The following is a 72,089-nucleotide window of genomic DNA, read 5'->3' on the forward strand; positions in this document are numbered from 1 at the left end:
TGGTGGCTTCACAAGTTAGGACAGTCACTGCATCAACCAGGACTAATTTGATAATATTCCTCAAGCTCATTATAATATTGGCTCTTCCCCAAACACCTTGATTTTTTGAGAGATTAGTGCTAAGAAACCAGACTTAATCATTCCATTAAGACTTTGAAAATCCAACCCAAAATACTCAGTCATTTTTTGTGACTCTATTTGCAGTAATATTTAATTTTTAAAATATTTAAGGTCATGATAAATTTGTCATTTACCAAGTAAACATTGATAAATATTGATATTACTATTTTTAGGTTTATTGTTATGTAGCATCTGAATCAGTGAATTTACACACTCTTAATCAGGGGAATAAAGTACATAAAAAAATTCAGCAGCAATTGCACCATTTACTGCTCTGATGTTTTTGGAAAAGGAAGTAAGTGACTGAGATACACAAAACAACCCATGCAACTTGAAGCAAATGTATCTAAACTACAGTAAAGTGACAGGAAAAATAAACTAGATGTTGCTCCCTGAAAGGACCATTTTCTCTACTGGACCTGTCAAAACAGTGAACCCAATGACAGTGTTTAGAAAATGTTCACTGAAATGGACTCACAGACCAAAAGTATACACAAACCTGCTGTTGAAAGCTATTCTTTGAGGATGACGATGATAAATCAAAAAACAAGTCTACTGCAAATAGAATTTATGTGGACCAGTGTCTTCTTCACTGAATATCACCTTCATAGAAAATGTGATACACCCTGATTTGAGATGTTTAGTCCCTTATCTGCAAGAAGCACCACTCACCTCAGAGAAGGAAATCTCAAACCACTCGCATGAGAGTTAGCTCCCATAGAGGTAGTGAGAGCTGCCTCTGAACTACAGAAGTACTTACTCATGCAAAGTGTGGCTTCATATTTGAACCAGGGAGATTCAGGTGTGGGTTTCTGTTCTGCCACGGAGTAAACCTCTCTGCCCAAAATTGCAGACTCAAACTTGGTACAATTTCCTCAAACCAACTTAATAATACGCCTAAGCTTGGACAAAGTCTATGGGAACACCAAAAAAATTTTTAATGATTTTTTACCTGAAGGAAGAAGGAACCTAATTATAGTAGTGTCATGCAGAGTAAAGGTGGACAAGGTTAATATAATACAGCAGATGTGGCTTGAAACTGGGCAGTGGAGGCTGCAGAACAAGGGCTCCTGACCATTGCTGCTGTCTAGATTAACTTAGATATTAGGCAATGCCATTTCCCATCTCTGTCTAGAGTGATAGGCCTCTTCAACCACAATGGTCTCTTTGCCTTGAATCCTATCAGATTTCTTTTTCAATGATATCTCTACTCAAGATTGCTGAAACCAAAAGCAACTGGCAGAAAACATTTTATTTCCAGCAATACTTGACTATGTCCTCTGTTGGTCAAAATGGTTCCAAATGCAATCAGTTCTTCATTAAAATCAGGCCGGGTGCGGTGGTTCACACCTGTAATCCCAGCACTTTGGGAGGCCGAGGCGGGTGGATCGAGGTCAGGAGTTCAAGACCAGCCTGGCTAACATGGCAAAACCCTGTCTCTACTAAAATACAAAAATTAGCCGGGTGTGGTGGTGCATGCCTGTAGTCCCAGCTGCTTGGGAGTCTGAGGCAAGAGAATCACTTGAATCCAGGAGGTGGAGATTGTAGTGAGCCTAGACTGTGCCACTGCACTCCAGCCTGGGCAACAGAGCAAGACTCCGTCTCAAAAAAAAAAAAAAAAAATCAGAAAATGTTGAACTTGATTTTCTTTCTTCTTCACTGAACTTAAATGTACCCAATATCTAAATGTTCCTAGAAGTCTGTATTGAAGCCATAAATAATACACTTTTCTCTATGCCCAGATCTCTGTACTACCAACCTCTTTCTAAGAGATACATATAATGTCTAGCACTACTGGTGCTACTGGTGTAAAAATCCTCCTTTATTTGCCATGGCCCCTAATTATCATCATGGCCCCTTACTGTTATTATGTCTAGCTATAAAAAGACTCAATTTAATTAACAAATATATTTATTTATTGTCCAAATGTCCAAAAATAATATAAATCAATGGTCTAATGGAAAAACATGGGAAAATTTCTTTTTTTTTTTTTTTTTTTGTCAACAGCTGTCTGCTGACCTTAGATAAATCACCAGATCACCATGACTCCCAGCTTCCTCATCTGTAATGTAAAGGGACTGGTCTAGGTAACCCCCAAAGTCTCTCCCTGCTCTAAAAATTCCCAATTCTACAGAGGACCAAGAGAAAGTAATTTCTTCCCTAATTATTCTATAAAGTTTCCAATTATCATTCCCATTCTTCTGGTTGCTTTGTATTCAAGCCTGGATTGCTATAATTATTTAAGGGTAATTATCATATCTAAATATAAGTGTTTAAACTATAAGGGACCATGGCCGTAGGAACCTTAGCATTAATTAGGCCATGTGAGACTTCATTAAATTAAAAAATAAAAAAAACCTTTCTGTTTCATCAACTATCAAGTCAGCTGAGCTTGCTCTGGCCTTGATAAGCTTTTAATAAGCTGTGTGACTCACCCGGAAGACACAGCAATAGATTCTGCTAGTGTTTTAGACTGTTTGTTGGTAAAAGCGCCCAAGGGAAGATAGGATATACAGTTGTCCATCAGCGTCTTGGAGAGAGATTGAAAATGAAATTGCTACTTCAAAGGCAGAAAAACAATGTCCTCAAGTTTCTTATGTAGAAATAATGATAAATAAATGCTATTTTATCTCTGGAGAAATTGGCAATAATGTCGCATGAAAAAAATATTTATGCTATCCCAGCTAAGAAAAAGTGATGATAATAAGGGGCCATGGCAAATAAAGAAGGATGTTTACACCAGTTTAAAAAGATCATCTTTCCCTGTTTCCTTTCCTCTTTTGACTGCTGACCTGCTGTATTATAACAGAGATAAGAGACACTTTGAGAAGTTTTACAAATACTGACTCTGCAACTTGGAGTTATCGGTAACTTTGTCCTGTGTCCTTTCTTTAGGCAAAAGAAAATAAAAACAAATGCGCACTGCAGTTTATCTTAGAATTGAGTATTGTGAGGGGAAAAAGGGGCCTAAAAAAGTCACAGATATATTTGACTAGAGGAAGTAGGAATACAGTTTAAAACCAAGACTATGATAGCTCAAACTGTTATGACCACTCAATATTTTCTGCTTTTTAAAATGTAGTTGATACCTGCATTATGATAATGTAGGTAATTGCTAAGTATGAAATGGTAAGATGATTGTACAGATTTCAGGTGATTGTAACCCGAGATGGTTAGCCAATTTGAACAATATTATTTGTGTATATCAGTGTGTCTCATTCACGAATGAGTTTTGTCTCTCAGGAGACATTTGGCAATTCCTGGAGACATTTTTGGTTGTCACAACTTTGGAAGGTCTGCTGGCATTCAGTGAGTAGAGGTCAGAGGTGCTGCTAATAATCTTTCAATGCACAGGAAAGCCCCCGACAACAGTTACCCAGTCCGACATGTCAATAGTGCTGAAGCTGAGAAACCCTGATGAGCATTATAAGGATAAAATTAATAAATATTTGGTGTGGACCGATGATTTCTGTGGTATGCCTTTTTAGGGGAGGAACAGCTCTATTCCTAGAGAGTTGGAAGGTTGACCAGATAGATAAGGCCTCCCATACGCCAAGCCTGGTGTCAGGAAACTCCTTGACTGAGATGGAGCTGCTAGGCCATGATTTAAGGTACCCAATCCAATGTGTGTGACCAGAGGCCACCAAACTGCACCTGAGTCAGGTAATTCTTGGATTATTTCACCTATCTTAGGTAGAGTATAAGAAACTCCTGCAGTCACTAATTCAACCAGAAGGAAGAATTCAGGCTTTTTCTCATATCTGCACACAGAAAACTGTGGCTCTCCTCAAGTTAGCCAAGTTATAGACCAGAAAACAAGTAGTAGTTGCAATGATGAAACAGTCTGCACACAAGCAACTCGATCAGCCAGAGCAGGGAGGAGGAAACATAGGTATGTGTGAGTGTGTTAGCATGAGTGTGAGTGTGCATGTGCGTGTGCCCCAGATGAGGCAAGCTGGTGAGGTCAGTCTTCTGAGGACCACAGATTTAGCCCAGGGACAGCGTGAGGCATCAGCCTTTAATTTTTGTAGGCTTCAGGTAACATTCCATCTATTAGGCTATATTTCACAGGTATGCTTGCAACTGGGAACTTGAGAAATGTATTCTTGAAATTTCATGTGGCTTCTCTGACTTTGCCACATCAAATCAAAATGTCTTTCATCTCAGAGGTATCACAGGTGGATTCTTCAGATTTCAGAGGAGGTACTAGAGAGTGATAATCTCATCAAAGATATTCCTGCCTTTTGTGTCCTAGGGTCTATGACACACAGGCCCTTAGTTATTATGAGGCCTTTAAGTCTTCTGTAGGGAGTGCGTTAGGGGATGATGGAGAGAAACTTTATGTGTTTAATTCAGTTGTACTCGTTATTAAAGCTTATTCAATATATTTACAGTACAATATAAAACTTAAGGTGATGTCTGAATCAAACATCTATTAAACAAATTGCAAAATGTTTGGAACTTTATTCTAATTTTCCCATTAAAGTAATTACCTAAATTCATTTATAAACTTCATACACCACCACTTATAGTTTTTAGTTCTGTAATATACATGTACATATATGAGTACAGTGTGTATTCTTTGCTTTTAGGAAATCCGGTATAAGAAAATCTAAAGTTGGAAAACAGATAACCCTCAAGGTGACTATTTATATGATCAAATAATTGGTTACTTTCCAAAAGTCCCTTTCAATGAAAAAAAAACAGAATAAAAAACTAAATCAAATCCATAAATATAAACTAAATACCTAATCTTACGAGCAAGAAAGAGGAGAATGAATATACAAAGAAGACCAAGATTAATTTGGGGTATTTAAGACTTTATAGGCCGGGCACGGTGGCTCAGCCTGTAATCCTAGCACTTTGGGAGGCCAAGGCGGGCGGATCACCTGAGGTTGGGAGATCGAGACCATCCTGGCTAATACGGCGAAACCCCATCTCTACTAAAAATGCAAAAAATTAGCCAGTTGTGGTGGCACGTGCCTGTAATCCCAACTACTCAGGAGGCCGAGGCAGGAGAATTGCTTGAACCCGGCAGGCAGAGGTTGTGGTGAGCCGAGGTCACGCCATTGCACTCCAGCCTTGGCAACAAGAGTGAAACTCTTAAAAAAAAAAGAAAAGAAAACTTTATATGGTTTAAGTGGCTTCAAAAACATCATTTACATAACATTAACCACATGACTGGTGGGTAGAGTTGTTTCTGTCCATTAGATTCATTCCTCAGGGAGCCACTTATCCCTGTTTGGGCCTGCATGATTTTATGTCTTTTTTTTACATAAACCTATAGGTCTTTGAATGTTTTTCTACTTTCTGGTACAGAACAGGCTTACCTTGTACTTTCCCTCTCCTAGACCTGAACCTATTCAGTTTCTCCAAGATGCCCAGTGCAATGATATTTAGAAACCAAAATCTGGGTGTCAGATGTGTTCATTGCTACTGAGATATTACTGCTTCTCGGCCCCTTTAGTAGAGATAGTTAGAATACATATTTATTTAAATTGTGACTGAATCTTACTGAATCCCCTGTTCCCAATTCAAAACCACAGAGTTTTTCCTTTAATGGAAAGGCGTTCTATATTCTTTAACTCAAATCAGTGATCCCTAGTCAGGAGTGCTTCTTGACTCATATTCAAGTTTGTAATCATTTATTTCTTATTTTGCTCCTAAAGTGACCCAGTAGGGGAAAGCTGATGTGAAGACTGATTAGCTTTTACTGGGATCCCTTTTCCTAAGGAGCTTTCAACAGTTTCCATTCATTTTGCCTGACTCAGAAGGTACAATCTCTTATTTCTTTTAGTACCTTAAAAAACAAACAAACAAAAACACCACTTTCCAAAATCCTGTGTATTTCACATATGTCTAAAGTTTTGAGGACAACCCAACCTATACAGCTTTCTCCAAGAATTGTAGAGGAGAGGGAACAGAGCAGACAGGGGGTGACTGCCTCGTGATCTTGTACAGTCCACTGCTTACTGTTTGAAGTCTTGAGACTAGGAGACTTATATTTCTGCTACCAGATAATTAAGATACAGCACCTTAATTATTCTTCTATCATCATGCATATCAATGGTGTGCCGTGTAAAATTTTCTGAACTTAGCATTTTCACTGCTTCCAAAGGGCTGCACTATTTCATAAAAAGAAAACTGTGTTTCATAACAAAACGTTGCATAATTAAAGTGACTGTAACAATGACAAAAATGTGAATTTCCTCCTTCTCTTTCCTTTCTTTGAAGTCAAAGGGGGAACCAAAATGGAATGTAAACGGAAGCTTTTTTGTCTTCCTTCTACCAAGCTTTGTTTGAGATTCCAAATTCAATACACAGCTAGCACTGAGGAGGGTGTAGCAAATTTTCCAGCGGCTGCAGCCAGGATTAACTGTACTGCCTTCTTCCTTTGCCAAATCCATTCGTAAAACAAAACTGAAACAGGTCCTGAAGCTTTGTCATCTTTGAAATTGGGGCCCAACACACGGTGCAGAAAGTGCTGGACTTCAGAAAATCTGGGTTTGGGGCCATTTTTTCTGCTTTAGTGCCAAGTGGCCTTGGGCAAAGCATTGGTTCTCTTTGAGGCTGTTTCCTTCCCTGTAAAGCAAAAATAAAAGTCACGTTCTTGCTTACCTCATAAGGGTGTTTGCAGCTCAAATTAAATGTGATAATGTCAAAGAGCTTTGCAAACTCTAAAGAACTATAAATATAAGGTGTTATTAGAAGCTGTTGAAAGTAAATAATGGGGCAGCTTAATTCAAGTAATTTCAAATGCCTCAGGGTAAAAAGAGCTGTGTGAGAGTGTTAGACATTTGCACTGCCCTGTGGTAGTAAGAGAAGAGAGGGTGGGCTGAGGTGGGGAAGGTAGCATGACTCCTCTTCCCCAGTAAAGGTGGGCTGGGGTTGGGGAGAGAGATATTGAAGTTGGGGAAGGCAGGAGATGTCACAGCAGTTTGTAGAATGCAATTATGATGATGAAATGGGATTTAGCTAACAGGAGAGAGAAAGATGGTAGGAACAGCCAAATGTCCTTCAGAAATAGCAGAAGTAGGGCAAAAGATGTGGCTCAGAAATAGCAATAAATACATAAATAAATAAATCAGAAATGAAGGCCGATAAAGTTCGGAGGAGGAGGCTACACGTATAGGGAGAGCCTGAGGGGAGAGGAGTTTCCAGGGTTAGCGACAAAGGAGCCTGAAATGAGGATCCCAGGGTGTCAGCAGTTGATGTCCTGAGCCAGCAGCCTCCAGACACTCGTTCGCATTTATGAGTGCCTACTGTGTGCCAGGCACTAGAAAGAAGACTCTGTTTTCAAACAAAATCTTACAAGAACCCCAATATGTAAAATAGAAAAATTTGACACTGCTCTATTGAAGCAAGGCCTGGGGGACTCAGGGACATTCAGCTTTCCTCTGGATCCCATTGGTAGCTCACAAAACATCTCTGCAGGGAGTGAGGCCTCTACTGAGAGACAGAGATAGTATCACTCATCTATGTTAACTCCAGCGCCTAGCACATGATAAGCATTCAGTATTTCCTGCATGAATGAGTACATGTATGCATGAATGAATGCACAAAATAGACTGGGTGGTCTGTAAGAAAGAATTCAGATAAATGGGTGCAGTGGATTCCATAACTGCATAGTGAGGCTGTACTTAGCAACCATGAATAGTTAATACATAAAGGTTTCTCAATCTTCAGACATGGAATGGTGGGTGGGTCGCTGTGACTGGCTTGCCAGAGGCCAAGGGAGACACATCTGTGTGTGTCCAGCCACAGCAGCCAAAGTTAGAGAGCGTAAGACAAGACAGAACAAGAGAAAGCTTCTAGTGACAATGTCTTGCTCGCTTCATTGCAAAAACAAAGCTAGTCCAGTGCTCTGCTCCCGCGTGGTGGGGCAGGCTGTCTTCAGCATCACAGAACACAAGAAAAACAGCTGACATTTATCGTGTGCTACTTGCCAGGCACAGAAGCAGTCCTTTTATGTGTGGTGGGTAGAATAATGGCCCCCTAGAGACCTCTATACCCCAATCCCTGTAGCCTATAAATATTCTATGTTACAAGGCAATGGAGAAACTAAGATTGCTAACCTGCTGACTGTAAGGTGGGAAGAGTGTCCTGGATTATCCAGGTGGGCCCCATGTCTTCACAGCATCTTTGCAGGTAACAGTGGCAGGCAGGCGAGTCACAGAAGGAGCTGAAAGGACAGGAGCACATGTTGGAGTGATGTGATGTGATGTGATTTGAGGACTTGACTGGTCACTGCTGTTTTTGAGATGGAAGAGGGCCATAGGCCAAAGCAACGCAGGCACCCTCTAGGAGCTAGAAAAGCAAGGAAATAGATTCTCCCCTAGAGCCTCCTGGCTCTGCTGATACCTTGATCTTAGCCCAGCAAAACCCAGTTCAGACTTCTGACCTCCAGAACTGGAAGATTAAAAAATTTATGTTGTTTTTAGCTACTACATTTATGGTAATTTTTTTTACAGCAGCCATAGGAAATGAATACAGATGTTCTCACTCCACTTTCATGTGACAGCCCTAACAGTTGGGTACTTACTGTTGGTGTTTTGCAGATGAGTAGAATGAGGCATAGAGAGTTTGGATCACTTGACCTAGTGGTGCAACAGGCGGCCTGACTCCACAGCCTGTTCTATTTATCACACTGTCCCCTGGAGTGGCTTTACTTCCTCCTCCCCACAAATGAGAAAATGAGGCCCGAGAGATGTGTTCTGACCTGTCCCAGGTCACATGCAAGTTTGAGGAGACAAAGCTCAAACTATGCCCCAGGAGAATGATATAGACCAGTGCTTCACATACCTAAAGTCTCATCAGAATGCAGGTTCCAATTTAGCAGGTCTGTCTGAGCTGGGCTCTAGGACCCTGTGTTTGTAAACAGCTCACAAGTGAGGTCCAGCCTCTGGGTCTGGAGCGGCTGTAGAAGCAGCTCCTGTTCTCTGCTTCGGGGATCTGAGAATGTAGCGTCATTAGAAGAGGCTTGGGCTTCTAGTGGGATGAAGATGACAGGGCACTGGGAGGGAGAGAGGATGCTTGGAGACAGGGAGACACAGCCACCGACGGCCACGCGACAGTCCTGTGTGGAATGAAATTTAGGGTTTCACAGGGAAAGGTCAGGGCTAACCAGAAGGATATAACTTTTTGTGCTGCCCAAGAGAAAGATGTCACTCATAAGTGATGATTATTTTTATCATTTAAAAAGTCATCAAAAACACTCACATGTAATTCCAGCGCTTTGGGAGGCCAAGGCAGCAGGATCGCTTGAGCTCAGAAGTACAAGACCAGCCTGGGCAACATAGTGATACCTCATCTCTATTAAAAATTTAAAAAATTAGCTGGGCATGCGGGTGCATGCCTATAATCCCACCTACTCTAGAGGCTGAGGCAGGAGGATCATCTGAGCCTGGGGAGATGGAGGCTGCAGTGAGCTATGATTGTGCTACTGCACTCCAGCCTGAGTGACAGAGTGAGACCATAATTCAGAAAAAAAAAAAAAAAGAAAAGAAAAGAAAAGTTATCCGAAGCTTGAAGCTTGAAGGCATGGGTCGGGCATGGTGAATAGCACAGACAGGTGGAGGACATTCTTTCTGCCACAGAGCCTAAAATATCTATACAAGATTGTGGGAGAAAACCCAACAGCCTTCATTTCCTGCCATGTGTTTCATGTAATTCTTTTATTTTATTTTTTATTTTTGAGAGAGAAAGAGATAGTGTGCTAGTTCTTCGAGAAATGTCTCTAAAGTTTTGGCAGAATCAAAAGGCTAGTACCCCAAGCCCCTTCCTCTCCTGAGGCCCCACACCGCCCACTCCACAGACAGCAAACAGCCCCAGGAGGGTTGCTACTCTGTAATTGCGGTCATGGACCCCTGAGTCTTCATTTTAAAAGAATCCATGTCCTCCTCTGTTTGTGTGTGGGGTGCTGGGAGAGTCTCTAACCTACTTCACTGCAACTGAATAATTTCCAGTTGTCTGTGGATACCGCAGCTGCCTGCAGACTAGGAATATTCTGGTTTCATTTTGAAACAACTCCTAGGCATGCAAGCAAGAAGTATCAAATTTCCTCTCAAACATGTGAACTCAGAGAGGAAGCCAATGTTTGGCTGACTGGTTCCTAGGAGTACAGAGTGAAAACATTGCTTGTATTTATTTAAAATGGCTAAAAAATGAGAACTTTTTAAAAAAAAGTCATCATACGTGGCACAATTCTTTTAAATCCAACAGCAGTTTTTATAGGGAATAATATGCAGATGGATAAATAAGTAGACAAATACTCTTTTTCATTATTTCATTAGGTCAATATGGAAAATGCTCAATAGGCCTTTTGAACATTTTAAAGGACTCCAAAGATGTTGGAGAAAATAGAACATTCATTCTTACTTTTTTAGATAGATAATAATGTAGATGCATAGAGAAATATCCAGAAGGATATTCAACAAAATGTTAACAGTATTTGTCTCTGGATGACAGAATTTAGAGGAGGTTTTTTTTTTTTTGTACTTCTCTCTCTCTCTCTCTTTTTTTTTTTTTTTTTTTTTTTTTTTTTTTTTTTTTTTTGTGAGACAGAGTCTTCTCTGTCACCCAGGCTGGGAGTACAGTGGCGTGATCTTGGCTCACTGCAACGTCTGCCTCCTGGGTTCAAGCAATTCTCCCTGCTTCAGCCTCCCAAATAGCTGGGATTACAGGTGCCCGCCACCACACACAGCTAATTTTTGTATTTTTAGTAGAGACAGGGTTTCACCATGTTGGCCAGGCTGGTCTTGAACTCCTGACCTCAGGTGATCTGCCCACCTTGGCTTCCCAAAGTACTGGGATTACAGATGTGGTCATCTGGCCTATATTTCTTTTTTTTTTTTTTTTTAATATTTTTTTCCTGTATTCCCAGCACTTCAGGGGGCCGAGGCAGGAGGATTGCTTGAGCCCAGGAATTGGAGGCTAGCCTGGGCAACATGGCAGAGCCCTGTCTCTACAAAAAGAATACAAAAATTTGCCAGGCATGGTGGCATGTGCCTGTAGTCTCAGCCACTCGGGAGGCTGAGGTGGGAAGATCACTTGAGCCTGGGAGGTCAAGGCTGCAGTGAGCTGTGATCGTGGCACTTCACTCCAGCCTGGGTGATAGAGTGAGACCCTGGGTCAAAGAAAAAAAAAGTGTGTGTGTATTATATTATATATACATATTTCAGTAGCTTTTGGGGTACAAGTGGTTTTTGGTTATATGGATGAATTATATAGGTGTGAATTCTGAGATTTAGTGCACCCCGTGCTTGGCACAATTGACCTTCCATGCTCCTTAATGTAGAGTTTGCAAAATGGAGCTTTAAGGTACTTCTAAAATAAGTTTTCTACTAACCATCCCAGCTTAGGGGTTCACCACTAAGGGTAGCGGTAATTCTTCAGGAAAATAATGAAATATGTTGATCAGTTGCCTGGCTCAGTCAGCAAACATTGAGGTGCCTATAAAGTCCAAGGAAGGTGTTTTGCTGGATTCTGAAGAAAAGCCTCTCTTTGCTTCCAGTCAGGGCCTAGGTGCGCAGTGTGACAGTTCTGCATGCTGAGCACTTAGGTGAAGAGGACTCTGGCCATCAGGGGAACTTGAGGCTATGGGGTTTTCAGTTATCAATCTAGAGTAGCGAAAAAACAAGCTTGAGGGTCACACGACCCTTGTTATCTGTGTCTTCTTGTTCAGGCCCAACACTTCCTGCTATTCTTCTCCACTATGGTCTTGTGTCATCATCTGCAAAATATGAATAAAAATACTTCCTCCCAGGAGTATTGTGAGGATTAAAGGAGACAATATGAATGGCACAAAGTAGGCCTCTAAAAATATTTCTTCCTCCAAGAGCCTGAAGCAAACAGGGGATTTTCAAGAATAATTTCTGTTTGGCTATGGGATATGTTATGTTACCTTTCTGCCTTAAACTGATCCACCAGTTGATTTATATTTTACTTCATCTACCAGTAATATTAATTTCTATTTCTTTTGAACATACAACTGATGATGGGAGAGGCAGATCCAAAGTGCCCTTTGTGGTAGTCTGTTGTGGTTACAATTCACAGAATGCTTACATACATGCACATAAAGAAGAAATGGCTGTGTTTAGAAAAAATGGTCATACGTAAATAAGTTGATTATTTTGGTGATGGGAAACTAAGATTCAATGTCAGAAGAGACCTTTGGTGACTACTAGTAGCTTTTGAGGATCAGAAAAGTTAGATGGCTTTTCCTTTCTTTCTTGCCCTCTCCCATCACACACACATACACACTCACACCACATCCTTTGCCAGCAGGCAGGGAAAGCACTCCCAGGGTGATACTGATATGAATGTCCCTTCCTTGCCCCCAACTCACCCTGCTGAAGTCACATAACTAAGGTCAGCTTTGGGGAGCCAGATGCCAGTCCTGTCCCTTCACTGTCCTCAAGCTCCTGGGATCCTCAGGGCAGAGGTGTATAATGGTTTCCATCATGGTGGAGGGACTGGCACATTTGCCTGTTTCCTGCCTGAGCACCAACTAGAGGAAATGAAACTTACATGGCAGGGCCCTCACTTGCGCCAGCCCTTCTAAGGCCCTAGAACTAGGTTCTCATGGTCGTATGATTTCTGTAAAATCTGTAAGAAATGTTTGAACCACCATCAGTTAAGACCCTGTTCTCTTCCACCCATTTCTGATGTCCCCCCATCATTCTTCCTCATTTGTCAGTGGCATCGTATGTCCGTGCATTTCTAGGGAGTTGCGTGGGAGATTCATTTAGTTTGGGTTTAGTGGGATGTGTGTATGTGTGTTGTAGCCTCTTCCAGATAGAGTTAAGCTGTTGCTGGGAATACTCCTATTGCTCACTGTGCTGACTCCGTGAGTGGGAGCTGTGACAGGAAGGTGAAGGAGACAGAGGCCATGTCATGACATCACCATGTCCTTAAGTATAAGGAGAGTGGAGGATAAACAAGGTTTGAAATGTTTGGAGCTGGAAGATAGTCTATGGAGCATTCTTGCAATTGTCAGTAAGTAGAAAATTCAGTTGTCAAAGAAGACTAGTCAAAATACAAGTTCTTTCCTGTCAGGAATATACTGGAAAATGCAGCACAGATGACTTTAATATACCATATGTATTTTTCTTTCCTGTATTGATGAGAATCGCATGCCACAACATCTATCTCTGAGTTTATATGCAAGTCTGGAGCAGTATTACAAAAGCAAGGTGTCTCTAGCAGTTTATGAATGAAAAAAGCAAAAGCTTGATAGACCTTACGGTCGTATGATTTCTGTAAAATCTGTAAGAAATATTTGAACCACCATCAATTAAGACCCTGTTCTCTTCCACCCATTTCTGATTCCCCCCATCATTCTTCCTCATTCGTCAGTGGCATTGTATGTCAGTGCATTTCTAGGGAGTTGCGTGGGAGATTCATTTAGTTTGGGTTTAACGGGATGTGTATATGTGTGTTGTAGCCTCTTCCAGGTAGAGTTAAGCTATTGCTGGGAATACTCCTATTGCTCACTGTGCTGACGGAGGTTGCAGTGAGCCGAGATTGCGCCACTGAACTCCATAAATAAGTCATTTAATCCTCAAACAAGGAAGCAGTTTCTGTCTTTCTTTTTTTTTTTATTCTTTTTTGAGGTGGAGTCTTGCTCTGTCACCCAGGCTGGAGTGCAGTGGGGTGATCTTGGCTCACTGCAACCTCCGTCTCCCGGCTTCAAGCTATTCTCCTGCCTCAGCCTCCTAAGTAGCTGGAACTACAGGCACGTGCCACCACGCCTGGCTAATTTTTTGTATTTTTAGTAGAGACGGGGTTTCACCATGTTAGCCAGGATGGTCTCAATCTCCTGACCTTGTGATCCACCTGCCTTCGCCTCCCAAAGTACTGGGATTACAGGCGTGAGCCACCGTGCCAGGTCGAGATTTTTTTTGGAAAGTTTTCTTAAAAGCGTCTCCTTACCTCTGCTTCTAATACAGCTCTTTTACATGCTGGATTTGAAGTATGGTTGAAAGGTCTAGGCTTGATTGCCAAGAGAAATGCACAGTCAAGTTAGGGTGTACAAAACATAGGTCTCTCAGAAATTATGGCTGGCTGTCAGTTCCTGACAGTGAGGTCTCAAAAAAGGGGAAAGTGAGTTAGTCCTTCTAAAAAGCATAGAGGAGGAGGTTGAAAGGGTTAGAAAGGTCAAGCTTCTTGGAAGCTTTGTGTGGGAATTCCATCACTTTTATCTTCAGAACCCAAGGCAATGATAGCAATGATGATGAAGATGATGTGATGGTGATAATAATGATGATGATGGTACCCTGTACTTACAAAAAGGCTTTCATCTGTAGACTCCAAATGCAACACAACCACTAATTAATTCCAAAGGCAAGGTAGGCAAATATCATTATCTTCAATTTACAGTCCAGGAATTTAACAAGGAAGAAATTAAGCCCTTTACCCAAGGTAATTTCAGAGTGAATATCACAAATGAAGAGTTCCTGCCTCTTCTCTGTCCACATGTCACCTACAGGTAGCTACAGAAGAGCTTTCTTTTATTCCTTCAGAAGTTGTTTTGGAGCCAATTTTTGTGGATGACATTGTGGGACTACAAAAGATGATAACAAAAAGCAGCACATGATTAAATATCAAAATGGAAGGTAAAGGGAAAAAGAATTCTGGACAAAAGAGAGAGCTGTGGAGCTTGAAGGGGGATTCAGAATTTGAATTTCTGGAGAACTATTATGAGAGGCCCTGAGCATCCTTGTACTCGAGCTTGGAATGTTCTTGCTGGTTTTTCCAAGAATGCAAGGGTTTGACTGCTTTTCACTTGGGCCCTTTCTCAGGTTATTTGCTCTGAATAACCTTGAGGGACGAGATAATATCTCCCCCCAACAAAGAGCAGGTTTCCTTACCACCAGCTGTGAAAGAGGTGGATTCCCCAAGCCTAGGTTCTTCTCCTGTAACACAACCTGTTGCATGGCAGCATTTATCTGAGCCCCATGTTGCCCTCTGGGACTTGGAAGCAGGGAAAACAGCTCAAACATAATGCTTATGCTGCTTGGTGACTGTAAGTAATAAGGTCCCTTGTCTCTGACCCAGGAGTCTCATGTTGTCTGACAACATTCATGATACAGTAACAGGCTAACTAATTAGCTTACAAGTAGGATGAAATCAAATCCCACAGCTGGCAGAAACAGCCTGAATAACGTTAGGTGCACCTGCTCTGTGACACTTGTACCCCTCCTGTTATGACACTGAGCACCCTTTATTGTAATTGATTATTTAATTCCTTTATTCCTCACCAGGCTGGAAGCTATGGGAAGAAAGGGCTATTGCATTTCCTTTGCCTAGAAAAGTGCTTGGCATATAGTAGGTTTTTCTCAAATATTTATAGAAGGAGTGAATAAATGGATATAGTCTGTTTAGGAGTACAGAATAAACCTGTTCCCCAGGAGGAAAGAGTTTTAAAAGGTAGGCAGAGTAACTGCCTTCATGTATCCTCGAACATTTCACTCTCTCCTCTGGGGCAGAGCGAGCTCCTTGCTGCACTGACCCCTCCCTTCACAGACTTCACTGAATGCAGGGAGGAGACATAGTAAAATGATGCCACCTCTACCACACAACGATCTGGGGGGCTGCAGCATCTCTGCCTCACCATGATGTGATGGAGTTTCCCTGCCCCAACCTGCTTGTTTGAGAGTATGGTCCTGGTGTGAATGTTCGCTCAATTTCTACATCTCATGGGCATTGGTGGAAAGGAAATCAAGGCCATGCCAGCGGAGGTCACCTTTGGTTTCCTGAGGTCCACAGGTGTGGATGAGAAACATCTGGCCAGGAAACCAGCCTGCCAGAATCCCCAGAGTGAAGACACTCAAGCAGAAGACAGGATGGCTCCTCAGCGTTACTCTGGCCAGTGATCAAATTCTCAGGGTTTGTGGAGCAATTATTTGCTTCATACACATGCTGGGCCACGTTCTTCAGAATGAGGCAGGTCACATCTCCGAATTCTTAACCCTTTTGGAATCCAGGCGCTCACCACTACTGGTGGGAATAACACATCTTCCTCTGAAGGAAGGAACCAGTTGTTCTTAGTGGGAGAAGAGAGCCTTGGGACTGATTTGACTTTTCTCCCAGAGAGCAGGTTCTCCATTTGCCTATTAGGAAAGAGAGGTGGACACAGGTCAAAGATATCACGTCCTCTCCTCTCACCTTTCCTTCTCCCTTCCCTTCCTCCTTCTAAGACACAAACAGAAATAGTATATTAGCTATGACCATGAATATTGTATTTACTAGTGATTTTTACTTACAAGACTGATCCAAGAGGATGTAATATCCTTTTATTTCTTTCAAAGCTCTTCATGGGAGTTAACCTAAAGGAAGAAGCTGAGGCACAAAATACAATTTTAAGGAGTTAACTTGAGTCACAGTGAGGACAGGGGCCCAGGAAAAACTTCCAAGTTGTCTTGGGAAGTGCTCCCTTATGTATTTGTTACAGGCAGGGTCTTTTTTTTTTTTTTTTTTTTTTTTTTTTTGGTTTGTTTTTTGAGACAGGGTCTCACGCCATCACCTAGGCTGGAGTGCAGTGGCACAATCATGGCTCACTGCAGCCTTGGCCTGCCGGCCTCAAGCAACCCTCCCATCTCAGCCTCCCAAGTACCTGGGATTACAGGTACATGCTACCATGCCTGGCTAATTTTTAAATTTTTCGTAGAGACAAGGTCTCCCTATATTGCCCAGGCTGGTCTCAAACTTCTAGGCTCAAGTGACCCTCTTGCCTCAGTCTCTCAAAATACTGGAATTACAGGCATGAGACCTGACACCCGACCACAGCAGGTTTCTAAAGGCAAAAGGGAACAAGGAATACGCTGATACAAAGTTGTTTAGCAGGAATTCTCACTGGCTTACAGAAGTAATATTGATTCGTGATTGGCTATACCTTGTTGAGCTATAGGGTAAGAGCTATGGTATCTAGCATATGGCATTGTTAGGTTAATGTATGGCCACTTGGTGTCAGTCAGTCTTGAGCCCACATATCAAGTGGCTTCAAGAGGTGATTACTTAGCTCAAGGCGGGGAGTGAGACATAATTGCTGTCACATTTCAATGCCTCTTTGGGCCTGATAATTTAAAATGGCTCACATTCTTCGGATAAAGTTTCTTTTCTTTCTCAATGAGATTTTGTTTTTTTTTGTTTTTAACTCAACAAATGTGTATTGAGCCTGTCCAGGGCCAGTCTGGGCCAGTCCAGAGAGTGAGAATAGCAGAGTCGGTGAGTTAAGAACACAGGTTTCTAGTTCGACAGACCTTGACTCAGTCCCATCCTCTTATTAGCGGTGGGACCTTTGCAGCTCCATGGGAGGATACTGGGTGGAAGCCACTGTATTCCTCCCCTGCCTGTCTCCAGGCTTAGCAGCAGCCAGAGAGCCTGTTCTCTGGAAACGCTGCCTGCCACACTTGTTCCTGATGCTGGGATCCCTTTACAGGAAGCATAACCCTTTATTTTAGTTCAAATTAAACAAATACTCAAATGCCCTGGTGGAAGCAGTTAACACCCACAAGTTAAAACTTGCCTGCAGACAATTTCTGCAGTCAGAAATAACTTGCAGACACTTAGCTGGGGGTAGGAGCTGAACACCACAGGGAGGAGACACGAAGTTGGAAAAGAGGAATTGAGAGCCTCAGTCAAAATTCATTACTTCATGCTTTTTCTTTCAACCTGATCTCCCTTCCCTTTCTTATTTTTGAGAGAAAGTTTCAATTCCTGTTACAGCTGAATTCACCGGGAAGTATAGGTAATTTGTCTCCATACTTAACCTGCGCTTTAAGTGTAAAATTTTGGCCATTTATTTAAGGCCTGGCAAGAATTTACTAACTATAAGAAAATCATGTGACTTTCTTAGTGAAATGGCATCAGAAGATTTCCAGGGGCCAAAGAGCACCATAACCAGGTGTAGCTGGAGTCAGGCCATTTTGTGTCAGCCGGTGCCAAAGTCCTTCCAGGTGGTGGCTGCTCTTTCTAAGGATTGTTTGAACTTGGAGCAATCTGATCAAGGCGGGTTTTAGAGTTTCAGGAATGCTGGTGAGCCATGTCTTGCATGTTTAACCCAAAGCTTCCCTGGAGTTGGAGACTGCACTACTTTTCATCCATCATACACTTTTTGGGCACTCGCTTCTTGGTGCTGGGCACCGTGTTAGACTCCGGAAAGGAAGATAATTGTTTAGAAAAGGAAAAAAAATGCTGTTTCTGCCCTGGAAAAATGTGCCTGACACAGAGGCCTTTTGTATTTCTGTTCTGGTCAAATAGCAACTCTCTCCTCGAGGCCATAAATGCTGAAGCTTAGACCTAGTATTTGATAGCACAACAGGGTGACTATAGTCAATAATAATTTAATTGTACATTTAAAAATAACTAAAAGAGTATAGTTGGATGGTTTGTAACACAAAAGATAAATGCTTGAGGGGATGGATACCCTACTTTCCATGATGTGATTATTATGCATTGCATGCCTGTACCCAAATATCTCATGTACTCCACAAATATACAGACCTACTATGTGCCCATAAAAATTAAAAATTAAGAATTAAAAAAAAAATGCCACAAGACAGGAGAGGTAAGTTAGCCTAAAAAGAGCTTGTTAAAAAAAAAAAAATCCTGGGGGAGGGGGGAGGGATAGCACTGGGAGATATACCTAATGCTAGATGACAAGTTAGTGGGTGCAGTGCACCAGCATGGCACATGTATTCATATGTAACTAACCTGCACATTGCGCACATGTACCCTAAAACCTAAAGTATAATAATAAATAAAATAAAATAAAATAAAATCTAAACAGTGCTTACCTGGAAAAAAAAAAAAAATCCTTTCTTTACAGTCGAATAATATTTTAGCAATGCTGCCCTCTGCAGAGCAAAACTAGGATTGCAACTCTAGGTGGTTAAATGAACTTCCCAACACTGGTTAATTTGAAGAGAACTGGAAGATTCAATGGTCTTCCAGATTTTTCTCACATCCCCCCCTAAAATAATTGTGAATAATCATGTGCCTCCTTGCATGTTTTTAAGTTGACATCTAAATTTGCCTTATCACGTTAATAGTTGCAAAGGATGTTCTTTCCCACATATTTTCTGAGCTTTAAATAGTTGCAGATTGAGTGTATCCAGTTTAGTTTATGAAAAACACCGTCTGTATCACCTGGTGGGCAAAGCCAGCCCTCATTGTCAAACCAATCAGCTAACTTTGAATTGCTTTCTGACAGAAAAATAGTTTACATGACTGTATTAATCTCGCTGCTGATAAAGACTTATCCGAGACTGGGTAATTTATAAAGAAAAGGAGGTTTAATGGACTCACACTTCCATGTGGCTGGAGAGGCCTCATAATCATGGTGGAAGATGAAGGAAGAGCAATGGGATGTCTTACATGGCAGCAGGAAAGAGAGAAAGAGAGCCAAGCGAAAGGGGAAACCCCGTATAAAACCATCAAATTTTGTGAGACTTATTCATTACCATGAGAACAGTATGTGGGAAACCGCCCCCATGACTCAATGATCTCCCACTGGCACCCTCCCACAACGTGTGGGAATTATGGAAGCTACAATTCAAGATGAGATTTGGGTGGAGACACAGCCAAACCATATCATTGACTGACTTCAATTCAACAGAACTGTGCTTTGGAAGACATCATTGCACTGCTGACTTCTAACACTGAGGCAGGTGACTAGATAGAGCTGGCACAGGTGACCCAGGCATTGCCTCTTTAGGGGTGTCTTCTGAGAAAACAAAAGGAGTTTTACTTTCATGGGACTCTCCTGTCTTAGCTCTAAATTTTCTTATCATCCCATTGTTTGGTGCAAGTTCTTTTTTCTTTTTTTTTTGAGATGGAGTTTCGCTTTTGTTGCCCAGGCTGGAGTGCTATGATGTGATGTTGGCTCACCGCAACCTCTGCCTCCCAGGTTCAAGTGATTCTCCTGCCTCAGCCTCCTGAGTAGCTGGGATTACGGGCATGTGCCACCACGCCTGGCTAATTTTGTATTTTTAGTAGAGACTGGGTTTCTCCATGTTGGTCAGGCTGGTCTCGAACTCCCGACCTCAGGTGATCTGCCCGCCTCAGCCTCCCAAAGTGCTGGGATTACCAGGACAGTGTATTATAAGTTTCAGGATGGTAAAAGGTGTATGTCTTCTCTTGTAAACAGAGAGAAGGGAGATTGTGAAAGGTACAAGAGGCAGGGGAGCAGCCCACTGAGCTACCCCAGGAACTTTCCTGACAATCAGTTTTAAGGAGGACATGCAGAGGTTGAGAATGTGGAACACACATCCCATCTAAGGGGTGACATCCTTCGGTTTGTGGACAGCTGGTCTACTTCGCTGGAGGAGGAACACAGCTCCCCTGGGGCCATGCTCTGGCCACAGACCAGGGTGCAAGATATCATTTATGTTCAGGTAGCTTTTCTTATCTCCCCACTCTTGCTCTGGTCTTTAACAGCTTTCCTTCAGGGGCACATAGAGGGCATGGCTGTGATATGCCTGTGTCATGCTTTTTAAAGAGTAGTCCTCCTGGAAAATAACTTGTCCTTCTCTAGGTCTAGAAGATGACTTTGGCCTCCAGGAGCTGTCTAGCAAAAGCTGAATGCCAGTTTATAGCAGCTGTCTGTTCATACAGACAGGTCAAGAGGTTTCCTGTCTGGTGGGTGGCTGGACAAAGTGCCTAGGGTGGACGAAGATAGTTACACCATAGGGCCTGGGTGAGAGGGAGACACTAAGATGATTCACTGTCTGCTGAGGAGCACCTTGAAAGTCAGACCAGGATATTTCAGGTCCTGCACCACCTGACCACTGCCCGTTGATAGAACCTGCTTCCCCCTTTGCACCATATCTGACTTGCCTTGACTTTCACCTTTGTAAAAATGGGAATCTTTTTAAAGCTATAATACTATTTCCTGATTACTGCTTCCTCTTCACTCCTCTAACATTCTGTACCTTTTTTTTTTTTCTTTTTTTGAAACTGAGTCTCCCTCTGTTGCCCAGGCTGGAGTGCAGTGGCATGATCTCAGCTCATTACAACCTCTGCCTCCTGGGTTCAAGTGATTCTCCTGCCTCAGCCTCCCGAGTAACTTGCATTACAGGCTCATGCCACCACTTCAGCTAATTTTTTGGATTTTTAGTAGAGATGGGGTTTCACCATGTTGGCTAGGCTCGACTTGAACTCCTGACCTCAAGCGATCCACTCACCTTAGCCTCCCAAAGTGCTGGGATTACAGCTGAGAGCCACCGCACCTAGCCAACATGGTGTACTTTTTAAGGGCATGTCTTGTGTTTTGCCTTGTGTTATAATTCTTTAACTACACGTCTCAAGGCCCTTTGAAGAGAGAGAGTCAATTCCACCTCTATACTTCCCAGCTGTCTAGCTCAATATCTGGTACAGGGCAGGCACTCAGAAATTGCTATCCTATTTCCTCAGATCAAAGCAGGCACTTCTCACCACATGTCTAAAGAACAACAGGTTGGGTTCTAAAACCTGATAGCTGCTTCTGGAGCTCCAGCAAAAGGCATCCGTGAGGGTGAGGGAATTGTGATTGTGATCAGGGAATTTGTCATGGATGATGACCAAGTGTGGAAAAACTCAAACTGTTTGTCCTCTGCTCTTATACCCCAACAATTAGCACAGACGACACCTGTGACCACATGTGTGGGATGTCTCCCCACCAGCAAGCAAGCAATCGATCAGTTCTGGAGGGGACACAAGCTGGGTATCCTCTGGTCCAGTTTGATTCCAACCTGTCTACTTGGAGATAATGTCAGATCCCACAGGCTGAGGGCTCAGTCCCCAAGATTGCCCCCACCTCTAACTTCTGATGCCAATTGCAAGCTCCAGGTTATTTTGCCAGTGTTTCTGACCTACTGGCTACAAATTGGGGTTCTCAAAACCCTTTCCTTTGCTTCAATTAGTTTGCTAGAGCAGCTCAGAGAAACACATTTACTGGTTTATGATAAAGGACATTACAAAGGATACAGATGAAGAGACGCATAGGGCAAGATATGGGGGAAGAGCGTGAAGCTTCCATGACCTCCCAGGAGCCTTCAGGAACCTCCATGAGTTTAGCTATCTGGAAGCTCTCATAACACTGTCCTTTTGAGTTTTTATAGAGGCTTTATTATGTGGGCATGATTGATAAAACCACTGGCTATTGGTGATCAACTTAAACTTCGGCCCCTCTCCCCTCCCTGGAGGTAGGGGTTGGGGCTGAAAGTCCCCATCTTCTAGTCCTGCCTTGATCTTTCTGGTGACCAGCCCCCATACTGAAGCTATCTAGGGGCTGCCGGCCACCAGTCAGCTGGTTGGCACACAGAAGGACACATATCACTGAAGATTCCAAGAATTTTTGGAGTTGTATTTCAGGAAATGGGTAGGAAGACCAAAAGTACATTTTATAATATCACAATGGCATACCTTCAGATAGCATTCCGAAGGTGCTGCCTGGTGCTTAAAGGTCAGTAGATCTGAGTTCAGTGATGACCTTGGTGTGCTGGGCATCCAGGGGAAAACAGGAAGCCCAACCTGAGTTCATGGATTTTTTTTTCCCTTTCATAGGAAAGACTGTGCTCAAGATCCAGATTCATTTGTTGATTCCCGTAGCTTTAAAAACATGCCAAGTGCCCACAGGTCTTTGGGAATCCTTCCAAATTTTATCAAAGACACAGATGCATAATAAAATAAACAGAAATTAAACTTTATCCTAACCTCCAAAGTATACAACTCCCAACTAAATGTGTAGCTTTGATTTAAATGATGGGTTATGTACCATCACTTAATGGGGACAGGATAAATGAGAAGTATTTTGGTGCAAAAGTAATTGCAGTTCTTGCCCTTACTTTTAATGGAAAAAAAACTGCAATTACTTTTCCATCAACCTAACAGGACAAGGGATGAAAAAGTTCTACCTAAAGCATATCTAAATTGATAAGGATTAAGTTCATTTGGATAATCATAAATCCGCAAATAAATAGGAGGGTAGTTGGAAGGATTCTGCAGTGTGAGGGTTTTCCAAAGCAAACCAACTGAGCTGGACCAAAGAACTGAGAAAACAGAGACTGCATAAATTGTTTTATTACTCAATGCATAAAGAATTATGCCTCTGGAAAAGTGTGGTTTCATTCTGTACTATAAAGATGAAAGTCTTGGCTATCACATGGGAAGGCAAGTTCTTGAATGGAAATATGTGCTAAGGTAGATGGCCCAACATGATGGTTTCTTGCCTGGGAGCTTCTTGTTCCTAGTGCTGCTGTTAAACCGCTGAGTGACTTTGGCTGAATATCTGTTCCTTTTCTTCTTTTTCCAGAGATAGGGTCTTGCTCTGTTGCCCAGGCTGGAGTGCAGTGGTACAGTCTTGGTTCACTGCAGCCTCTACCTCCTTGGCACAAGCAACTCTCCCAACTCACCATCCTGAGAAGTTGGGACTATAGGCGCTTGCCACCACACAGGATAATTTTTTTTTTTTTTTTTTTTTTTTTTTTTGAGACCAAGTCTCACTCCATCATTCAGGCTGGAGTGCAGTGATGCGATCTTGGCTCACTGCAACCTCCGTCTCCTGGGTTCCAGCAATTCTCGTGCCTTAGCCTTCCAAGTAGCTGGGATTGTAGGTGTGTGCCACCATGCCCAGCTAATTTTTGTAATTTTGAGTAGAGATGGAATTTCACCATGATGGCCAGGCTGGTCTCAAACTCCTGGCCTCAAGTGATCCACCCACGTTGGCCTCCCAAAGTGCTGGGATTACAGGCGTGAGCCACTGCGCCTGGCCAATCTGTTCATTTTTATACTTAAAAATTGAACATGGGCCAATGAGTCCAGATAGGAACACTTTGGATTGCTAATTCATTTTATGAAATAGTTGCCCATTCTTTAGATGCTAAAATTTAGAGAATTCCTCCACTGCCTCTCACTCAACCTGCCATTTTCCACTGACCACTTTCTCTGGGCTCTGCACACCTGGCACTTGAAAAAGCCTCTGGGTATTTGGCAGCCAGCATGTTCTCATGGAGACCAGTTCTACTCTGAGAGAGTTTTCCAATCTGGCTGTAAATTGGGGTTAGCGAGGGCAGCCTCCATCCTGCTAAGAAACAAAGCCAGCCTTTTATAGAGCCAAGAAGCTGACTCTTTACCGCATGTTTTTTTCAACATCCTCTATAAAAAACCCTTTGTGGTGTTCATTGGATGACCTCTCACTGACCTTTCTCTTGTGTTCTAAATGCCATTCTCATGCCAAACTCCATGAGAGTTTTTGTTTTCCATTTTTTTTTCTGCATTATTAGGGTTATCAGACTTAGCAAATAAAAATATAAAATGCTCAGTTAAATTTGAATTTCATATAAATAATGAATAATCTTTAATATATAAGACTTGGGACATACTTGGGTTTAAAAATTATTAATTATTTATCTGAAATTGAAATATGACTGGGTGTCCTGTGTTTCACCTGGCAACTCTATACAGGGATTCAAATGTCCTAATTTTCATACCTTACTGAAATGTTTGTTTCATCTGTTTATCCCTCATCTCAGGAAATACTGCTACACAACCTTGAACTACCTCACACATCGAAAAAGAACTGCACTCTTTCTCTACCAAAAGTGAATTTATCAGTTACACATGCAAGGTACACTTTTCCTTAATGACTGAGGTTTGTCTGTTTTCTCTCCCTTTTTTTTTTTGATGCTTATAACTATTGCCTTTCAGCTTTCACCTTTTTATTTCCACCTCTGTCACCACTTGTCTCACTTCCTTAAATAAAAAAAAAATCCCTTTATTTCAACCATGGAACATGCAGGAAGACCAGCAGTTCTCAAATCCTTTGGTTATATGGGTTAGGGAATCCCATGAGTTCTGAATCTAGTAATAGAACAATCACCTTGTACCTACTCTTTCAGTTACTAAGTAGTGCTTTTATGAATTAAAGATTATACTTAAATTTTGGGTTAAACTTTTGGAGGAAACCCCTTATTTTACTTTTGAAAATTAACGCAGTCATCTGGGGGCGTGAAGGGGAGCACAGCAGCAACAGTGGAAGGCTTCAGTGTTCACTTCTGGAGGCTCCCGTCTTGACTGCTGCCACAACCAAGTTTTCCTCCCAAGTGCTTGCACCCACAGAAAGCCTGCGGCCCCTCCTCGGAGTTGGGCTAACGTCCAGCCTCTGTCTACAGTGGTCTGTGTTGGAGCCTGCTGATGGGCTCCAGGTTATCTGGTCTAACACGAGCTGATGCTATGCTCAGGGAAGCAACAGGGAATGAATGATAAAAAGGAAACAGAGCTGCCAGGATGAGTGATTGTCAAAGGTGGATGCTTTTCTGATTAGCTGCAGGGGAGACACGACAGGAAGGTCTAATCACAGGGGATCATTTGTACCATCAGAGATTAGCATATTTGGGGTGAGGCAGGTAAGCATGTTTTGACTTTTTAGATGAAATGAGGTGCTAATAACTTGGCCACAAGGTTTAGAAACAATCACAGGAAACCAACTAGGAAGTGAAAATTGGTAGATATTTTGAGCACTAACATAAAGGATGGAAGAAGCAGAGATACCCAGAAGTCCTGGAAGCAGGCTAGGCAGGATGAACATTTTAGAAATGCTTAAGAACAGGCTAATCTCAGGCCAGGCACAGTGGCTCACACCGGTAATCCCAGCACTTTGAGGGGCTGAGGTGGGAGGATCTCTTGAGTCCAAAAGTTCAAGACCAGCCTGGACAACATAGTGAGACCCCCCCATCCCTAAAAAACTAAAAAGTGAAAAATTAGCCAGGCATGGTGTTATGTGCCTATAGTCCCAGCTACTTGGGAGGCTAAGGTGGGAGGATTGCTTGAGCCCGGAAGGCTAAGGCTGCAGTGAGCCATAATTGTGCCACTGCACTCACCCTGAGTGACAGAACAAGACTTTTATTAAAAAAAGAGAAAAAAGGCTGGGTGTGGTGGGATTACATCTGTAATCCCAGCAATTTGGGAGGCCAAAGCGGGTGCATCACCTGAGGTCAGGAGTTCGAGACTAGCCTGGCCAACATGGTGAGATCCTGTCTCTACTAAAAATACAAAAAATTAGCCTGGCGCAGTGGTGGACACCTGTAATCCCAGCTACACGGGAGGCTGAGGCAGGCGAATTGCTTGAACCCGGGAGGTGGAGGTTGCAGTGAACTGAGATCATGCCATTGCACTCCAGCCTAGGCAACAAGAGCAAAACTCCATCTCAAAAATAAAATAAAATAAAATTAAGAAAAAGAACAGGATATCTGTCATACAAATTACCCCAGATTGCTGAAACCACCTTTGCAAAAATTATAGCAGTGAGAAAATTATGACAGTCAAAGAGACCTTCTCTAACCAATTCCATCTTGCCTTTAACCTTCAAATTAACCTTGGTCATTCTGGAGCATGGGCCAAGCTAGCTTTTGGATAAATTTAGTTTCTGGTTTAACCTTAAGGCAAGGATTATAATAAGCCTTCCCAAAACTAAACTACTTTTGTAAAACTAACGAAAGGTCACAAGGTTAGGAAGGTTAGGATTATTAGAGGGGCTTGAATTCTGCTAAGATGCAGGCATAGTTAAATGATTACCAGTCATTGTTTTGGAGGTTACAAGATTTGTAATTTCCTCCATTACTCCTGTAAGTAACATCACTATTGTAGAACCTAAAATTGGCCTTTCGAGATGTCTTTTCAGATTTTTGCATTTCTGACAACCAGATGACTCCACCCAGACCCATGGCCCTTACCCAGAAGCTGACTCAGCGCATGAGGACTATTTTCCATGATCCTGTGATTGCATCCCCAACAAATCAGCAGCACCCCTTCCCCAGCTCCCTGCCCACCAAACTATTGTTAAAAAACTGAAGCCTCTGGATTTTCAGCGAGGCTGGTTTTAGTAATAATAAAACTCTGGTCTTTCATTTAGCTAACTCCTTTTTCTCTATTGCAATTCCCCTGTCTTGACAAATCAGCTGTATCTGGGCAGTGGGCAAGATGAGCCCATTGGGCGATTACATTGCTTTGCTTAGACACAAGACAGAAGATGCCCCTGTCAGGATCAAGTCTGAACTACCCACTCTGACATTTGAAGTGCCCATCGTCAGGCCCAAGCCACATCTCCCCAGTCTGTCCCTCAACCTCTCTTACTTGCTGAGGGGTAGTGTCAGTCAGGAGAGGCAGGGACATAGAATCTGACTTTTTGCTGGTGCCTCTTCTGTGACACCAGCCACCTTCTGTAGAACACACCTAGCCAGGCAGCCTGGCCTCTTTGTGTCACTAGACCACTTGTGATGCTTCCCTTCCATCCCTCTAGTTGGAAAGGCCCCTCCTTTCCCGTTCTGTCTACGTAATCCCCACTTCACCCCATCTGGTCCGCTGGCACCCAAGCCTCTATTCTTGTCAGCTCCAGTGAGCAGACGGGTAAGTATGGAGGGGCACTTCCCCAATGAGCTTTGTAGTCATTTAACTTTAATAGGCTCATTGACTGATGCACACAGCAAGTCATTACACTGAGACACTGGGTTGCAGCTGAGAAAGAGGTTTAATCATAGGGTCACCGAAAGAAGAGATGGGAGGGAAACTCAAATTCACCTCCCGGCTAGGTGCAGTGGCTCACGCCTGTAATCCCAGCACTTTGGGAGGCCGAGGTGGGCAGATCATGAGGTTAGGAGATCGAGACCATCCTGGCCGACATGGTGAAACCCCATCTACTAAAAATACAAAAACTAGCTAGGCATGGTGGTGCATGCCGGTAATCTCAGCTACTCAGGAGGCTGAGGCAGGAGAATTGCTTGAACCAAGGAGTCGGAGGTTGCAGTGAGCCGAGATTGCACCACTGCACTCCAGCCTGGCGACAGCAGGAGACTCTGTCTCAAAAAAAAAAAGTATATCCCTGAGGAATTTGGGGTTAGAGTTTTTAAGGGTTTTGGAGGGGGTCAAAGGGTGGAGAGTTTTGATTGGTTGAAAAGTGCAGGGTGTAGTCACAGGACAGGGAGATGAAAGCAGTTGTGCTCTCATGCTCACCCTGTTTCTCTGTGGGGGCTTTCAAACTGGTTGCTGGAATTTAGGGGCTGAAAAACATCTTAAGCAATCCTTAAATAAAAGTCTAATGATTCTAATGTCAGGGATCCTATTTATAGTAACAATGTGGATGCAAATCAATTTTTAAATAGTCTTTTGACCTAACATCAGAAATCCTATCTCTAGGAACAATGGGGATGCAAATAGTAAGGATCTAGTGACTTTTAGCAAAAAGGAATTGGGCCAAAGTGCGGCCTGATTAATGATTAATTATAACTATACTTCTGTCCGGAACCCAGCATGGCATTCTTGTCAACCCTGTGCAGATATTTTTTTCTGCACTTTTTCCCACTAGCATATCATTTAATCTTCCTGGGGTGACCATTGTGGGTAAGTTATACTTTAGACTAGGGATGGTGCATATTATTTCTCTACAGTTGGTTTCTGCTTCCTGCAGTGTTCTGGGTCCTAATCTGGAGAGTGTCCTGTTATGAACTCCTTGTTTGTGTCCCACTCCCCGCCCTGCAAATTCATATATTGAAACCCAGGAGTTAATTAGTTCTTGAGGGTGGAGAGCTAATGATGGGATTTGTCCCCTTACAAGAAGAGACAGGAGAGAGCTTGCTTCCTCTCTCTGCCAGGTGAAGACACAAGAAGGCAGAAGAATGCCCTCACCAAGAACCTGGCCATGCTGGTACCCTGATCTTGGACTTCCAGCTCCAGAACTGAGAAAGAAATGTTTGTTGTTTAACCCACCCAGGCTATGGTATTTTTATCACAGCAGCCAGAGCTAAGACACCCCCACACCCCACCCTACTTGTATTAGCCTGTTCTTAGACTGCTATAAATATACTACTCAAGACTGGGTAATTTATAAAGGAAAGAGGTTTAATTGACTCACAGTTCTGCATGGCTAGGGAGGCCTCAGGAAACTGACAATCATGGCAGAAGGCAAAGGGTAAGCAAGCTTGGACCTTCTCACATGGCAGCAGGAGAGAGTGAGCATGTGTGAAGGAAGCAAAAGGGGAAAAGCCCCTTGTAAAACCATCAGATCTCGTGAGAACTCACTATCGTGAGAACAGCATGGGAAAAACTGCCCCCATGATCCAATCACCTCCCACTGGGCCCTCCCTTGATACTTGGGGATTATGGGGATTACAAATCAAGATGTAAAGATATGGCCAAACCATATTGCCACTGTAGACATTCTCTGCCTTACCTCTTGCCCTCAGCTGGCGAGGTGGCCAGTGTGTGTGGTGATTCTTAGTCTGTGGGGGATGAGGGGCTGCTGAGGAATGAGTAAAGAAAGAAGAAGCAAAGTCAGACTTTAGTGGCAGCTTGACTTGACCCTGGAATTCAGAGAGTACCATTCATTCCTCAGCGGGATGTTGCTTTGGGCAGCTGAATTTTGCGTAGGGACAAATGCCCTTTCCCTCCAGCCTGAGAGTCATGTCCCCTCAGTGCCTGGCCTGTGACACCTGTTTTGGCCTCTCTGTTGCCTCATGTTGGTAAATGTTGTTTCTATGTTTGCCTTTACCTATGAGTGTGTGTGCACATCTGTTTAGGTGACATGTCTGTGAGTCTGATGGCTTTGTCCCGGCCACCTGGCTGAGAGGTCACTATGTCTCCTTGGGCAGCTCCTTAGGGCTGGTGGCCCTCAAACTGCCTAAGACACACCTGAAGGAAAGTCCCTTGGAAAATTTTGTTTGGGAGTGTCAATGAAAAGGCCAAACTCCGTAAAATATTTAAAGAGTTTTACTCCGAGCCAAAAAATGAGCAACCATAGCCTGAGGCATAGTCTCAAAGGTTTTGAAAACATGTGCCCAACGTGGTCAGGCTATAGCTTTGTAGCAGGACGAGCCGTAGACAAAACCTCTCAGACAGCGAGTTGTAGAAGGAAGGGCTTTATTCAGCTGGGAGCATCAGCAAGCTACTGCCTTAAAATCTGAGCTCCCCGAGTGCTCAATTTCTGTCCCTTCTAAGGGCTCACAACACTAAAGATTTCACATGAAAGGGTCGTGATTGATTTGAGCAAGCAGGCTGTACGTGACAGGGGCCGCATGCACCGGTGGTCAGAGAGAAACAGAACAGGGCAGGGAGTTTCACAATGTTCTTCTATACAATGTCTGGAATCTATGAATAACATTGGATTCTGAGTTATGAGTTGATTTTTAACTACTGGGTTTAGGCCAGGCAGGCCCAGGCCTGGTTTCGGGCCTGGCGCCGAGCTGCCTGTCTTTGGTTTTACTTCCTTTTTGTTTTTTCTTAAAACAGATACTGAGTATAAAACAATATGAGAGGGTCTCTCTCTTCCCTCAGCTTGGTGTTATACCTTTTAGGGAGACATAAGACATTAATCGATACATGTGAGGTATGCATTGGTTTGGTCTGGAAAGGCAGGACAACTTGGTGGGGAGAGTTTATAGGTCATAGGTGGATTCAAAGATTTTCTGACTGGCAATTGGTTGAAAGAGTTAAGTTATTATCTAAAGACCTGAAATCAACAGAAAGGAGTGTCCGGGTTAAGATAAGAGGTTGTGGAGACCAAGGTTCTTATTATATAGGTGAAGTCTCATAGTTGAGACTTCTTAGAGACAATAGTTGGCAAATGTTTCTTATTTAGGCCTTTAAAAGGTGCTAGACTCTTAATCTTTTCAGGATCAGGAGGGCCTGGAAGGGGAAAGAGTCTATGTTAACAGAGATTCTTTACGGATGCAAATTTTCCCCCATAAAAGATGGCTATGCAGGACCATTTCAAAATATGGCAAAGAAACATATTTTGGAGTAAAATATTTTGATTTCCTTCTTTATCTGTCATGTGATGTTATACTAGAGTCAGGTTGGAATTTGATATCTTATTGCTACAAAGTAGCAATAAGATCTCTCTTTTAATGTTAATGCAGGTCAATTGTGCCTGAATTCCAGAAGGGAATTCCAGAAGGGAGAGAGTATAAGGAGACACATCTGACCCCCTGTCTTCCCCTCATAGCCTAAACTAGTTTTTCCGGTTTTCTTTGGGTCCCCCTGAATCCAGGGGGGTCCATTCAGTCTGTTGGGGGGCTTAGAATTTTATTTTTGGTTTACAGGGGCCATAGCATTTAAACTTCATTACTGCGTAAAGTTAAAGGACCAAGTGAAAAATAAGCTGCACTTTTTTCCACCTATCATCTCATTTAATTGTCCTGGGGAGACCACAGTGTGCAAGTATTACAATTTCCTCAATTTTTTGCATAAAGAATCTTAGGCTCTGAAAGCTGAATAGGGAACTTAGGTCCTTTAATTCTAGCTTCTCTGCCCCTTATCATTTCCCCCTTGGGGTTTTCCTGTGGCTGTAATTTAATTTATTTTATGCATTAGCTGAAAATAATTTATTTTTTATAATGCTTTCTTTGGTGGTAAAAGCAATCCATGCTCTTTGTTTAACAGAAATAGTATAGTTGACCCTTGAACAACACAGGGGTTAGGGGCACTAACCGCTGCCCCCCGCCACCATGCAGTTGAAAATCCATGTATCATTTTTGACTCCCCCAAAACTTAACTACTAATAGGCTACTGCTGACCAGAGTCCTTACTAATAACATAAACAGTTGATAAATGCATATATAGGGTGTTATATGCATTATAAACTGTAAGCTAGAGAAGAGAAAATGGTATTAAGAAAATCATGAGGAAGAGAAAGTACATTCACTCTTCATTAAGTGAAGTTGGATCTTCATCTTTGTCTTCACGTTGAACAGGCTGAGGAAGAGGAGGGGGAGAAGGAGGGATTGGTCTTGCTGTCTCAAGGGTGGCAAAAGTGGAAGAGGCGGAGGAGGTGGAAGGAGAGGCAGGAGAGGCAGCACACTCAGTGTAACTTTTATTGACAAAACCTGCATAAAAGTGCACTTCAAACCATGTCATTCAAGGGCCAGCAGTATCAAACCTCCAGAAGAATATAAAGTGAAGAATGCCTGCACCTCCTTCTCCATCCTATTCCCCTAAGGTAATTACTCCAGAGACAGTTTGGGGCCCACCCCAATATTCATTGCATATGTTAATTTCCTGGTGAATTCTATCTTTTATCCAATTTCTGCATCAGGTCTGCCCGTTCTTCCCTCGGTGGTTTCCTCACAGCCTCCCACAGTGTGTCGTGAGGAACCCAAAGGGTGTGATTGCTGGTGTCATGCTTGCTTGGTGTGTGTCCACTGCCTGGGGCCTGGCACTCTGCCTCAACCCACCTGAGGGCAGGTGTGCAACCCAGCCCTTCATGGATTCTTTTACTTTTCTTATTTACTTCAGGAAACATCTCTGTTCCTCTTGAGCATATTTTCTCTCTTTAATCATGGAGTGTTTTTGCCTGGGGAGTGGGTACAGAGGTGAGATAGGAAAAGTGGAAAGGAAGATCATCTTGTTGGGATAAGTGAATGAAGTCCTCCTGTAGAAAGATTTTCCGCAGGTGGTAGGTTGCAAGCTTCAGGGGGCCTGTTGTGAGATTTTGCCGCAGCCTGAATCATTATTTCAAACAAGGCGAAGCAGGGTTTAGCTTTCTGCTTTCCCTGAAGGATTTGTCAGGGTAGCTTAGTGTTTTGATTAATTAACTTAAAGCTGGGATTCTATATAAATGCAAATTGTCACCCTCTCCCACCCATTCAGTCCCTCTCAGGCACAGAAATGAGTAAGAGCTGAGGAAAATGAGGTGGAGTTGAAATTGCCAGCTGTCTGTGGCCTCATTTGAATTTTCAGGGGAAAGGGGACCCTGACTGTGCAAACGCAATACTCACAGTACAGCATTTGCAAAATGGACCAGATGGAGCAGAGGCTCAGACTTTGCCACCCAGGTCAGCAGCACGACACTAATAGGACAGGAACACAGGGATGCCACTAAGGAATCTTTCAGATTTGAACATGCAGTGGACTAAATGTGTCCCCCCCAAAATTCATATGTTTAAATCGTAACCCCCAAGGTGATGGTATTTGGAGGCAGAGCCTTTGGGAGGTGATTAGGTGATGAGGGAGGAGTCCTCACAGATGGGATTAGCACCCTTATAAAAGAGGCTCCAGAGAGCTCCCTCCCCACTTCCTCCATGTGAGGACACAGTGAGAAAACGGTCGTCTATGAACCAGGAAACAGGCTCTCAGCAGACACTGAATCAGCTGGCACCCTGATCTTAGACTTCCCAGCTCCAGAACCGTGAGAAGTAAACTTCTGTTGTTTATAAACAACCCAGTTTATGATATTTTTGTAATGAACTAAACAAAATGCACAGCCTGAAAGAACTAAAACAGAAGGCGGAAAGTGTCACAAAAACTCTGATCTTTGTAGAGGCAAAGGAAAGCAGATTTATGGGATTGTAAAAGTGTCAGGCCCCTGAGCCCAAGCTAAGCCATCACATCCCCTGTGACCTGCACGTATATGCCCAGATGGCCTGAAGTAACTGAAGAATCACAAAAGAAGTGAAAATGCCCTGTTCCTGACTTAACTAAGGACATTCCACCACAAAAGAAATGAAAATGGCTGGTCCTTGCCTTAACCGATGACATTACCTTGTGAAATTCCTTCTCCTGGCTCATCCTGGCTCAAAAAGCTCCCTCACTGAGCACCTTGTGACCCCCACTCCTGCCCGCCAGAGAACAACCCCTCTTTGTAATTTTCCTTTCCCTACCCAAATCTTATAAAACGGCCCCACCCTTATCTCCCCTTCGCTGACTCTCTTTTTGGACTCAGACTGCCTGCACCCAGGTGAAATAAACAGCCTTGTTGCTCACACAAAGACTGTTTGGTGGTCTCTTCACATGGACGCGAGTGAAAAAAAGCACATTAGATTTTGACTTCAAATTTATTAGTCACTGATGTTTAATTTCCGTGCAAGGCAGAGTGTGGGTGTGGAAGGGAGGACTTGGAGGGTGACAGGGAGCAGATGTCCCACCCACCCCACACCCTACGGCCTCACCCCCACCCCACACCCTACGGCCTCACCCCCACCCCACACCCTACGGCCTCACCTCCTTGACAGGCAGGGAAGAGCCAGGCTGAGTGGTTACACATTCCTGGGCTGCCATGAATGGCGTAGGTGAACTGAGACATGAAACCTAACCTCTGGGGCCACTGGGTATCTGTGGACGTGAGAGTCACCTCACAGGAAAGCTGTGGACATTTGACAAGATGTTTTTGCAAGTTGCACCTGACAACTCCCTAACAAATACCAGCTGATGTAAGGATGACTTTGCCCCAGTAGGGTTTTATTGTTTCTTTGCTTTTGATACTTTTCTACCAGGACCTGCAGAGGGTGGCAGAGTGCTTTGCTGATCTGTCCCTTCTTCCTGACTCAGGTTCTCAGGGCCGATTTCCCCGTTAGGTGGAGCAGGCACTGTGCCTAGAGCCCATGAGACTTTTAGGGACCCATTAAAGTGTTTTAATTACTTTCAAAATCAGAAGAAAAAATATAATATTAATGAATACCTAATAATGACTCTAGACTATGTCAATTTTTATACCAATACAGTTGTTTCAAATACAATTTTTAATTTTTTTTTTTTAAGAGGGAGCCACGGAGGCAAAAGTGCTGTCAGCCCAAGAATGTGATAATGCCACCCTGTAGGTTCTGGAACTCACCTCAGAGAGTGAGTTGGCAGCCTGGGTTGCTGCTTGCTCTTGTTTGCTCAGGTAATGGAACAGGTAGAGCCTGAAAGGAAATTTGTGTAGTGAGAATGGTAAGCCATGCTGACTTCAGTGTGGGAGTGAAGAGGACTATGTCAGAGCATTTTTCAGAGAGCTGAAGGTTGCATCTTAAATCTAAAGTGGTTGCTTGTTGACACTAGCTATTTTTGATGAAAATTTCCTTATCATGCATTGCATACCCTAGCCTTCTTTGTTCATTTTTAACTTTTATCAAGAAAAGGTATGGATATATGTGTATACAAATATATACACACATATGTAAGCACAAATACACAGGTATGTGTGTGTATACACTTGTGTGTGTGTTAGAAGCATTCGAACCAGAGTAACTCCATCTTGAATAGGAGTGGGTAAAATAAGGCTGAGATCTACTGGGCTGAATTCCCAGGAGGTTAGGCATTCTAAGTCACAGGATGAGCTAGGAGGTCGGCACAAGATATAGGTCATAAATACCTTGCTGATAAAGCAGGTTGCAGTAAATAAGCCGGCCAAAACCCACCAAAACCAAGATGGTGATGAGAGTGACCCCTGGCCGTCCTCACTGCTACCCTCCTACCAGTGCCATGACAGTTACTAATGCCATAGCAACATCAGGCAGTTACCCTATATAGTCTAAAAAGAGGAGGCATGAATAATCCACCCCTTGTTTAGCATGTCATCAAGAAATAACCATAAAAATGGGCAACCAGTAGCTGTCAGGGCTGCTCTGCCTATGGAGTAGCCTTTCCTTATTTCTTTATTTTCTTAATGCACTTGCTTTCACTTTACTCTATGGACTTGCCCCGAATTCTTTCTTGCTCAAGATCCAAGAACCCTCTATTGGGGTCTGGACCTGCATGCCTTTCCGGTAACATGTATATGTATATATTTGCCATATATATGTCAAGTAGTAGTAAAAGACTTAAGACAAATGATGGAATTCAGGACATGTCACCCCCAAATATGACTTTAGGAGACCAGAAACATGCCACCCCCAAATATGCCTCTTTAGCATGAGGATTATTTTGAGCTGATTATTTTGAGAAACTGCAGCAGAGGAGAATCTCTGAAAACAAGAGTAGAAGTTACCCTTTTGTAAGGAAAGTTTATGTCTATAAAGGAGATCTCCATACATAAGGGTGTCTTCCTGTCTGCAACAGGAAGAGAAGAATGACTCTAAATCACTAGAAACTCTTATCAATGAAAAAGGCATGGATTTAAATCTGCATCGCAAACCTCACCCTGGTTTCAGGTGCTTTCCTGGCTGTCTCCTCATAACTGGCCTTCTCCACACCCTTCCCTCTCTGTTTTAGCAAAGGATGGTTTTTAAGCTTGAAAGCTACCTATTTGAGATCTGCTCTCAAGAATTATTCATTCCCTGGCTATCTCCCATGTATACATGAGATATACATATTAATAAACTTGTTTTTTTTCTTTTGTTAATTTCAGTACAGGGGTCTGTCCTAACAAAAAACTCAGGAAAGGTAGAGAAAAAATTATTTTCTCCTCCCCTACACAAATAATGGTGGTTTCTTGCTTCACATTTCTGTCTTTCTGTCTCCTTATTCCTGTTCCTTGAAGGCAACCACTTTTAACCTTCTAAACCCTTTCTATTTTTTTCTGGTATTTAACTCCATATTTCTAAGGAATATACACATATTGCTATTTCCCAACTTGTCAGTTCCAGACAGTAGCTATTGTTGTTCTATTATGGCAGATGAAGATTTAGCTGTCTTAACATTCTCCACCTTATTTCTCCTCCCTCCCCCAGCTACTAATAGAGTTATATCACAATTTTTAAATTAAATTTGTTTTTGTAACCACCCCATGAGTTCTTCTTGCCCACTACCCAGTTAGAGCCAATTTATTATGACAGGGGAATTGCAATAGGGAAAGTGTGTAGAGTGTTAATAAACTCTAAGGCAGTATGCACATGTTAATCGGAATTTGCAGTGAATGGGTAGACCTGAGAGCTAGTGGCTCAGGAGGGCCCCACATTTTGGAGATGGAGTGCAAGGATAAATGATACAGACAGCAAACAGGGAAATACTAGGTAGAAGAGGGTGGTTCCCCAGCAAAAGCCCCACCCTCAATCCTGGAAACCCTCAGTCCTACATGGGAACAGGTATTCCTGTTTTCGCACCCAAAAGTTACCTTTTGGCTCACCACACCAACCTATCCTGTACCCTTATAAACCCTAACCCCAGGCTCCACAAGCAGACAAACAAAAGAGCAGAGAAGGAGAGAAGGGAAGGAGCTTCTTAATGTCAAGAGGAGCTAGGCTGGGGACAGTAGTAGAGGAGATTGGCCACTGCATGGCCAAACTCCAGGTGACGATCATTTTCCAATTCCATCCCCCTTCCAGCTCCCCATCCATCCCACTGAGAGCCACCTCCACCACTCAATAAAACTACCACATTTACCATCCTTTAAGTCCAGGTGTGACCTGATTTTTCCTGGACACTGGACAAGAGCTTGGAATACAGAAAACTGTCACACTGGCCCTCTGCCCTTGTGAAAAGGCAGAGGGTCCACTTAGCTGTTTAACACTTAAGCCATCCTTGGACAGCAAGGGTGAAAGAGCGCACTGTAACACATGCCCACTTGGGCTTCGGGAGTCACAGGCACCCACCCCTAGATGAAACCATGGGGCCGGAGCCCAAAAGTGCTTGCCCCAGCTCCTACACCTGCCTGTCTGCATGCTCCCGCTCCCATAAGGGGTTTGAGAGCAAGGTGGCCAAATGGATGAGCCACACCCATCACACATCCTGCAAGGGGGGTCAGGGAACTCCCCCGTTTCATTTGTACTTCCAATTGCCTGCTCTTTCCACAACTCCCTCTGAATGTTTGTGTTGGGAATCAGAACATGAGAACCTCAAGTATAGCACGTTGGTATGCTGAATACTTTGCACTGAGGGAGATTGGAAGGGCCTCAGAAGCAAGATGTTCTTTCTGACCTTCTCCCACTCTCCTTTCTCTTTCTTTCATTTCTTTCCATGGCAGGTCATAGAAACTAGAACCCCTCTTTCCCAAAGCAAACCATAAACCTAAAAATGTCAGTCTCTGACCTTTCTTCTCCCCTTAAAACTCTCATTTGACAGGTGATCCTGCCTTATCCTGGAGAAAGAAATGTTACGCAAGAGGCCAAGAAGAAGCTAAACAAACAAGCCGTGATGGATTCCCGTCTCAGCTTATTACCACTGGGACATGTCCTTTTTGTCCAATCACATTTCTACATGGCTGTACAGTCTTCATCAAACCTAAGCATTAAAAAAAAGTTTCCTCTGGGTCTTTGGGTCTTCGTTTCTGAAGGCTCCTGTATTACATAAAACTTTGTTAAATAAATTTGTTATACTTTTCTCCTGTGAATCTGTCTTTCATCATAGGGGTGTTAGCTGGGGACCTTGCAATGATTGAGGACAGGCATTACCATTTCACCCCTACACTTGCTACAGACTATGGTTAGGCTACCAGCACACTCAGTTGCCCTTTGTGGAAGAAGCAAGGATGAATCAACTTGTTTAGGATAGGATTCCCTCCAAGAAGTACAGATGTGCAGCTAGCAAGTCTTCAGCTCACCCCTTTCAAGCAAGGTGACCAGGATACCAAGGTGTAGTCACGGGGAGGAGTGGTCAGAAGGTAAGTACAACTGAGAAAATTACAACTGGCTAGCAATTTGTCTCAAGAAAGAATGTGCCAACCAGAGGGCAGATCTCCAGAGTGAAAAGGAGGTCAAAAAGCAAAATGTCAGTGTTTTCAATACCACCCAATGAAGAAGATGCCAGTCAGGAGTGGGGGGCATGGCCTTAACATCTGCTTGGCAGCTGCATTCTCTTAACAGAGTTGGTTTTATCACTTCATATAAGCTTTTCAACAGCAACAGGGCAATAAAACAAAATGTATTTGTCCTAACTTTGTGCTGATTAAAGAACTCTTCAAGTATCCATTCATTCAACAAACACTCATTGAGAATCTAGTATATGGCAGGCACTCTTTTAGGAGCCTGGGATATAGCAGTGAACAAGACAGGCAATGCCTGCCCTCATGGAGCCTATCTTCTAAGAAAAAATAACTTTCCATGTGATTATTCACTGTGCTAGGGGTTGGAGTGACATAATAAGGGCCCTCTACGGACTCACAGTTAAAGGAGGTGGCTTCCCAGATTATATTTTTCCTTAGGGAGAGAATGGTTGAATTAGCCAGTTCAAATACTCAGTCCCTTTGGCTTATTGTGAATTAATTAATAGCATTCTGGTATTTTGTGAATTTAGTTAGCTTGAGGCAATTTCCAACACTCAACTGTGAATGCACTGCAAAGATTGGGTTTCTAGACCCAAACAACTAGACTAGACCCTGGAAAGTGCTGACATCATGAAATTAATTTTCCTGAGACACACTACACATGCATATCCTTCTAGATCTTCTCTATTGCATCCTTCGCTCTTTGTAACCTCAACAGAGATGTCATCAACAATCATACCACCTCTTGCAAAGTATTTATGGGAATATACAAGAGTGAGCCATTCACAAATTCATTCCTGAACTATTTCTTGAGACCTATTAAGGTGCCAGACACCATGTTCATAAGAAAGCAGCAGCTGTCTCCCCACAGGAGCTCATAGTCTTCAGATGAGGGGTAGGGGAGGTAGAAAGCTCTGTTGTGGGATGGAGTTGAATTTCAGTCCTGGATGTGCTACTTAATGACATCATCTGTAATCAAGAAACGAGCCTAGCTGACCTCTTGGTTTCCTGGTTTAATACTTCTGTGTCAGGAAGGTATGTGGTGGGCCTCTTGGAAGAGTGACTAGGAGGGAAAACAATACATAGTTTAGCAGAGAAAGGGAGAGGAGGAAGGATGATGCGTGGTTTTGCTTTTTCTGTATTTTTCCACCAGCAGAAACCTTAATCTTTTCCAGCAGCACAGGCGAGTCACTGTGCAGGGAATTCTCCACAGAGTGCTGCCCTCTTTGCCAGCAACACTGAGCTCACGGAATGGCAGATAAACCTAGATAAGCTGAGCCAGTCTTTCAAGCCTGGGCAGCACTTTTCCAAGGAGCATCATGAGCTCAGCTGGAGGTCCCTGAGTAGAAATAACCTGGAATTTGTATGAGTGCTGAGCTCTGTGGGGCCTTTCTGCCTCTTTCTTGAGGCTTTTTTTTTTTTTTTTTGAGGCGGGGGTTGCTCTGCCACCTAGGCTGGAGTGCAGTGGTACAATCATAATCATAGCTCACTGTAACCTTGAACTCCTGGGCTCAAGCAATCCTCCCACCTCAGCCTTCAGAGTATCTGCATATGGTGCCATGGCTGGTCTCAAACTCCTGTCTTCAAGTGATTCTCCCACCTCCACCTCCTAAAGTGTTGGCATTAGAGGCATGAACCACTTTGTCCAGCCTGAAATTGCATTCTTAGCATCTAGATGGAGATGGAGAACAGCCTCTTCAAAAACAGTATTTTCTTTTCTCTCATTTACTGCTCCCCTTAAATTCCATTTTCTTAAAGGACATGTAGAGTGGGAAGGGTCCTTTTGCTTGAAGAGTAACCTCCCAGCAATCAGCCCCCTTCCTGTACTCTGGCCTCCTCCAAGCATTATAGCAAAATAAATGTTTTATTTGGTTTATTCATTTATTCATTCAATAATTATTTATTAAGACCATACTAAGGGCCAGGTTCCAGATTTTGGGATTCTGTGGTGAACAAAAGATAACAAGCCCTGTCCTCATGGAGCTTATTTTTTTGTGGGAGAAAGACTATAAACAAAAAAAATATAATATCTGGTTGCAATATGTGCTATGAAATGATATAAAGTGGGCAGGAGATTGAGGGAGTGATACTGTAGGAGGCCACCAGATTAGGTAATCAGGGAAGGCCCTAGGTCTCCTCTGGTGATGTGGGGGCTGGGTCTTTATGAATAAATTTTTCCAATTTTGAAACCTTAACTCTTTAAATGCCAAAAAGTTTATTCTTACTAATTTTGAGGGGAATTACTTTAAATTCATTGTACATAGGAATCCAGAATAATCTAATCTTGTTTTAAAGATTCAGGTTCATTATTGGGAACACCAATATATGCCAGGGGTTCTCAAAGTGTGGACTCTGGACCAGCAGCATCAGCAACCCCTCAACCTGGGGACTTGTTAGATATGCAAATTCTCAGAAATGTAAGTGCAGACTTCACCCCTGACCTGCTGCATCTGAAACCCTGGGGGTGGAGCCCAGCAATCTGTGATTTAACAAGCCCTCCAGGAGCTTCTCATGCATGCTCAAGTTTGAGAAGGGCCACTCTGCTCTGAGGTGTGCCCTTGAGGGCAGTGGAGGCAGGTAGCATCTCTGCCCATCCTTGGCAGGCTGCTTTGCTCCCTGAGTTCCTGCCTACTTCCTGTGGGTTCTGCCTCACTGTGGGTTGTCAATGTTTATCCCTCACTGCTGACATTAGTATGTCTCTGTCTAATTTCTGTCTTCTTCTAATTTGCTGCTTCTAATCACCTCTGAGAAACCAGATCCCCAGCCATAAATTCATTATGTAGAAAGTAGGAATAAATTCCAGGGCTGCTGGCACCCATGTTAGTACTTTGGTCTTTTGCCCTCAAGACATTCAGCATAGTGGAAAGAACAGAATTGAATTTCAGTCTAGAATTCCACCAATGTGGGTATTCTGCAGGCTGCTGAGTAAGTCTATTCCAATTATGCATTCTAGAAATGGGGAAATAACCACAGGATGGGTTCAGGGACCCGCTGGGTCTACTATGAGGCGGACGTAGTTAAACTCCATTGATCACCCATATTAGTCGGGGATTTGCAGAGAAAAAGACTGAGAGAGAGAGAGAGTGAGAGCGAGACAGAGAGAGAGAGAGAAAGAGAGAGACAGGAATGAGGAATTTATTATGAGGAATTGGTTCACACAATAATGGAGGCTGAGAAGTCCCACAGTCTGTCATCTATAAGCTGGAGACCCAGGAAAGCTGGTGTTGTAATTCAGTCCATGTTTGAAGGCATGAGAATCAGAGGTACCGATGGTGTAAATCCCAGTTCAAGAGCAGAAGATGAGATGAGATGTCCCAGTGAGGCAGAAAAAAAAGGGGCAAATTCCTCCTTGCTCCACATTTTGCTTTATTCAGGCCCTCAATACATTGGATAATGCCCACCTGCATTGGAGAGGGCCATCTATATTGAGTTCACCGATTCAAATGCTAATCTCATCCAGGAACAATCACATAGACACACGCAGAAATAATGTTTATCTGGGCACCCTGCAGCCCAGTGGTTAGCACGTAAAATTAGCCATCCCCTCACCTAACAGCCATAATCCCCTACTGTGACTGGCAGACCACAGTAATATTTTGGGTCTCCTGAAATTAGTATCAGTTCAAAGCCAGTGTCCAGTCATCCTTGAAACAATCTGATTATTTCTTTTTCCCCAGTGCACAGTTCCTCTGATAAAAGGCTGCAGGTCCCTTTGGGGATGACTGGGAGAAAGATAAACGGTATACATTTTTGGCAATGTAGCAGAGTCCTTCCTCAAGAGGACCCGGTCTCCCCTTTTATTGCTTGTATGACCTTGGCAGAGTTGGAACCAGAATTGCCTGGCACCAACGAAGTGCTCAACAAGTGCTAGTTCTTTTCTTCTGGGGTGGGAGAATGATGGAGGAAGGAGATAACCTATATGATTTTTTGCATGAATAATTGCTTTTTAGAAAAATCTCTAAATATTTACCTTTATTTATTAAAAAACAATTTTAAATGTATTTAAGATATAATCACATATCATACAATTCATTCACTTAAAGACTACAATTTAATGACCATCACCACAATTAATTTTAGAACATTTTTATTATCCTAAAAAGTAACTTCACATCCCTTAGGCATCATCCCCCCTCCATAATCCTCCTAGTCTAGTCCCCCCTTGTCCTAGGCAACCACTAATCTATGTTTTTGCTCTACAGATTTGACTATTCTGGACATTTTATATAAATGGAATTATCCAATATGTGATCCTTTGTGATAGACTTTTTCCACTTAGCATAATGTCTTCAAGGTTCATTCATGTTATACAGCATCAGTATTTCATTTCTTTTTAAAAAATTTTTATTTTTAATTTTTGTGGGTATATAATAGGTATATATATTTATGGGTCACATATGATATTTTGATACAAGCATGCAATGCGTAATAATCACATCAGGGTAAATAGGTATCCATTACCTCAAGCATTTATCCTTTGTGTTACAAACAAAGCCAATTATACTCTTAGTTATTTTAAAATGTAAAATTAAATTATTTTTTCCTATAGTCATCCTGTTGTGCTAGCAAACACTAGGTCTTATTCATTCTTTCTATTTTCTGTACCCATTAACCTTCCCCACTTCTCCCCCACAGTTCCCAGCCCCCCAACCCCAAGTACTCTTCCCAGCCTCTGGTAACCGTTTTTCTACTCTATATTGCCATAAGTTCAATTGTTTTACTTTTTACCTCCCACAAAAAGTGAGAACGTGTGAAGCTTGTCTTGCTGTGCCTGGCTTGTTTCACTTAACTTAATGAAATTCCAACCTCCAGTTCCAACCATGTTGTGCAGATGACAAGATCTCATTCTTTATTGTGGCTGAATAGTACTCCATTGTGTATATGTACCATATTTTCTTTATCTGTTCATCTGTTGATGGACACTTAGGTTGCTTCCAAATCTTAGCTATTGTAAACAATGCTGCAACAAACATAGAAGTGCAGATATCTAGGCTGGGCGTGGTGGCTAACACCTATAATCCCAGCACTTTGGGAGGCCAAGGTGGGCGGATCACTTGAAGTCAGGAGTTTGATACCAGCCTGACCAACATGGTGAAACCCTATCCCTATTAAAAATACAAAAATCAGCCAGGTGTGGTGGTGGGCACCTGTAATCCCAGCTATTCAGGAGGCTGAGGCAGGAGAATCACTTGAACCCAGGAGGCAGAGGTTGTAGTGAGCCGAGACTGCACCATTGTACTCCAGCCTGGGCAACAAGAGCAAAACTCCATCTCAAAAAAAAAAAAAAAGTGCAGATATCTCTTTGATATACTGATTTCCTTTCTTTTGGGTATATACCTAGGAGTGTTATTGCTGGATGGTGGGGTAGCTCTATTTTTAGTATTTCAAGAAATCTCCAAACTGTTCTTCATAGTGGTTGCACTAATTTACATTCCCAACAGGGCACGAAGGTTCCCATTTCTCCACATCCTCTCCAGCATTTATTATTGCCTGACTTTTGAATAAAAGCCATTTTAACCAGAGTGAGATATCTCATTGTAGTTTTGATTTGCATTTCTTTGATGATCAATGATGTTGAGCACCTTTTCATATACTCGTTTGCAATATGTATGTCTTTTTTTGAGAAATGTCTATTCAGATCTTTTCTCCATTTTAAAACAAATTATTAGATTTTTCCTATAGAGTCGTTTGAGTTCCTAATACATTCTGGCTATTAATCCTTTGTCAGGTGGGTAGTTTGCAAATATTTCGTCCTATTCTTGTCTCTTCACTTTATTGATTGTTTTCTTTGCTGTGTGGAAGCTTTTTAACTTGATGTGATCTCATTTGTTCAGTTTTTTTCTTTGGTTGTCATAGTTTGAGGTCTTAGATTTAAGCCTTTAATCCATTTCGATTTGATTTTTGTATATAGTGAGAGATGGGGGTCTAGTTTCATTCTTCTTCCTATGGATATCTGGTTTTTCCAGTATCTTTTATTGAAGAGACTGTCTTTTCCCCAATGTATGTTCTTGGCACCTTTGTCAACAATGAGTTCACTGTAGATGTATGGATTTATTTCTGGGTTCTCTATTCTGTTCCACTGGTCAGTGTGTCTGTTTTTGTGCCAGTACTGTACCATTTTGATTACTGTAGCTCTGTAGTATAATTTAAAGTCAGGTAATGTGATTCCTCCAGTTTCATACTTTTTGCTTAGGATAGCTTTGCCTATTCTAGGTCTTTTGGGGTTCCATATAAATTTTAGGATTGTTTTTTCTATTTCTGTGAAGAATGTTATTGGTATTTTGATAGAAATTGTATGATATCTATAGATTGCTTTGGGTAGTATGGACATTTTAACAATATTAATTCTTCCAATCCAATGACATGGAATATTTTTCCATTTTTTGTGTGTCCTCTTCAATTTCTTGCATCAATGTTTTATAGTTTTCAATGTAGATATTTTTTACTTCTTTGTTTAAGTTAATTGCTAGGTGTTTTATTTGTGGCTATTGTAAATGGGTTACTTTCTTGGTTCTTTTTCAGATTGTTTGCTGTTGATATATAGAAATGCTACTGACTTTTATATATTCATTTTGTATCTTGCAAATTTACTGAATTTGCTTATCAGTTTTAATGGTTTTTTGGTGGAGTCTTTAGGTTTTTCCAAATATAAGATCATGTCATCTTAAAACAAGGATAATTTGACTTCTCCCCTTCTAATTTGGATGCCCTTTCTTTCTCTCTTTTTTTTTTTTTGAGATAGAGTTTCTCTCTGTCACCCAGGCTGGAGTGCAGTGGTGTGGTATTGGCTCACTGGAAACTCTGCCTCCCGGGTTCACGCAATTCTCCTGCCTCAGCCTCCCAAGTAGCTGACATGATAGGCACCTGCCATCACACCTGGCTAATTTTTGTATTTTAAGTAGAGACGAGGTTTCACCGTGTTGGCTGGGCTGGTCTCAAACTCCTGACCTCAAGTGATCTGCCTAACTCGACCTCCCAAAGTGCTGGGATTACAGGCATGAGCCACCATGCCTCGCTGGATGCCCTTTATTTTTTTCTCTTGTCTAATTGCTCTAGCTGGGACTTTCAGTACTATATTGAATAACATTGGTGACAGTGGGCATTCTTGTCATGTTCCCAATCTTAGAGGAAAGGGTCTCAGTTTTTCCCCATTCAATATGATACTAGCTGTGGGTCTGTCAAATATAGCTTTTATTATGTTGAGGTATGTTCTTTCTATATCCAGTTTTTTGAGGGTTTTTTTTAAAATCATGTCAGGATGTTGAATTGTGTCAAATACTTTTTCAGCCTCAATTGAAACAATCATATTGTTTTTGTCCTTCATTCTCTTGATATGATGTATCACATTAATTGATTTGCATGTGTTGAACCATCCTTGCATCCCTGAGATAAAGCCCACTTGGTCATGATGAATGACCTTTTTTTTATTGTGTTGTTGAATTCGGTTTGCTAGTATTTTGTTGAAAGTTTCTGCCTCAATATTCATCAGTGATATTGACCTATAGTTTTCCTTTTTAAAATTTGACTTTCTTGCATTTTGGTATCAAAGTAATACTGGCATTGTAGAATGAGTTTGGAAATATGCCCCTTTCCTTTGTTTTTTAGAACAATTTGAGTAGGATTGGTATTTGTTCTTCTTTAAATGTTTGGTAGAATCCAGCAGCAACACCATTGGGTTCTGGGCTTTTCTTAACTAGAAGACTTTTTATTATGGCCTTGATCTAATTACTTACTATTAGTCTGTTCAGGTTTTGGATTTCTTCATGGTTCAATCTTGGTAGGTTGTGTGTCTCTAGGAATTTATCAATTTCTTCTAGATTTTCCAATTTATTGGCATATAGTTGCTCATAGTAGCCACTAATGATCATTTGAATTTCTGCAGTATCAGTTGTTATGTCTCCTTTTCCTCTCTGATTTTATTTTTTGGGGTCTTCTTTCATTTTTCTTTAGTTAGTCTGGCTAAAGTTTTGTCAGTCTTTTTCTTTTAAAGTTTTTATTTGATTGATCTTTTGTATTGTTTATTTATTTTCAAATTCATTTATTTCTGCTCTGATCTTTATTATTTTTTTCTTCTACTAATTTTGGGTTTGGTTTGCTCTTGATTTTCTGGTTCTTTAAGATGCATCATTAGATTGTTTATTTGAAGTTTTTCCTTTTTTTGATGTAGGCACTTCCTTCTTAGTCCTTCCTTTGCTGTATCCCCTAGGTTTTGGTATATTGTATTTCCATATCATTTGTTTCAAGAAATTTTTCAATTTCCTTAGTTTGTTCATCGGCCCACTGGTCATTCAGGAACATACTGTTTATTTTCTATGTGTTTGTATAGTTTCCAAAATTCTTCTTGTTACTTATTTCTACTTTTATTCCATTGTTATTAGAGAAGATGCTTGATATTGTTTCAATTTTTTTGAATGTTTTAAGACTTGTTTTGTGACCCAACATATGGTCTATCTTTGAGAATGATCCATGCGCTGAGGAAAATAATGTGTATTCTGCAGCTGTTGGATAAATGTTCTGTAAATATCTCTTAGTTCCATTTGGTCTGTAGCACAGATTAAGTCTCACATTTCTTTGTTGATTTTCTGTATGGACTATCTGTCTAATGCTGAAAGTGGGGGTGTGAAGTCTCCAGCTATTATTGTCTAGATGTCTCTCTCTCTCTCTTTAGCTCTAGTAATATTTGCTTTATATGTCTGGGTGATCCAGGATTGGGTGCATGTATATTTGCAATTGTTATATCCTCTTGCTGAATTAACTCCTTGTGATTGTATAGTTACCTTGTTTGTGTCTTTTTATAGTATTTGTCTGGAAATCTATTTTGTTTGATATAAAAGTGTAGCTACTCCTGCTCTCTTTTGGTTTCCCTTGGAATGGAATACCTTTTTCCATCCCTTGATTTTCAGTCTGTGTGTATCTTCATAGGTGAAGTATGTTTCTTGTAGGCAACAGATCATTGCGTCTTTTTTTAAAGCCATTCAGACATGCTATGTCTTTTTATTGGAGAGTTTAGTCCATTTAATTCAATGTCATTATTAATAAGTGAGAATGTATTCCTGCCATTTTGTTATTTGTTTTCTGGTTGTTTTGTGGTATTCTTCTTTTTCTTTCTTTCTCTCCTGTCTTTCTGGAAGTTAAGTTGATTTTCTCTGGTGGTATGATTTAATTTCTTGCTTTTTATTTTTTGTGTATCTGTTGTATGTTTTTTAATTTGAGGTGACTATGAGGCTTCCAAATATTATCTTATAACCCATTATTTTAAGTTAATAACAACTTAACACTTTTTGCATAAACAAACAAGCAAAAAGAAAGCTAAAAAAATTTTATACCTTAATTTCATCCCCCTCCCCCAACGGTTTAATTTTTTGTTTTTTTTCTACTTATATCTTATTTTACTGTCTATGTCTTGAAAAGTTGTTGAAGTTATTGTTTTTGATTGTTTCATCATTTAGTCTTTCTACTTAAGAGGAGTTTATATACTACAGTTATAGTGTTACAATATTGTTTTTCTGTTTACTTACTATTAGTAGTGAGTTTTGTACCTTCAGATGATTTCTTATTGCTCACTAATGTCTTTTTCTTTCCAATTGAAGTACTCCCTTTGGCATTTCTTGTAGGACAGGTCTGGTGTTGATAATAAAATCCCTCCGCTTTTGTTTGTCTGGGAAAGTCTTTATTTCTCCTTCATGGCTGAAGGGTATTTTCACTGGATATACTATTCTAGGGTAAAAGTTATTTTCCTTCAGCACTTTAAATATGTCATGCCTCTCTCCTGGCCTGTAAAATTTCCACTGTAAAGTCTGCTGCCCAACATGTTGGAGCTCCATTGTATGTAATTTCTTTCTTTTCTCTTGCTGCTTTTAGGATCCTTTCTTTATCCCTGATCTTTGGGAATTTGATTAAATGCTTTAAGGTAGACTTCTTTGGGTTAAATCTGCTTGGTGTTCTATAACCTTCTTGTACTTGGCTACTGATATCTTTCTATCATCAATAGAGGTTTGGGAAGTTCTCTGTTATTATCCTTTTGAATAAACTTTCTACTCCTCTCTGTTTCTCTTCTTCCTCTTTAAAGCCAATAACTCAGACTTTCTTGCTTGCTACTATTTTCTAGATACTGTAGCCATGCTTCATTGTTTTTTGTTCTTTTTCTTTTGACTCCTCTGTCTTCAAGCTAACTAATTTTTTCTTCCACTTGATCAATTCTGCTATTAAAATACTCTGATGCATTCTTCAGTATGCCAATTGCATTTTTCCAGCTCCAGAATTTCTGCTTGATTCTTTGTAATTATTTCCATTTTTTTTTGTTAAATTTATCTAATAGAATTCTGAATTCTTTCTCTGCATTATCTTGAACCTCTTTGAGTTTCCTCAAAACAGCTATTTTGAATTCTCTGTCTGAAAGGTCACATATCTCTCTTTCTCCAGGATTGGTCCCTGGTGCCTTATTTAATTTATTTGGTGAAGTTATGTTTTCCTGGATGGTCTTGATGCTTATTGATAGTCTGTATCTAGGTATTGAAGAGTTAGGTATTTATTGTAGTCTTCATGTCTGGGCTTATTTGTACCCATCCTGCTTGGGAAGGCTTTCCAGGTATTTGAAAGGACTTCGGTGTTGTGCTTTAAGCTGTATTTGCATTAGGGGGCAACCCAAACTCAGCAGCACTGTGGTTCTTGCAGATTCATACAGGTACTGCCTTTTTGGTCTTGGATAAAATCTGGGAGAATTATCTTGATTACCAGGCATAGACTCTTGTTCTCTTCCCTTACTTTCTCCCAAACAAACAGAATTTTTCTCTATCTCTGTTCTGAGCCATCTGGAACTAGTGGTGGGGTATCACTGGGGGTGGTGGCCACTGGAACTGCGCTGGGTCAGACCTGAAGCCAGCACAGCACTGGATCTCATCCAAGGCCCACTGTAATTACAACCTGGCTACATCTATGTTCACTCAAGGCCCAGGGACTCTACAATCAGCAGGCGGCAAGGCCAGCCAGGTATGTGTTCTTCCCTTCAGGGTAGTGAGTTCCCCTAGGCCCTGGATGGGTTCACGGGTGCCATCCAGGAGCCAGGGACTAGAGTCAAAAACCTTAGAAGTTTACCTGGTGTTCTATTGTACTGCAGCTAAGTGGGCACTTAAACCATGAGATGTAATCCTTCCCACTCTTCCCTTTCTCTTCCAGAGGCAGAGAAGCCTCACCTTGTGGCCACCAACTCCACAGGCAAACTATGAGTACTGCCAAGCTACTGCTAATATTCCCTTAATGCCCAAGGGCTCTTCAGTCAGTTTGTGATGAATGCTCCCTGGCCTGGGATTCACCTTTCAGGGCAGTGAGCTTCCCTCTGGCTCAAGGTAGGCCCAGAAATGCCATCTAAGAACCAAGGCCTGGAATCGGGAACCCTAAGAGCCCACTTGGTGCTCTACTCTTCTGTGGCCTAGCTGGTACTTAAGGTGCAAAACGAAGTTCCCTTTACTTTTCCTTCCATGTTTCTCAAGCAGAAGGAGTCTCTCCTCTTAGCCACTACAGCTGGGAATGTGCTGAGTCTCATCCAAAGCCAGCAAGTCACAGAGTTTCACCCAAGGCCCACAGTGTACTACCTAGGTATTGCTGCTTGTTATTGAAGTCCCAAAGGCTCTTTGGTAAGCAGCTGATGGGTCCTAGTAGGACTGGGTCCTTCCCTTCAAAACAGCAGTTCTTTTCTGGCCCAGGGTGTGTCTAGAAATGTTGTCCAGGAGCTAGGGCCTGGAAGGGGGGCTTCATAACTCTGACTGGTGCCCTATACTGATGTAGTTGAGCTGGTATCTGAGATGCAAGACAGTCTTCTTTACTCCTCCTTCATCTCCTCAAGCAGAAGGAAGGAGTCTCTTTTGGAGCCACAAGCTGTGCAGCCGGGGGTTAAGGGAGGTATGGCACAAATATTCCCTTAGCTGCCTCAGCCTGCTGAGACACCAGCTGGGGCAGCTACTTAGGGCCCTAGAGCAGTTTAGCCCATGGTGGTGAGGCTTGCTGGAACTGAAGTTCTGACTGCCAGGATGGGCAATTCTCCTCTAGCTAGGGCTGGTTTAAATACTCCCCCCATGGGTAAGTGTCAGCTGAGTTCAGTCTGGTTTTGCTTTCCATTAAAATGGGGCAACACTGAGTTCAATGCAATGTGTCACAGTTGTGGTGCTCACCCTCTCCCAAGCACTCAGATTCTTTCTCGGCACCACATAGCCACTACTGTGGTATAGGGGAAGGGGAGGCATTGGCAATTCAAGACTCTTTCCTACCCTCTTCAATGCCTCTTTCAATGGTAGATGTTAAAATCAGGTACTGTACTCACTTGATTTTTTATTCTTATGAAGGTGCTTTTTTGTGTAGATAGTTGTTAAATTGGTGTCCTTGCAGTGGGGGACTGTTGGTAGAGCCTTCGATTTGGCTATCTTGCTCTACCCCCTCCTCCACTTATTTATTTTTATTGCCACATAATATTCCATTGTATGGATATACCACATTTTATTTATTCATTCATCAGTTCATGGACATTTGGGTTGTTTCCACTGCAGGAGCCAAAAGAGATCTCCCTTTTGCTCACTGAAAGTTTGCTGAAAATCACTGAGGAAAAAAAAAAAGCAGATCAGGGTGTAGCTGCACCATTTTATATTTCCATCAGGGGTATATGATGGTTTTAATTTCTCCATAGACCTGCCAGCACTTACTATTTGACTTTTTGATTCTAGCCATCCTGGTGGTTGTGAAGTATTTCATTATGGCTTTGATTTGCATTTCCCTTATGGCTAGTAATGTTGAGCATGTTTTTATGTGTTTATTGGCCAAGTCCCAGCTATTCGGGAGGCTGAGGTGAGAAGATTGCTTGCCAGGAATTCAAGTCCAGCCTTGGCAACATAGCAAGACCCCTGTTCTTAAGAAATAAAATAAAATAAAATACAGATTAACAGGAGAAAAGGTATACAAATTTATTAAATGATGATTTTATGAGACATGGGATCCTTTAGAATGAAAACCCAAAGATGCAAGGGAAACTGTTTTATTTTTATTTTTATGCTTAGGTTTAACAAAGTATGGAAAGCCATGTAGAAATATGATTGGACAAAAAAGGGTATAATCTAATGCTAACAGACCAAATGTGGAAATCCAGCAAGGCCTGTCTGTGTAGATTCTTCTTGGTATCTATGAGCATGCATTTTTCTCTTCTGGGTATGGGGCAAGATCCTCTTTTGTGGCGTTATGACTTACAATCAAACAAAGTAGATCAGATCATTTCTTTATGACCAGGTTTTATGCAGAAATGTGGAGATGGGGGTAAAGTTACAGTAATATTTTTAGGTTTTATGGCTGGCTTTTAGCTTTTTATAGGGGAAAGGGATTTCTGGTTTCTATGACCTGTCTTGGGGAAGAGGAATTCTAGTTTCTATGGCTAACCTCAGGTGAGAAGGAAGAATCAGAAACAGGAGGGCAGGAGGTCAGAGAGAGCTGCTTCTGATACCATTCATTTTGGGGTATTGTTTTCTGATAGCCCACATCACTTTTTGGCCATGATGAATAATGGCATTGTAAACATTTGTATGAAAGTTTTTGCATGAAAATATGTTTTAATTTCTGTTAGGTATATACTAGAAAGAAACTCTTAGGTATATGCTGGGTCATATAGTAAATGTATATTAAACCATTTGAGGAACCGTCAGCTTTTTTTCCAAAGTGGCTGCATCATTTTACATTCCCATCAGGAGTATATGAAGATTTCAGTTTCTCCATATACCTGCCAGCACTTACTGTTAGACTTTTTGATTCTAGCCATCCTAGTGGTTGTGATGTATTTCATTACGGCTTTGATTTACATTTCCCTTATGGCTTATAATGTTGAGCATTTTTTATGTGTTTATTGGTCATTTGTATATCTTTGCAGAAATATCTGTTCAGGTTCTCTGCCCATTTAAAAATGTTATATTTTTATTATTGAATGTTAACATGTAAGTCCCTTATCTGATACATGGTTTGCAAATACCTTCTTCCATTCTGTGAGTTGTGTTTTCACTTTCTTTAATGGTGTTCTTTGATGTACAAAAGTTTGAAATGTTCATGATGTCTTTTTTAAAGAATCCATTCTTTTTTTTTTTTTGAGATGGAGTTTTGCCTTGTTGCCCAGGCTGGAGTGCAATGGCACGATCTTGGCTCACCACAACCTCCGCCTCCTGGGTTCAAGTGATTGTCCTGCCTCAGCCTCCCAGGTAGCTGGAATTACAGGCATGGGCCACCAAGCCTTGCTAATTTTGTATTTTTAGTAGAGATAGGGTTTCTCCATGTTGGTCAGGCTGGTTTCAAACTCTCAGCCTCAGGTGATCTGCCTGCCTCAGCCTCCCAAAGTGCTGAGATTACAGGTGTGAGCCACCATGCCCAGCAAAATAGAAAAAAAAAATCTATTCTTTCTGTTGCTTTTGGGTGTTATATTTAACAAATATTGCCTAATCCAGGGTCATGAAGATAAATACTTTTTCTACTAACCATTTTATAGTTTTAAGTCTTATATTTAGGTCTTTGATTCTTTGAGTTAGTTTTTGTTAGTGATGGTGTGAGGTAGGGGTCCAAATTTACTCTTTTGTTTGCAGATATCCAGTGTCCCAGAACCATTTGTTGAAAAGACTGCCCTTGTTCCCATATAATTGTCTTGGTACACTTGTTGAAAATCAACTAACCTACCCATTTTGTTTTGTTTTTTACTGAAACAACTTTGCTGGGGGAGATATTGATATGTGGGGAAAAAAACAGAGAAACAAAAAAAAAAGCAAGCAGTGTAAAAAATCCAACTATTTCTGAATGGCAACAGAATATAGCTCCACTTTGTTCAATGCTTACATTCTCTATTTTAGTGTACACTGGCCAATTAGTCTCTTAGATTATTACTTGGCATCATGTGCTTTAAATATCTAATTCTGTCTTAAAGCAAACAGAATAGAGACTCCTGAGAAGTGTGCTAGCTCTGGACAATTGGAAAGATCCTAATATTTGCCATAATTCAACCATTCATCAGCTTTATTTCTTCGAAGACTAAGACTTTTACCAAACTTGAGAAGTCTATTAAAATTGTAGTTATAAAATAAATAACCTGTTGAGGACATTGCTTTTTTTCTTGCAGGGTCATGGCATCTGTTTCAGGGCTGCAACTTAGGAAGTTGCTCAGCCCCAGGATAGCCTTTCACTAAACCTCTCAATTGAGCAAGATTGTCCACTTACAATGGTATAGCATCACAACATGTGTCAGAAATTGCAGAAGCTGTAACTCAAAGACTGTCCTTTGCAAATAGCCAGAGATCTCTTGTCAATAAGAAAGAAAAGAGGAAATGCATGTTCCCTAACAACACAGGATTAACTCAGACACACCAGCCTTGGCCAGACTGGTTTTCATTGTGTGACTGATATAAAGCCAAGGCTGAATCCTGTTCACAAGAACATTTACAGCAATGCTTACCAATGACTGGGAGAAAGGGCAAGTCCACTCTGATTATAGAAGCTACTTCTTCAGTACAGTCTCAGAGTTCAACTTTATTTCCATTTGATTCTCATTGAACATCAGTATATGCAAAGCTTTGTTATGTGTATTGTGGGGAGGAGAGGGATATAAAGATGAATATAGTAAAGGCACAATCCTCACTGTAATGAAGTTTACAATTCTGGGCTTTGCCAGAACTGAATGTTGAAGGAACTGAAAAAAATTATGGACTTTTATTGTCCCATGTTTGGGGACTGCAAGACAATGGCTGCATTCAGTGATTCACTGGAAGGACTCATAAAACTCAGCAAAACTTTTATAACCTTGATTATGATTTATTACAGTGAAAGGATACAGATTAAAATCAATAACAGAAAAAGGTACATAGGATAAAATACAGGAGAGACCAGGCATGAGTTTTTACTTATTCTTTCCCAGTGGAGACAGATGGAAAATGCTTAATTCTCCCAGCAACAATGTGTGATAACAAGTTCACAAAGTATTGCCAACAAAGGAAGCTCACCTGAGCCTTGGTGCCCAGGGTATATTTGAGGAGGAGTTGTCATCTAGGCATGACAGACTGCCAATATGGTTGACCTTACTCTAGCTTCTCCAGAGATCAAGTTGATATGATGGGGGCCTAAGGCCCCAGGTCTACCGCCATTTGCCAGGTATCCTCTAGTTCATGTACAGGTCAGATGGCACTGTGAAACAGGCCTGTGAAACAGGCCTAAGGCCCCCATCATAAGTCACATTGTTAGCATGAAGTATCTTGTGTGGTCCAAGGCTCCCAGGTGACACACTTATCAGGCAAGATATTCCAAAGGCTTAGAGGTTATGCTCCAGGAGCCAAGCAAGGGCCAAATCGTCCTTTGAAATGTATAGGGTTTGAATGACTTAGACTTACTGAGACAATCCTTTACTATACACTGCCCAAAAGCATTCTTACTGTTAAAAAGAAAAAAGACACTATAGATAGGTCTAAAGCACCACTTCCCATGTCAGTAGCATCTTTATAAAGGCAATGTTCATCTGAGTGCTATTCCTGGAAGCTCTGTTGTAGAGTGCATTGTGGCTGTCTCTCCAAACAGCTCTCTCAACTTGCTATGTAAAGGACACTTTCTGGAGGGTGGGCATAGGGATCCACCATCTCCCATCCACCCAAGACATGGCTTCTCTTCCTAAGTCCTTACTAAATGTTTCTTTCTGAGAAACTGGATTTGCCAAAGAAATGGTCTCTCAGCTCTCTTGGCCTTTGAGGGTAGGTTTGCATAGACCCAGTTGCTCACTGCCAAACAGTAAACTGGAGCAAGGGCCAGTTACCCGGGATCTCCTTTAAGAGATATGTGAGCCTGCCAGTAGCTGAGAGATCAAGAAATGGGTAAAGGGAATGAGGCAACTGTGGGGAAATCCCAGGGTGGCCAGCCACTTCTATTTGGAATGGTGTGGCTCACCATTTAGATGCTTGTAGACTACTGTGTGGGTCCACAAACATCTGAAGTGTGAGTGTGCTCTGAAAATGCCAAAGAATTTAGAATGATTGTTAACCAAACTGAGAGCCATACATCACACTGTGGTTGGGAAGGGATGCTAGCAGCCACTGCAGTGGGTTGGCTAGTTCTTTGGGCCACTCGTTTGGCAACAGAGGCCCAGTTAGCAGTGGAAGCGAAAATTAAATGGATAGAGGAGAACATGAGCCTTTTCACTTCTCTCCTTGCCTCAAATCTGGTGGACAAAATCAAGGAGCAAGAAACAAAGCTTGAAATATTAGCATGTAGATTTGTCTATTTAGGGGAAGAACTGGAAATGACAAAAAATCAGGACTATCATAACTAAACTTTATTGGAATATAAAAATATGGAATCTTTGGAAATATTACAAATAGGAAGATCCTGATGATATAGAGATCATTGATAATGATGAGGGGATGAAGAGCATTGGCAAGCTTGCCCTCTCATGCAAAGGAAAGCTAAAGCTCAATACCTGCAGCAAAATGGGATCAACTGATACAGGAGATACTCACTATCAGGGAATATACTGCTGCAGAACTCTTAGAGATTGCAAAGACCTTTAAACAACTACCTAGGGAACCCTTCAACACTTGGATGGTCCAATAGTGGGACATAGTGGTTGATGGTATTTTCTTAGCCAAGTATAAAGCAGAAAAAATGAGAAACATCACCACCCACCCAGCCCTGCAGCAACACCTTGCTAATGAAAGGCAAACACAAGGGAATCATAGCTTCATGGACTGGATCATTCTAGCTATAAGAGAGGTTTGGCCTAATGAAGGAGATTTACCAAGAGGGATGAGCTCTTCACAGTCAATCAAAGAGACCCCAGGGGCTTCTCTGATAATTGGGACTGAGGCAAACCATCTATGCTCAGGTTTCCGTGGGACCAGATAAGGCAGATTTTACTGCCTGGATGAAAAATAGATTGCCATGGGGTACATGAAGAGAATGGCATGGCCCTTTGCTGTCTTTTTTGAGTTCTATAATGGGACAAGACATATATAATGTGGGAGAAGCCATCACAGTTTTGGAAGAAAACAAGAAAGCCAGGGACAGGGTATGCTTGGTAATCTGACAAGGACTAACAAAGGGGAAAAAGAAAGCCCCACTAAGAGAAGGGGCATGAAGGGGGAAGGAGACTGACAAGTCAAGCATAAGCAAACGCGGCATGATTTATTGGGAGCTGGAACACCCTGAGAAAAAAATAGACAAACAAACTAATGCTGTATTAGTAGCCTTATAGAGGGAATTAAAGCCTGAACTGTAGTTTTGTCTCTTCCCTTCTTCCCCTCCATCAGACGAGGAAGATGACTCAACCCCTTATTCTAATGCCCTGGCTTATTAGGGGTGGATCTTGCCCTGGCCCCAAGATTAGGAGTGGGGCCAAGGTTGACCCCATGTTCCAGCAATAGGACAGAATGTACTTTAATCCATGGAAATCCAGAAAGACATGCTGTCAGTGGGCCACCACTGATGGTTATGAGGGCCTTAGTATCCCAATAAAAAGAACTTTATACATCTAGGTATTGGAAAAGCTCCCTCTGCCCCATATATGGTGTTTATTTCCTCTATTCCAGAAAACATTTTGAGCATGGATATTCTGTTAGGAAGGACTTTGCAAACTTCAGTGGGATAATTCAAATGAAGGTATGTGTAGTAAAAGCATTCGCAGGAGAGAGGCAAAATGGGAACCCATACTATTCCCTGCCCCTAGTCAAGTTGTCAACATTAAACAATACAAACTGCTTGGGAGTCATGCTGAAATAAGTGCAACTATTAGGAACTGGCAAAGGTGCATATTATCTGTCCAGCTCAAAGCCTATTTCACAGCCCCGTCTGACCTGTACATGAACCAGAGGATACCTGGCAAATGGTGGTAGACCTGGGAATTGAACAATGTTACAGTTCTTTGTTTTTTTGCTTTTTTTTTTTTTTGGCTGGAGTGCAATGGTGTGATCTTGACTCACTGCAACCTCTGCATCTTGGGCACAAATGATCATCCTGCTTCAGCCTCTCAGGCAGCTGGGACTACAGGCATGTGCCAGCATGTCTGGCTAATTTTAACATTTTTTGTATAGACTGGATTTCACCATGTTGCCCAGGGTGGTCTCGAACTCCTGGACTCAAGTAATCTGCTCACCTCTGAGAGAGGAGAAAGGAAGAAACAGGTCAGGCAGGCAGTTATGGTGGGTCCTCGCTTGAATTCTTTCAAGTAAAAGAACAGCCTGCAGGCACAGGTAAGGGAACTTGCACAGGGGGGCTTGCCTAAGACATGCCCACAGCCATACAGATAAGAAAGGCTACACAAGTGACTTGCCCAGACATGCCCACAATGGAAAATTCTGTCCCCCGACACATGTGCAGTATGGGGAACAAAGCAATATAGAGTAACTCAAGGTAAGGGCCCACATGTGCGTTAGGAGGATGGGGTGGAGCTACCAGAAATTTGCACCATATGCAAATAAGATGCCCAGCCCTCATTGGTTTCTTATAAAAGCCTTTGTATTCAACTGTAAAAATGGCAACCCTCTTCTGGGCCCTGTCTCTGTGGCAGAAAGCTTTCTTCTTTGGCTTATTAAACTTTTGCTCCGACCTCACCCTTTGTGTCCATGCTCCTTAATTCTCTTGGTGGTGAGACAAAGAACTCCGGGTAATACCTCACAAAGAGAGGCTGCAACATTGTGGTGCATTGGTGAAACCTTAACACCTCGGCCTTCCAAAGTGCTTGGATTACAGGTGTGAACCACTGTTCCTGGCCTGCAGTTCTTTTTTTTTTTTTTTTTTTTTGAGATGGAGTCTTGCTCTGTTACCCAGGCTAGAGTGCAGTGGCATGATCTCGGCTCACTGCAAACTCCACCTCCTGGGTTCAAGTGATTCTCCTGTCTCAGCCTCCTGAGTAGCTGGGATTTCAGGCATGCGCCACCATGCCTGGCTAATTTTTGTATTTTTAGTAGAGACAGGGTTTCAACATGTTGGCCAGGCTGGTCTCGAACTCCTGACCTCAGGTGACTTGCCCACCTCGGCCTCCAAAAGTGCTGGGATTACAGGCATAAGCCACCACACCCAGCCCCGGCCTGTGGTTCTTAATATTAGTTAAATAGTTGACGACATAGTATCTGCACTGGGGACACATCACACTGTCTCAGATTTGGCTAATGCCTTTTTCAGCACTCCTCCATTGAACAATCACAAGACTAATTTGCTTTTCCCTGGCAAGGCTGCTAGTGAACTTTTCACCTGTTGCCCCAGGGATGTCTTCAAAGTCCTACCATTTGTCAAGGAATGGTGGCTAGAGACTTGTCTTTTTTCTCACTCCTATCCTTTCTTTCTTTGTTTCATTATATTGATAACATTTTGTTAGCCTCTGAAGATTTTAATGTGTTACAGGTGTAAAAGAAAACGAAACCTTGGGACCCCAAACTCAGTATGCCAAGGAGAAAGTTAAGCTTGGTAACTAAGTCATGAAACACTGCCTTCCTTTTTTCCCCTAACCAGAGAGGTGTAACTTCACAACACTCTGTCACAGCATTACACCTAAGCCAAGTTCCAACAATGGAAAAAGGTCATATACCTGCCCAGATAGCCTGCCTCACAAATTGCTTACAAGAAAATTCCTTGTTAGCCCTGAAATCATTCAAGATACATGTCCCCCTACAAAATCAGCACATGCCAATTGTAACCGTGGGTCTGCAACCAAAGTTTTAACTCCTAAAACTGATTTCTGTTAAATCTTACACTGACAATATTGATGACAAACTTATCTAATACATCACTCCTCTGCCTACATTGAGATGGATGCATAATTAACTTATTTTTCCTCTACTCCCTCTTTTCTTTCATTCTTTCCTTTTTTTTTTAATGGTTCACTCCAACACCTAGGCTGGAGTGCAGTGGCATGATCACAGCTCACTGCAGCCTCAACTTCCTGGGCTCAGGTGATTTTTCCCACCTCAGCCTCCTGAGTAACTGAGACCACAGGCACATATCACCACGCCTGGCTAATTTTTGTGTTTTCAGTAGAGATGGAGTTTTGTTATGTTGCCCAGGCTGGTCTTGAACTCTTGGGCTCAAGCAATCTGCCCACTTTGCCATCTTAAAGTGCTGGGATTACAGGCATGAGACACTGCACCTGGCCTACTCCTTCTTTTCAAATGTTTACCTTATCTTATCTAAAACGTACATTTACTGAGTGTTAATTAGAGCTTCACAAGAATGTAAACATTTGCCTCACTGCCTACCCTCCCTTTCTTTTTCCTTCCTGCTTGCTCTTTCACCCTTAAACACTGAGTTCCCAAGCTCTCTTTGAAAAGCACAGGACACAGACGTTCCTGTGGCTTGTGTTTTTCCCAGTGCATCCTCAAACGTTGGCTCAATAAACATCTACTGATTGAGACATCTGCCTAACTTTTTGGTTAACACAGGAAAGCCTTACAGCATTGTGTGTTCATCTATGGGAACAAGGATGGGTAATCAATCCTCAGAATATCCAGGGCCCAGGACCTGCAGTGAAGTTCTCAGGAGAAGACTGGTTTCATACCAGGTACAGTAATTGACAAAGTCTATATTAGTTTGTTCTCATGCTGCTAATAAAGACATACCCGAGACTTGGTAATTTATAAAGGAAAGAGGTTTAATTGACTCACAGTTCAGCATGGCTGGGAGGCCTCAGGAAACTTATAATCATGGCAGAAGGGGAAGCAAACATGTCCTTCTTCACATGGCAGCAGGAAGGAGAAGTGCCAAATGAAGCAGGAATTCCCTTATAAAACCATCAGATCTCGTGAGAACTCACTCACTATCATGAGAACAGCATGGTAGAAACTGCCTCCATGATTCAATTATCTCCACCTGGTCCCTCCCATGACACATGGGGATTATGGAAACTACAATTCAAGATGAAATTTGGCTGGGGATACAGCCAAACCATATCAAAATCCAACAACTTCAAATTCAGAAAATAGTAAAAGAAGTCCAAACATGTGTGGGTCTTTTGGGCTGTTGGAGAGAAATTATTCCACACTTAGCCCAATGTTTAAGACCACTTATTCAAAATGGGACTATAGAATTATTAGAAATGGGACACATTGGGATTGGGACACACCTCAGCAGGAAGTTTGTGAACAGGCTAAAGTGCTAGTACAGCATGCACAAGCCTTAGGCCCCTCTTTAGAGGGTTCAGCTAGGACTTTGGATGTTACTGCTCCTCCTGAGGGTATGAATTGGGCCTAGGATTTTGGTCACAATTATGGAAAGGAGCTGAAACCAGATGCACTCCCATTGAACAAGTGCCAGCAGTATTTAATGCTTTACTGAAGGTGGAACCATTAACAAAGACCCTTCTTGCATATGTGAGAACAGGCCTACCAATCAAGGGATGGATAGAAGGATTGTTTAAAAGACCCACCTCTGCTGGAACCCAGACACCTACCTTGAATAAATGACATGCCTATTTGCAGCGATAAAGGGTTCTGGTAACAAGTTCATTAAGCCCAGAATTGCATGCTATGTTAGGCCCTGTTACATATGAGCAACTACTACTCAGTTACTTCTCCAGTGCCTGACACCATAAGAGAAGGAGTGTTACTCATCCGGATGATGCTTGGTATACAGATGGCTCCAGCAGGGGAAATCCCTGTATTTGAATTGCTGTGGCAATACAACCACAAACTGACACTATCTGGCTTGATACGGGTACAATCAGAGTAATCAATGGGCTGAAATGCAGACTGCTTGGTTAGTAATGACACATGAGCCTTGGCCCCTTACCACCTGTACTGATCATCGGGCTATCTTTTAAGGTTTAACTATGTGGCTAGCCTAAAGGGAATGAGAAAAATGGATAATTATGCACAGACTCATATGGGGCATGAACATGTGGCAAGACACATGGGAGAAGCTGCAACACCCTATGGCCTATTTAATTGTATTTAAAGTGGCCCCAAACACAAAAGTCTCAGTTCTGGGAAATATAGAAGCGACACCCTAACATCGTGTTGGCCCAGGCCACTGAACAAGTGACCTAGGTATATAACAAGTGGTCACAGAAGTACAAGAGTAGCCTGGGAGATAGCCAAGGGGGCAGACTACCCTTAAAATATAGTATCCTCCCAACAGTTGTAACAAATGGTTTACCATGTTTGCGATTGTGTCCACATATGTGTCCTGCTTGATAGACCCCATCAAGCAGGACACATTTATAAGACTGTCCACCCTGTCAAAGATTGGCAAGTGGATAGACAGGATCTCTCCATGTAAGTCAAGGTAAAAAGTATGTATTGACCTGTGTAGATGCTGCTACTGGACTGCCGCAAAGTTTTCCTTGTAAGCGAGCAAATCAAACCAGTACTATTAAAGTATTAGGGGCTCTTGGTACTATGTATGGATATCCCTGGCACATTGACAGTGACTCAGGGATCCATTTTGCTGGACGTGACCCTCAGGATTGGGCTAGGGAGCATGATATAGCAGGGCATTTCCACCTCCCATGTAAACCCCAAGCAGTAGGGTCAATTGAGAGAAAACAATGGCCTATTAAAAGCACGACTTTAAACTTTACTGGGGAATCCTGTCTTGCACAGGTAGGTGAATGTGTTATCTGCAGCCCTTATCTCTTTAAATTCAGCCAGAGGGAGGACATGTGCCCCATAGACCGGTTGGTACAAGTGCCCCCAAAACCTACAACTGTGCATATATGGATGACCGAGATAACAGCTTTGCTCCCAGACCTCATTGATACCCAGCCTGCTTTGCACATGAAGATGCCAATGGACATAGTACCGGAGACGGGATACTCTAGTGGGGCTTAGAATAGCAAATATCCCCAGGCTGGATAGACTATTTCCTGCCAGAGAGTAGAGAGTACCTTGGACAGTTAGAGTGGTCACCACTGAACTCACTGAACACCAGACCTATGGTTATGTGCTGTAAGTGTTCAGGAGAAATGCTCACACCCTATGGCATGGTGGTGGATTCCTTGGTATGGTTAACTCCCAACTAAATTACTCCAACTACAGTTGCTAACATTTCATCCTCTGAGCAACATGTATGGTATACTGCTCCTTTGAAAAACACAAGAGCTGCATCTTTGTTAATGACCCCCAATAAAGCAATTAGTATAATCCTAACAGATGGAGACCTTCCCTGCCAGTACCCACTGTTTCTTTCTTTTCATCTTTAGTTGTTACGTTCTGTCACCATTATTACCAGCTGTCACCTATGAAGCAAACCTTTTCCTACAATGGGCCAAGACTAAGCCAGTGGCTTACAGAAAAACACCTGTTGGGTATGCAGCGTCATGCCACACTCTGGAGTTTCTGGCCTACAGTGATGGGTAGTTCCCTTCCAAGGATGAGAGATAGAATATCAGGAATATATTACTGCTTTTCACATTTACATGATGGTATTCAATACAATGTGACTAGAGATAAAATAACCTCATGCGCCATTAATACTATTCTTTCTGAGAAGGGACATGGGAGGAGTTTTTCTGTCAATGAAAATAACTCAGTCTCCACCTGGAACACTTCAGTTAAAGAATGAAATGACCTGATACTGCAATGATATAACCCAAATACAGGATGAAATTATTTGGTTAACTATCTTTTGGCCAGCCTAGTCAACTTGTCCCCTATGTTGGAAACAAAAGAATAATTCTAAAGCTATCTGTCCGAATAGAACAAGGGATATAAGATGGACACCAAGAGACAGATGTTTATATATTATAATATTAAAAGTATGGATTAGCATGCTACAGTATGGGTAATATATCCAGGCATCTCTTGGTTGGCCCACATGGAACTTCCTGGATGCATGGCACAAATTAATATGTTCTTTTGGTTACACATGGGTGCAAGGTCAGATAGTTCACACTCTTTCAAAGCCTGGGAATTTCCCTCATTTGGAATCCCATTGGGCCCAATCGGTTTTCTATTGGTACAACAACTTAGCCTCTATTTTCCTTGCTCAACTGGACATTAAAGATGTTATTTAGCATGTGGAAGCTGTAACAAATTATACAAAGAAAGCTTTTAATAATAGCCACAAGAGAATCTCTCTCCGAAACACGGAAGTCACTCTCATGAGAAAGTCTGTCCTCCAAAAGCACATGGCTTTAGATGTGCTCACTGCTACACAAGGGGGGCTTGTGCAATCATAAAAACTGAATGCTATGTTTATATTCCTGATGAATCAGATAACGTCACTACATTAATGACTGATATGAAAACCCAAATAACCACTCTTTCAGACCAAACCCCTCTTTTGAATGATTGGTTTTGGGCAGGTTTGGATGAAGCTAGTTCTTGGTTTAGATATTATATGCATATGCTGTTTACTGCCTTGCTTTGCCTTTACTGTTGTCATGGCAGGTCCAATGGAGCCAATGCACTATTGCTAAAGCTATACAATATCAAGCGTCCTCCATCTAGGTGCAGGGACTATCCCAGAAGAGGAGGGCACATGAGATTGTAAGGACCGGTTTTAAAGGGTGGCGTATAAGAGAATATCCTGTTGTATGGCAAGAGTGATACCACCTTAAAGTGAAACTGTCATAATGACCAATGTTTGACTCCTGTAGACCAAGGCATTCTGCAGCAAGGTAAAGAAACAAGGCCTGCAGCATAGATAACCCCTCATGAAGATGCTTACCTAGCTTTTCCACTAGTCATGAGTTTTGCCGAGGGTCTGAGACATGACCAGTGACACGTTTCACCAAAACAAATTGCTATGTAAAAAATAATTTCTGGAGGGTGGGTACAGGGATCCACCGTCTCTCAGCTTCCCAAGACATGGCTTCTTTTCATAAGTCCCTATTAAATGTTTCTTTCTGAGAAATTGGATTTGTGAGTCTTTTTCTTTGGCTTCTCAGCAAACTCAGCCATTGAGAGTAGGTTTGCATAGAGCTGCTCATTGTGGAACAGTGAACTGGAGCAAGTGTCAGTTACCCAGGCTCTCCTTGGAGAGATATGTGCCTCCTTATGGAACAGGAATTAAAAGAAATTAAGGAGTGCGTAAGCAAAAACTCAGTTGTATGTAAGAAAACCCAATTCCCCCTGAGAAAAAGAAAGAGCTGGAGTCCTTTAAAAATTAACTGCCTGTTTTTCTGTGGCTAGTGAGCCTTATCTCTCCTCCTTTCCCAGGCATTATGAAAATCCTGTTTCCCTAGCTGTGCAGCTGCAAGGTCACTAGACAGATAAACTCAAGTTGCAAAACATGTTTTTCTTTGAAAAGTAAGAAATGATGTAATGTGTATCTCAATTGATTGAATAACTGCCTTTTTTTCTCACTTCTGTAGTATGCTTCCCCTGCACAGATCTCTCCCTGCCCCATGAAATGCTTAAAATGTAACTTAACTCTTTGTTCAGGGCTCAATCCTTTGGATGTTAATCTGACTGGGCTGGTGCACCTAAATAATTAATAAATATCCTCCTGAACTCCATTGATCTCTCTAATTCCTTAAAAATCCTGCAACACTTACACTAAAAACAGCCATTGCTAAGTGATTTTACTGCCTCTTAGAAATTTCAGTCTTAAGGACTGGGGTTCCCAGAGTGGGAGATTATGTCAAACTGCAACTCATGGTGCCAGCACACCTTGGCAAACACAAACCACTGTTTTGTACTTCAGATCATTCTGATATTGGTACTGTGCTTTGAAACAAAATGTCAGAAGGCTTGGGAATGATAGTAAGAGGAGTTTAAACATAAATAAATAAATAATTTTTTAAATAAGCAAAATGCCAGGGGTCACTGAGGAGCAAGGGCAAGGCCATCAACAGTAAAAATTGTGCCCAAATGCAGAGAGCAGGCTTGTGGTAGTCTCCTTGTTCAGGAGCCCAGAAATTCTACAGCTTACTTCTATGGAGCTGCCTTTCCATGCTGTCAGTGTGTTGATGTGTCATTGCTATCCACAAGTCTGGAAGAGCAGTCTCTGCTGTTGTCCCAGATCATTTGTCCCTCTTACCAGAAGGACTCCTGTTAAACAAGCCTCCATCCCACTCCTTCAGGATAACAAAATCCCATACTTATCAGAAAGGGGAGAGGAAACAATTTATAAGATACCTATACTGTGCCAGGAACTGTGTTAGGTGCATTCACCAACATTTTTTTAAACATTTAATCCTGATTTAATTGACTTGGAAAAATCCCAGCTTAAACTGGATATGAGGAATGTGGCCTGGAGATAAATTAACCAAGGAATTCAGTCTTCACAAGCCATTGGGAGGATAGCTGTCTGCCCTTAAAAAAATGCTTTTTGTTAAGAAATGACAGTTTTGTCCCAGTAGAATCATTCATTTCATTCATTCATTCATTCATTTACTCAACAAACATTGACTGAATGCCTTCTGTGTGCCAGCTTTAGTGGGCAAAACAGAAGTCCCTACCCTGTGGAGCTCATATCTTAGCATGGTGAAAAGGCATAACAGATTGACAAGTCATATGACATATGAGGAGGTGCTAAGTGAGATGCAAAAAATAGAAATGAGTAAAGTGGTTTGGGAGTGAGGGGTGGGTTCGGTGCAATTTGACGTACAGTAATCGAGATATCCCTCACTGAGAAAGTGACACCTGAGGAAAGACTTGAGGCAGGTGAGGGAGAAGCCAGGTGGACAGCTGGGGAAGAGCCTTGCAGGCAGAGGAAAAGGCCCTACTGTCAGGGAGTGCTTGATTTGTTCAAGGGACAACACAGAGGCCAACATGACTTGGCATGGAGTGAACAAGGGGGAGAGTGACCAGGGGAAGGTGAGAGAGGTAAGGATAGGAAGGAGATATCAGAGAGGGCCTTAGCCACAGCCATAAGACCTTGACATGGAGGGCACTGGAGGCTGTAGACTGGAGGAGTGACATGATCAAAATCACCTTTAACAAGATCACTCTTGGGTCTTGTATTAGTCTGTTCTCATGTTGTAAAGACATACTTGAGACTGGGTAATTTATTTATTTATTTTGAGACCAAGTCTCACTCTGTCACCCAGGGTGGAGTGCAGTGGCGCCATCTTAGCTCACTGCAACCCCCGCCATCTGGGTTCAAGTGATTCTAGTGCCTCAGCCTCCTGAGTAGCTGGGACTACAGGTGCATACCACCATGCCTGGCTAATTTTTGTATTTTTTTAGTAGAGATGGGGTTTCACCATTTTGGCCAGGCTGGTCTCAAACTTCTGACCTGTCTTGGCCTCCCAAAGTTCTGGGATTACAGGCATGAGCCACCGCACCCAGCCCAAGACTGGGTATTTATAAAGGAAAGAGGTTTAATGGACTCATGGTTCCACATGGCTGGGGAGAGCTTACAATCATGATAGAAGACGAAGGAAGAGCAAAAGGATGTCCTACATGGCAGCAGGCAGGACAGAGAGCATGTGCAGGGGAACTCCCCTTTATAAAGCCATCAGATCTCATGAGACTTATTTACTATCATGAGAACAACATGGGAAAGACCCGCCCTCATGATTCAATTACCTCCTACCAGGTGTCTCCCATGACACATGAGAATTATGGGAGCTAGAATTCAAGATTTGGATGGGGACACAGCCAAACCATATCAAGTTTGGTTTTTGAAACAGGCTTCAAAAAAAAAAAAAAAAAAAAGAAGCAGCAGCCATCCAGCTGGAGTGCAGTGGCTCAATCACAGCTCACTGCAGCCTTAACCTCTTGGGCTCCAGCTATCCTCTCATCTTGGCCTCCCGAAATGCTGGGATTACAGGTGTGAGTCACCTTGCCTGGCCATAAGCACTTTCAACACAGTGTTCTCACATGTATTAGAACTGTTTGCGCCTGGGTGTGGTGGCTCATGCCTGTAATCCCAGCACTTTGGGAGGCCGAGGTGGGCAGATCACGAGGTCAAGAGATTGAGACCATCCTGGCCAACATGCTGAAACCCTGTCTCTACTAAAAATATAAAAATTAGCTGAGTGTGGTGGCACACCCCTGTAGTTCCAGCTACTTGGGAGGCTGAGGCAGGAGAATTGCTTGAACCTGGGAGATGGAGGTTGCGGTGAACCGAGATCTTGCCACTGCACTCCAGCCTGGTGACAAAGCAAGACTCCGTCTCAAAAAAAAAAAAAGAACTGTTTGCATATAGAGGCCTCCTCAGTACATAGTCTATTGGAGAACTTTAGCCATTCACTCAACCCAGATTTACTAGCTTCGGCTAGGTGCCCAGCGTTCTGAAAAGAACTAGGGACACAAACAGAAAGAACAAGGCAGACATGCCCAGCCTTTATGAACTTACATTCTGTAAAGATGTCAAAGAAACAGATGAAAAAATGAATAAAATGGCTGCATATTGGAATGAGCCTCCGAAGGGCATGAACAAGGGCTGAGGTTAAGAATGTGTGTGGGGTGGGTGGTGTATTAGTCAGGGTTCTACTGAAAAACAGAATCAATAGGATGTGTATAGATATAGAAAGACATTTATTTTAAAGAATTGGGTCATGTGATTGTGGAGGTTGGTGAGTCCCAAGTCTCATGGGAGAGGCCGGCAGACTGGAGAATCAGGAAGGCGTTGCAGTTTGAGTACTGTCAACAAAAGGAGTCAGACTCTGTAAAACATTTGAAAAGTTTTATTCTGAGCCAAATATGCGTAACCATGGGCCTGTGACACAGCCCTCAGGAGGTCCTGAGAACATGTGCCCAAGGTGGTCAGGGTGCAGCTTGGTTATATACATTTTAGGGTGGCATGAGACATCAATCAAATACATTGAAGAAATACATTGCTATGTTCCAGAAAGGTGGGACATCTTGAAGCAGTGGGGGCTGGTGGGAGGTGGGGTGGGCTTCCAGCTTATAGGTAAATTTAAAATTTTTCTGGTTGACAATTAGTTGAGTTTACCTAAAGACCTGGCATCAATAGAAAGGAATGTCTGGGTTAAGATAAAGGACTCTGGAGACCCAAGTTCTTATTTGTAGAAGAAGTCTTCAGGTAGTAGGCTTCAGAGAGAACAGGTTGTAAAATGTTTCATATCAGACTTAAAGTCTTGTGTTGATGTTAATGCCAGAGATGTATGAGGAGGCATGTCTGACCCCCATTTCCCATCATGGCCTGAAACAGTCTGTCACGTTAAATTTTAAAAGAGCCCTGGTTGAGGAGGAAGTCCATTCAGATGGTCGGGGGACCTTAAAAATTTATTTTTGGTTTACAGTCCAAAGACAGTCTGCAGTAGAACCAGGAAGAGCCCACATTTTGTATGAAGTTGCCGTCTGCTGGGGAACTCCTCTTTGTTCAGGGGAGGTTGGCCTTTTGTTTTGTTCAGGCCTTCAACTGATTGGATGAGGCCAAGCCACACTAGGGAAGGCAAGCTACTTTACTTAAAGACAAGTGATTCAAATATAAATCTCACCCAACAACAGTCTTTCAAAGACATCCAGAATAAAGTGACCAAATATCTTGGTGTACTGTGGCCCAGCCAACTGGACATATAAAATTAATCACTGCGGGGGTTTGTCCGGTAGAGTGGGTGACTAGGAAGGCTACTCTGTGCAGGTGATAGGTACACTCAGATCTAATGGGTGAGCAGAAATTAGGCATGCAAATTGAAGGGAGAACATTCCCGGCAGAGCACATTGGCCTGTGTCACATCTTCTCTCAAGCTAGATTTCCCTTCCTTCCATCACCTGTCATCAAGGTCAGCAAAAAGCAAAAGGTAATGACAGCTGCTCTTTGGTGGAATCAAGTTTGTGGCCTCAAGTGGCAGGGGGTCAGTTCCTTTTCTATTCAGAATATAGGCTTTTGCCAAGTTGGACAGCAAGGCAGATTTCTAAGGAAAGCAATGGGAAAATGGCAAATCTCACAAATTCCACAGAAGATGATTAAGACCTTAGAATTCACCTAATTATTTCCTTGGAAGTCTAAAATTGTAGACTATACTTGACAGGGATCCAAACTATTTCTAGAAGGGCAGAGCCTGTTGTCACGTGAGGAGTCCCCAGATGCAGACCCATTTGCACTGAGAGTGAGCGGGATGATTCCTCACCCCAGCTTTTGGTTCATCCTCTACAGTTCCTGAAGCCTCTGGCTCAGACACACTGGATCACAGATTTGCCTTACTCTGTTCTATTAAGGTTTCCGAGCTCAAGGGAAACAGAACAAAACAAAATCCTACCAAACACACTTCCCTCTTCCATGTACCCCTGGGTTTGAATATGCACAGTTCTTTCCCTGTCCGGTAGTGACCAGGGACCAGGGCATACTGGCTGTCCTCAATTGACTCTTTAAGCTTCAGCTAGGACATGCTGGCTTCTCTTTGATTGATTTTGTGTTTTGTAATGTTGAAGTTTCCTTCTCCCTCAGGTGAAGAGCTGACTGACAGCTTTGGAGCTAACCAAAACAGGGTAATGATTTGCCTTTCTGGTACGTGTATATAGTGAAAATGTGTGTCTTTTTCCTTTGACTCCCTGCTCTAAGAATTTTCCTTTCTTCTCTCTCCCTGTCTAGGGAGACACCAAACATCTCTGAGAAAGAAGTATAAAATGCTTTGTATTGTTTTCCCTCAATCTGACTGGGTTTCTTTAGTGTTCTCCCCTTTAGAAAAAGTATGCCTCTGTCTTCCGCTCTTTCCTCAGGCTAGGGGTTGACTATTAGATTCCAGTAACTCAACTTTCACATGTAAATCTATTCGCCAGCCAGATTATATTTAATAACAGAGCCAAAAACTGGCCCTAAAGCCAGAGGAGCTTGTATGGCTTGAAAATATTTGCATGAATAGTTTAAATTCTGGCAAACACTTCAGGCATCCAGGTGGATCACAGGGAATATATTCTCTGGTTGGATGTTGACTCCTAGGGTATAATAAAACTAAAAAAGAGGTCACAGTACCACTTTTGCCTTTTCTGAAGTAAATATCATAGTAATAGCTCATATCTGTAGCACTTACTCTGTGCCAGGCACTATTCTGAGACTACAAGGATTACCCCCATTGAATCCTGACAGCCTTATGAGATAGGGGCTATTATCCCTATTTTCAGATGAGAAAACTGAGCTATGAGGAGCTTAAGAAACTTGCCTAAGGAAATGGTGGAAACTCAGAGAGTGGCCCACAGTCTACTACAAACATTTACAAATAAATATCAAAATGTTATAAAGGTTACCCTCTCAAACCAGGAAACAGACTAGAGGCCCTCTCAAACCAGGAAACAGTCTCTGCCATGCTCTTGTCATGGTGGCCTTGAATGAAGTCTTTCTGGGCCCACTCCTGCTAGTGGCCAGGTCTTAAGGCAGGGAGCCCATTGGAATAGCTTTTGGGATTAGGTCTCTTTTCTGCATCAGGATTCAGGCAGAACCCCAGAGGCATGTGAACCCACACACTCTTATCTGCAGGAAGCAAATCTTTTTACTTAAAGAAGTGCCTGGAGCAGAGCTTCTCCAACAGTGAGGTGCAGAAGCATCACCTGGGATGCAGGCAAAGTGCCAGTTCTGACTGAGTGGGGCTACGGTGGAGCCTGAGGTTCTGCTTGTCTGACGGACTCCCAGGTGACACTACTGCTGCTGGCCCACCAGAATGAGAGGCAATGACCTAGAATAATTGCATCTTGAGTATATTTGTTGGCTTCAATATTTCAGCTACAAGGAACTTTTCTACCAAGTTAGGTATTCTATATTTAAGCACATATTGGACCTAGTTCCCACTTACTGTCTCACTTTTAGTTACTGGAGTAGAACACATTTTCCATTTGGGAGAATGTTCTGGGTGAAGTGTGTCCCTTCATAATTTGTGTGTTGAAGCCCTAGCTTTCAGTACCTCAGAATCTGACTATTTGTGGATATAAGGCCTTTAAGTTACAATGGGGTTGTTGGAGTGGAACCTAATACAATCTGACTGCAGTGCTTAAAAGAAGAGGAAATTTGGATGCATCTAGACACCAGGAATGTACATGCACAGAGAGACGGCCATGTGAGGACACAGGGAGAAGACAGCTATCTACAAATTGAGGAGAGAGGACTCAGGAAGAAACAACCCTGCTGACACCATGATCTCGGCCTTCCAACCTCCAGAACTGTGAGAAATAAATTTCTATTATTTAAGCCACCCAGTCTTTGGAATTTAGTTATGGCAGCCTGAGCAGACTAAGGCAGAGGATACCTATGATCTAAACCTCCCTCCCATGTCTGAGGAACCATGAGCACCATATCTGGTGCTGTGTAAGTGTGGCCGTAAAGCAGGGCTCTACCTTATATCATAAAGCTGAAAAGACCATGATTGCTTTTTTTGCCCCTTAGCAGCTACAGAGGGACCATGTGGTCAAAGCTTGACCCATTATGGGCTCTTCCAGGGACTGTGAATTTAGAGTGAGATGTGCAAACAAGCCAGGGCAGCTCAGATATGTTCTGGTGGCAGTATGGTTCCCTTTGTTCAGGGGCCCATGGCGACGTAGCAGTGAGGGAAACCAGTGTCCAGTGGTGGTAAGGCCACTGCTGAGTTCCAGGGCAATGTGGAATGTTCAGGGGCAACCATGTGCCAACAAGCCTGTCCTGAGGCCTGACATAGAAGGGGTTAGTGCCTTGGTTCCCTTTGTTCCTTGCCTTTTCCAAGCCTGGTTCTCTAGCCTTCCTAACAATTCTCTCTGCTCCCAAGGGCTTTCCAATAAATTTCTCTTCTGCTAAGCTAGCTGGAGTTGATGTC

General features: G+C 42.3%; 2 long non-coding RNA genes across 2 annotated transcripts; both read right to left on the reverse strand.

Annotated features, from left to right (window-relative positions):
• Window positions 1-5,946: 5,946 nt before the first annotated feature.
• On the reverse strand, window positions 5,947-29,118 carry LOC100937858 (uncharacterized). Its single transcript, XR_010136698.1, has 4 exons — window positions 29,006-29,118; window positions 11,468-11,738; window positions 8,663-9,196; window positions 5,947-6,702 (listed from the first exon to the last, which is right to left on the reverse strand). It is a non-coding gene; the product is annotated as an uncharacterized LOC100937858 (long non-coding RNA).
• On the reverse strand, window positions 15,347-19,489 carry LOC134759851 (uncharacterized). Its single transcript, XR_010136699.1, has 3 exons — window positions 19,429-19,489; window positions 16,386-16,461; window positions 15,347-16,232 (listed from the first exon to the last, which is right to left on the reverse strand). It is a non-coding gene; the product is annotated as an uncharacterized LOC134759851 (long non-coding RNA).
• Window positions 29,119-72,089: the final 42,971 nt, after the last annotated feature.

The sequence above is a fragment of the Pongo abelii genome, chromosome 14 (genome assembly GCF_028885655.2).
Source record: "Pongo abelii isolate AG06213 chromosome 14, NHGRI_mPonAbe1-v2.0_pri, whole genome shotgun sequence".
Lineage (NCBI taxonomy): Eukaryota > Metazoa > Chordata > Mammalia > Primates > Hominidae > Pongo > Pongo abelii.